Below are 72,089 nucleotides of genomic sequence, written 5' to 3'. Positions count from 1 at the left end.
ATTCTGCTTCCAACGCATTTTACAGATTTGTAATACAATAGTCCCTTTTTGAATAATGACCATTATTTAAGGGGGTTAGTTACTTTTTTTGAGATATTTATATATCAGGTATACGTTCGAAACATCCCGTTATATCTAAATACCTAAGGTTCGCTATCTCTAAGGCTTGCTACTACAAAGAGGTCCTTTATTATCATGATTATAGCCTAAGCTTTGTTTCAATAACGGTGGTTAACAAACGAAATGAATATAATTCATCGACTGCTACTATCATGTGTGCGAAATGCCACGGCTCAGTAAAATATTATTTGATTACGAACTTTTATACTGGATAAGAGCCCATAAAGATAAACCGAAGATTGCCATCCAACAATTATAAAAGGGCAGTTCGTGATCCACAGCCTCATCATGCTCATCCCCCCACTTTTCTCAAAAAAAGTTGAGATTTTTATACCACTGGAAACGTTTAGCAAAAATATCGTCAAATTTGAATTTCGTTCTGGTATAACGAAATTAACACAGTGGCCTATGAAGAAGTGTAATACACATAATCATGCATAACTCACAAACGCAAAATCGGAATCACCCGAAATTTTGGGAATAAGCTTTTTTCGTGTATATCTACTGAAAAATGTCATAAAAAGAGGATGCTAGGTTCACGAAATCCTCCTTTAAGTGACAAATTGCAGTTTGCGGAAAATGATGCTTTTGTTTGTTACACACTGTACTAATTGAATGCAAACTTTGGTATCAACCACAATACACCGGAAGAGTGACTTTACAGCCATAATGTACCGGTACGATCTTATAATATGAAATTTGCCTTATACTAAATTGTCTTTGCTGCGTTACAAGAGGAGGCTGTTTCTAGAGAATGAGTTGATGTAACATTTTCCAAGCAATTGTAAGTTGTACATTTTAGGTGAAGGTGGAATAACCTGAATAAAAATCCCTTTAAAAGGGATGTGCAGTGCCAAAATTTACCATGTATCTGGTAGGGTTTACACGTGGGGGTATGATACAGATAAGTTGTTTATTATGGAGTGTAATAAAGACAAAGTAGGACATTTTACATAAACTGCAATATCTCTACTTTAAGCCATTATTGCAACACTCAGTGCCAGAAGTGGGTAAGTGCAAATTACATGTTAGGCTTACTCATTTCGGCGACAAATGGACGGTTAATTCTATGTGACTATTTATAAACTACCTAATTTACCAGCAGTAGTAGTACTAGTAGATATGACCATTTATAAACTACCTATCAGCAGTAGATGTGAGCATTGATAAACTACCTAATATTAGCAGTAGATGTGAGCATTGATATACTACCTGATATCAGCAGTAGATGTGAGCATTGATAAACTACCTGATATCAGCAGTAGATGTGAGCATTGATAAACTACCTAATATCAGCAGTAGATGTGAGCATTGATAAACTACCTAATATCAGCAGTATATGTGAGCATTGATAAACTACCTGATATCAGTAGTATATATATGTGAGCATTGATAAACTACCTGATATCAGCAGTAGATGTGAGCATTGATACACTACCTGATATCAGCAGTAGATGTGAGCATTGATAAACTACCTGATATCAGCAGTATGTGTGAGCATTGATAAACTACCTGATATCAGTAGTATAATATGTGAGCATTTATAAACTACCTAATATCAGCAGTAGGTGTGAGCATTTATAAACTACCTAATATCAGCAGTAGATGTGGGCATTGATAAACTACCTAATATTAGCAGTAGATGTGAGCATTGATATACTACCTGATATCAGCAGTAGATGTGAGCATTTATAAACTACCTAATATCAGCAGTATGTGTGAGCATTGATAAACTACCCGATATCAGTAGTATATATGTGAACATTGATAAACTACCTGATATCAGCAGTAGATGTGAGCATTGATAAACTACCTGATATCAGCAGTAGATGTGAGTATTGACAAACTACCTGATATCAGCGGTAGATGTGAGCATTGTAGTTATATCAGCAGTAGATATGACTATTTATAAACTACCTAATATCAGCAGTAGATGTGAGCATTGATAAACTACCTGATATCAGTAGTATAATATGTGAGCATTTATAAACTACCTAATATCAGCAGTAGGTGTGAGCATTTATAAACTACCTAATATCAGCAGTAGATGTGGGCATTGATAAACTACCTAATATCAGCAGTAGATGTGAGTATTGATAAACTACCTGATATCAGCAGTAGATGTGAGTATTGACAAACTACCTGATATCAGCGGTAGATGTGAGCATTTTAGTTATATCAGCAGTAGATATGACTATTTATAAACTACCTAATATCAGCAGTAGATGTGAGCATTGATAAACTACCTGATATCAGTAGTATATATGTGAGCATTGATACTACCTGATATCAGCATGAGATGTGAGCATTGATAAACTACCTATTATCAGCAGTAGATGTGAGCATTGATAAACTACCTGATATCAGCATGAGATGTGAGCATTGATAAACTACCTGATATCAGCAGTAGATGTGAGTATTGAAAAACTACCTGATATCAGCAGTAGATGTGAGTATTGACAAACTACCTGATATCAGCGGTAGATGTGAGCATTTTAGTTATATCAGCAGTAGATATGACTATTTATAAACTACCTAATATCAGCAGTAGATGTGAGCATTGATAAACTACCTGATATCAGTAGTATATATGTGAGCATTGATACTACCTGATATCAGCATGAGATGTGAGCATTGATAAACTACCTATTATCAGCAGTAGATGTGAGCATTGATAAACTACCTGATATCAGCATGAGATGTGAGCATTGATAAACTACCTGATATCAGCAGTAGATGTGAGTATTGAAAAACTACCTGATATCAGCAGTAGATGTGAGCATTGATAAACTACCTAATATCAGCAGTAGATATGACTATTTATAAACTACCTAATATCAGCAGTAGATGTGAGCATTGATAAACTACCTGATATCAGTAGTATATAATGTGAGTATTGATAAACTATACCTGATATCAGTAGTATATATGTGAGCATTTATAAACTACCTAATATCAGCAGTAGATGTGGGCATTGATAAACTACCTAATATTAGCAGTAGATGTGAGCATTGATATACTACCTGATATCAGCAGTAGATGTGAGCATTGATAAACTACCTAATATCAGCAGTAGGCGTGAGCATTTATAAACTACCTAATATCAGCAGTAGATGTGAGCATTGATAAACTACCTGATATCAGCAGTAGATGTGAGCATTGATAAACTACCTGATATCAGCAGTTAATGTGAGAATTGATAAACTACCTGATATCAGCAGTAGATGTGAGCATTGATAAACTACCTGATATCAGCAGTAGATGTGAGCATTGATAAACTACCTAATATCAGCAGTATATGTGAGCATTGATAAACTACCTGATATCAGTAGTATATATATGTGAGCATTGATAAACTACCTGATATCAGCCGTAGATGTGAGCATTGATAAACTACCTGATATCAGCAGTAGATGTGAGCATTGATAAACTACCTAATATCAGCAGTATGTGTGAGCATTGATAAACTACCCGATATCAGTAGTATATATGTGAACATTGATAAACTACCTGATATCAGCAGTAGATGTGAGCATTGATAAACTACCTGATATCAGCAGTAGATGTGAGTATTGACAAACTACCTGATATCAGCGGTAGATGTGAGCATTGTAGTTATATCAGCAGTAGATATGACTATTTATAAACTACCTAATATCAGCAGTAGATGTGAGCATTGATAAACTACCTGATATCAGTAGTATAATATGTGAGCATTTATAAACTACCTAATATCAGCAGTAGGTGTGAGCATTTATAAACTACCTAATATCAGCAGTAGATGTGGGCATTGATAAACTACCTAATATCAGCAGTAGATGTGAGTATTGATAAACTACCTGATATCAGCAGTAGATGTGAGTATTGACAAACTACCTGATATCAGCGGTAGATGTGAGCATTTTAGTTATATCAGCAGTAGATATGACTATTAAACTACCTAATATCAGCAGTAGATGTGAGCATTGATAAACTACCTGATATCAGTAGTATATATGTGAGCATTGATACTACCTGATATCAGCATGAGATGTGAGCATTGATAAACTACCTATTATCAGCAGTAGATGTGAGCATTGATAAACTACCTGATATCAGTAGTATATATATGTGAGCATTGATAAACTACCTGATATCAGCCGTAGATGTGAGCATTGATAAACTACCTGATATCAGCAGTAGATGTGAGCATTGATAAACTACCTAATATCAGCAGTATGTGTGAGCATTGATAAACTACCCGATATCAGTAGTATATATGTGAACATTGATAAACTACCTGATATCAGCAGTAGATGTGAGCATTGATAAACTACCTGATATCAGCAGTAGATGTGAGTATTGACAAACTACCTGATATCAGCGGTAGATGTGAGCATTGTAGTTATATCAGCAGTAGATATGACTATTTATAAACTACCTAATATCAGCAGTAGATGTGAGCATTGATAAACTACCTGATATCAGTAGTATATATGTGAACATTGATAAACTACCTGATATCAGCAGTAGATGTGAGCATTGATAAACTACCTGATATCAGCAGTAGATGTGAGTATTGAAAAACTACCTGATATCAGCAGTAGATGTGAGCATTGATAAACTACCTAATATCAGCAGTAGATATGACTATTTATAAACTACCTAATATCAGCAGTAGATGTGAGCATTGATAAACTACCTGATATCAGTAGTATATAATGTGAGTATTGATAAACTATACCTGATATCAGTAGTATATATGTGAGCATTGATAAACTACCTGATATCAGCAGTAGATGTGAGCATTGATAAACTACCTGATATCAGCAGTAGATGTGAACATTGATAAACTACCTAATATCAGCAGTAGATGTGAGCATTGATAAACTACCTAATATCAGCAGTAGATGTGGGTATTGATAAACTACCTAATCAGCAGTAGATGTGAGTATTGATAAACTACCTGATATCAGCAGTAGATCTGATGAGCACTGATAAACTTTCAGCAGTAGATATGACTATTTATAAACTACCAAATATCAGCAGTAGATGTGAGTATTGATAAACTACCTGATATCAGTAGTATATATGTGAGTATTGATAAACTATACCATACCTGATATCAGTAGTATATATGTGAGCATTGATAAACTACGTGATATCAGCAGTAGATGTGAGCATTGATAAACTACCTGATATCAGCAGTAGATGTGAACATTGATAAACTACCTAATATCTATTTATTTATTTATTTATTCTTTCTTTATTGAGGGTAATACTGCTTCAGTGACAAACAATGCTTTTCAAATAGGCCCTCATTGTATACATGTTATAGCAACAAAATATATTACGATACACAATATTTACAAAAATAGCATACAGTATTAACAATGTATTTTACAATATACTAGTATTACAAATAAGTATAATGGTATCATCAACTACAAGATAATTATAAAAACCATGATTCAAAATACAGAAATACAATAATTATATTTATACAAAAATCAAGCAAGCAAATGAACAAAATGTAGATAAAGACAGGCCTAAATTTCTTTAATTTTTTTTTTTTTTGGCCTAAAGTCATATTTTCCATCTGAGCTCTTACAGTCGGTGGCAAAGAATTCCATGCATAGGCTGCCCTGACGTGAAAAGTACGTTGACCAGAATTTGATTTAAATTTTGGTACAATCAATGTATTAGAAGTATGATTTCTAGTTATATGATTATGGTTATCATGAACAAAATCAAATTGAGAAGATAAGTATGATGGATATTCATTCTTTAAACATTTGAAAACAGTCATTAATAGAGTATTATGCCATCTTTGATCAAGTTTAACCCACTGCAATGTATTCATTAAATCATTAGTTGGTGTCCTTATATCTGCTGAGAGAATTATTCTAGCTAAGTTATTATGAAGTACCTGAAGCCTATTATGGTATTCTACACCAAAATTTGACCAGACCATGCTTCCATAATCAAAGTGGGGAATAACAAGAGCATTGGATAACATTACAGTGGTTTTGTATGGAAGGAAATACTTGATACGTTTTATTATTCCAGTTCTTTTGGAAATTGTTTTACTAACATTATCAACATGAGCTGACCAAGACAGCTTGCTATCAAATTTTACACCAAGATATTTAAACTCATCTACTCTTTCAATGTCATTGTTCTTATATAATAAATGTATATTGTTGAACTTTTCAAGCATTTTGTTTGTACCAAAGATCATAAACTTAGTCTTTTCAACATTTAAAGTGAGTTTGTTTACTTTGAACCATTCAGCTACCTTACTTAGACATGACTCCAATTGAATTTTAAGATCAGATTCATTTTTAGCTTTACACATTAAAGAGGTATCATCTGCATACATTACAGTTTTACATTCAGACACAGCATTAGGTAAACAATTAACAAAAATGATAAACAGTAAAGGACCTAAAATTGAGCCCTGAGGAATACCAATATCAATTGGCCTAAAGTCAGAAAAAGTTGAGTTAACATTAACAGTTTGTTCTCTGTTGTTTAAGTATGATTTAAACCATAATAATTCATCCCCATATACCCCATATTGTTTAAGTTTACTAATCAGAATATCATGATTTACAGTATCAAATGCTTTCTTTAAGTCTATAAATAAAACGCCTGTAGCATAGCCTGTATCCATATTCTTTAAAATGTAATCTTGAACATCTAGAAGGGTTGTTGTTGTGGAATGATTCGGACGAAATCCTGATTGAGCATTTGATAACAGTCCTACATTACTCATATATTCATATAATTGATCATGAACAGCTCTTTCAATGATCTTTGATACAATTGGTAATACAGAGATAGGTCTATAGTTACTAACATTAGTTTTATCACCCGATTTAAATATTGGAGTTACTTTAGCCTTCTTCCATGCATCAGGAAAAGTAGACCCATTCAAAGACCGGTTGCAAATATGAGCAAGGCATTTTGAGATGAAAGGCGCAGCCAACTTTAATAACCTTACATTGAATGGATCTAATCCTGATGATTTACAATTTTGCATTTTACTTATTTGTTTAAGAACAAATTCATTAGATATCGCTCTAAAACTAAATTTGTTTACACTATGATTTTGATGAGAACATACAATATTACAAGTGCATACATAATTATCATTGTTATTATTAAATTTACTCCCAAGTTCATTACCTATTGAAGTGAAAACTCATTGAACTCATTTGCCATATCCTTTTGTTACCTGAGTAATTACCATTCTTTTTAACAACTGCTGAAGGTATACTTGATGTTTTGTTTGGTATAATTTTCTTAATTGTTTTCCAAAGATTTTTACTATTATTTATGTTGTTACTTATAGCCTCGTTACAATAACTCTTTTACAGTGAATATTTCATATTGTTTACTTTATTTCTAAGAGATTTTGCTTTACTCCAATCTTCAGCATTATTTGTTTTATGTGCTTTTGAAAAATAGTAGTCCCTATCTTTACTTAGTCCAAAAATTCACTATTTACCCATTCAGGTAAACAACCTTTAACTTTCTTTTCCTTAAATGGTGCATGCTTGTCACAGGCAGCATTGAATGAAGACTGCCATTCATTAAGTGCTTCATTGACATCATTTATATTACATATTCTACCCCAATCAATATTTTTGATTGTATCAATATAATCTACTTCATTTAAGTTTTTGAAACATCTGGATCTTACAATTTTTGGTGGAAGTTTTAACTTATTACATTTTCTTACAGCATATATTAATGAATGATCACTAAGACCTAAACTATGAACACCAGATGAGATAACAAGTTCTGGTTTTGATACAAATATTAAGTCAATTTTTGTTTTACTAGTTTCAGTTATTCTTGTATAATCTGTTATAATTTGTTTCATATTAGAATTGTTTGCCAACCTCGTCACTTTTCTTAAATTACCAATTTTAACCTGATCTAAATTAAAGTCTCCTAAAATATATACATCATCATATAAATTGTTACATTTTTTAAATATATCATCAAGATTATCAAGAAAATCAACAGTACAGTCTGGTGGGCGATAAATACTGCCAACTAAAATAGGCTTTGTGTTGGTTAAATTAAGTTCAATAAAAATACCTTCAATATCATTATCATATAGATCCTCATTTTGTTTTGACAAAATACTATTTTTAACATAACATAAAACTCCACCCCGTATTTTACCATTTTGTCTATCAAGTCTATAAGTATTATAACCATCTATTTCTACTTCTGAGTCGTCAACATCCTTATCTAACCAAGTCTCATTAATACATAACACATCAATAGCATTGTCATTCAAAAGGAAATTAACCTCATCAACTTTGTGGATTAAACCCTGGATATTTAAATGAGCTATTTTAAGGCCCTTCCTAATCTTACACTTTAAATCAATAAAGCCCTCATTAAGAGGAAGTTCATCATTAGCAAATTTGTGAAAACAATTCTTACAATACCAATAATTATTTAGCTTAACATCATTATCATCAACACATCTAAAGTGAAAATCAAGTGTACAATTATTACAAGTTACATAAAGATCATTTTTTAAGATTTTTCTTACACACTCACCACAAAAATCATTTTCAGTTTTCTTACAAATTTTGACATTCTTTACAGTTTTTAAAGTTTCAGTTCTTTTTTTACCAGCACTGTTTTTATCTTTTACCTTACAACACTTGTTTGTACACTCATTGTTGTCACATGCTGTGACACTAGTAATTTCATCATCATCAAGATTTCCCTTGTCTGTACATGTACCATTGGCATAAACATCATGAGAATATCAGAAGTACCGATTGAATCATCATTATTACTACATGTAATAGCACTAGTTATATGTACAGATTTCTTTACAGTAGCATTAACATGGTTAGTGTCATCACTCATATTATTTACAATATTTATATCATTTGTTATATTATTTACATGAACATTGTTATTACTAGGAATATTGTGGGAACAATTGTAATTTACAGAAGTACTTTCATGATAAACATCTGCTTTTTCAAAACATAATCTACTGGTATCATCACTATTACCTTGTTCAACAACATCATCAACAACACTTGAATGAGAATGAATGAATGGATGATTGTAATGAGAGGGAGTGACTTCATGAGCACAATAGGTAACACTTGAGACATGATGAGGCTTAATGAATAGAATTTACATTTTGGCTATTGATGTTATTATTAGAATTATTTACAATAGTCATAGATGAAGAAGATGTGTTATCATTACATGTTGAACCTATACAATATGAATGATCAGTTTGATTGCTTGAAATAGTCCTTTTAATTTCACATTGTTTTTCACCATGTTCACTATATATACGAGAAGAAAGACCTATGTTCCTTGCTGATCCTGATTCCACATAAAAGGGGGTGTGTGGGAGTCAATTACCTTTCTTAAGTTATGTACAAGTCTACTGATTCCATGGTTATTCAGGTGAACCCTGTCCCAATCAGTGTTGCCAAAACTTTTCAGTGTCAAGGCGCGGCGCATTGACTCGTCAGGCCGCGGTAAAAGATTCTCAAGTAGCCCAATTTTTAAGCTTCCAAAAAAGCGCCCAATACCGGATATTTGGGCGGATTTACCCAAATTTAGAACGTAAATCACCCAATTGGGCGGAAAAGCACTTGACTTTTAAACTTCCGGTACTCACTAGGAAGTTACTAACCGATCAATAAATGGTCACAAAACCCATTGTAATTGCAATTTGGAGCTTTAGAGACTCAGAACCTTTATAAATCGGCTAAATTGAAAGGAAAATACATCAAATTACTGCCGCGGCCTGACACTGTCAAAAGTAGCCCAATTTTAGACAAGTAGCGGCATGCTTTTTTGAGTAGCGGCAAGTGATCGCCAAGTAGCCCAATTGTGCGCCTAAGGCGCGGCGTTGGCATCACTGGTCCCAATACAAATCTTCTCTGATAGGTCCTGATCCTGCTTCAACAAATAATGGGGCATGGTCAGCGAAAGATACGCGAGAACTTGCTTGGCAATTGTGTTCAAAGTTGGTATTTAGTTCATGTATTGCCCGGTTTAAGACGTTACTTCTTGTGAGGGGGATAAGCCGTGGAAGTACGGAAGAGACGATGATGTGCGCGTTGGGAAATTTCTGTAGAGTAGCATTTACTAGACGTCGCGCTTTGGCTTCACAAGCCTCAGTTGATTCTCTCTTTATATTATTAGTCCATGCTTGTAGTATGCCATGTTTAGGGTTTTCATATTCACAATCCTCTACAAGTCTCTGAATGTCTACTATGGTTGCTCCACTCTTTGCAAATACTTTTGTGGACCTTCCTTTGTAGAATCTATCTTCATCAATCCGCTTGCATATGGAGTTGCTGAAAATTATGATCTGTGGGCATGCTTTCGGCGTTGGTTTCTCACTGGTTGTACTTGTTCTTTTTGTCGGTTGTCTTGGGGTTGATTTAGAAGTAGTAGGCCTTGGCTTTGGTGAGTGAACTGGAACATGTTTGTCTGGGGTCATCAAGTTGATGCTGGGGGCTGAAGGAACAGCAATATCTGCCATGTGGTCAAATAAAGCGCTGTATGAATTCGACGTGGATACTGTTGGTGCACTTGCAGTTGGTTGGGACACGCGGCTTGTTGTTTTGGGGCGTTGAAAGTTCTGTACTTGCGGGTTATCCTTGAGACTGTGAATTTCAGCTTCTTGTAGACTGTTACGCTCACTGAGTTCACGAAATGCTGATGATAGCTGGGTAAAGTTCTGTCTCAAGTCTTTGAATTCCTTGAGTTGCGACGTGAGGTCCTTTACCTTGTCTTGTAGGCTTTGAATTTTCCTTCTGAGTGTTGGTGCTTCATCTGGAACAGTGTCAGTTTGAGTCTGTGCATCACAGATGGTGACTCTAGTCTGTACAGAAGAGTCTGACATTAGTTCATGGTTCATCAGTTCAAATTTGGGCAGTTCGCTTTTGTCCGAGGAAGTCATTGCATGGTTATGAGATGGCGTTGATGTGGTAGGACCAGGTGAGAAGGGGGAGGCTGCAACATTCTCTTCTGCTAATTTGTTCCCAATTTCAGTTAAGATGGTATCTATCCAAGTTTGATGGAGTGATCCTTGGACTGAGATAGTGTTGGTAGATGGCCCATTTCACGGTTAGGTGCCACTTTTTGATTTTCAACATATCTGGCCTGGTGTGTAAAAAATATTGGGGTTACAGAATTTATTGTTGGTGATTTTTCATTGTCTCTGTATGGCCTACCTCCATTAGCTTAATCGGCCTTTCTAGTTTTATCTTTCAGGGCGCACAGGGGTCAGAAGTGGTCAAAAAACACATTTCACTAGCAACCTGGAAACAGACATTTATTTTCCAATGCTGCCACTTTTAACTATGTTGAGCCTACCAGCTGCTTTTGTTGTTTTTATGTAGTGAACAAGTTGCACTATACAGCCATACATGAACAAAGTATTAGCTGTCAGTTAAACTAGCACGGGAACCATTTAAATTTCTGAATTCGGATGTGACATTTTCCGTTCACATCTATGTACCTTATTCAATGTGGAATAGATCGACTAATACTTTACATGAATGGCAAACTAGTGTGTTTTAGTAAAGTTCAGAGTCTTGTTACTATTTGTTGAACAAATTACACTTGTTGCTCTTAATATGTAGATACAGCGATATTTTGAATTTTTGCCAACAAATTCCGTTCACAATTTTGTCACATCCGATTAATTTTCCAAATAGTATAATTTATTAACAAAATGTGGCAGAATTTTTTCTCCTTGATTTTAAAAATCTCCTGCTATGAGCTATCTAATGACACCATTTAATGAAAACTCCTTCATCAACTTAGCTTGCAGATGTCATTTCAAAGTTTCCGTTCACATGTGTCACATCCATGGTACCTGTCACATCCAAAATAGTTTCTTCAAAGAACTAAGACAGGAATGGGACTAGGATGCCAGTTTGAAGTTATTTCATTACAGGTTTGTGGGGGATCAAAAGGCACAACAAATCTTTAATTCAGTATGCCTTCTTTAATTGTGACAGGAGATTCAAAAAGCTTCAATTTCCGTTCACATGTCACATCCTCAAAATTAGTAGTTTTAGGCCAAAATACTTAAACAACATGATATTTGACTTTCTAAAATAGGTTTATTATTTTGTACATGTCATATATGATTATTTCAAAGCTTTGTCTTTGTCTTTAGAGGACAGTTTTGTATACAATTTACAGAAGCGGATGTGACATTTTCAATTGTGAACGGAACATTTCAGTAAATTATAAACATTTTGCTTGTCAAAAAAATAAAGGGTCAGGAAAAACGTTTTCGCATTGCTCAATTCAATAGAATCTCACAAAATATATGTGTTAGAAGTGCCCAAAGCTTATATTTTTGACAAGCAAACTGTTTATCATAATGAAACATTCCGTTCACAATTGAAAATGTCACATCCACTTCTATAAATTGTAAACAATGTTTTAAAATGAACACTAACACAGGTTGATATGTTTCAATATATCCCATTTAATTCACTGAGTGTGTGAAAACTCTTTGAATCATTATTTTCTGAAACATACTCTGCTTTACAGTGTGTGGTTTCCGTTCACATTGACATCAGTCACATCCAAAATTGCACAAACATCAGAATCTTGAATTTGACCTGTGTTTTCAAACTGGCTGATATTATTTGTGAATATTACCCATATTATGACCTTCAAAGCTGTGCAATATCAGAGTCATTCATTGATTATTAAAATTGTTGAGTAAACCTTTTCATGTCAATTTCCTTTTTACCACAAAATTACATTAAAGTGGCCATAAATTTGTCATTACACAACAAAATTTGCCCAAATTTGGTCAGAAGGGAGCCTATGACATACTCGTTTATTTTAAATATCTATGATATATGTATTGGACAGTCCAAGTATAAATATACACTACTCAATATTGATCAAATTTGTTAAAAAATTACATAACATGGTGAGATAATAAATCATAATTTTCTTCAAGAAGTAGCGAGATTTAAGCTGGGAAATGATATTTTTATGAAAATCTGTTCTTATTTGGAAAAGAAAACCCCTATTAAATTAAATTTAATCCATTTTGAAAATTTCGAGTTTTTTTCACTAAAAGTGGCGCCTAACCGTGAAATGGGCCAGATGCATAACAAGTGATGGTTACATGTTGTAGTGTATCTCCAGGCATATCACATCTGAAGATACAGCCCTTGTCTTCTGGTGTACCATATCTGGCACATAGTTCATAGGAAAGTTGATCAAATATATCTGGGTTGACAGCTATAGTTGTTGACATAGTTTTGGGTTCAATTTTCCACATAGAGTGATCAAATATATCCACATTTGTAAATCCATTGAAGGTACCATGGAAAGATTGCCATAGATGAGTGACAGCTCCCTTTGTTATGCTCGTTAAGTTCATTGTTACACAGACAGGATGTGCATGGAAGAAAATCAATACCAGTGATGTAGAGTTGTAGTCCAAGATGAATTGTGATACCAAATATCAAATCAAATGTCATATATTTTCTCAAAAATAATGATCAAATATATAAAATAAAGTTGATCATCAAATTCCAGACATAAAGATGAAGATGTTGATATAAAATTCAATACGTAATCCAAGGTAAAAACAGAGCAATTATGATGATTTGTTGGAGCTCATGTGGAGTGATGCACACTAGTCAGAAGCAGTCACACTGAAAACGAAAGTTGGTCAATTGACTAAAAAAATAGTCATTTGCTATGTCTTATTTGACTAAGAAATAACTAGTCATTAGTTCTTGAATTGACTAATATTAATTAGTCCTTCAGCTTATGTCTTATTTGACTAATCCAGAAAATGATTAGTCTAGCACAAAATTAATTAGTCCGTAATTAGTCATACACTAAAATCGATTAGTCTTGTATTAGTCTCTTGACTAATTATCAACTAGTCAAAGGCGTTATAATTAGTCTTAATTAAGTGAACGAGTGCCTGCAGCGTATACGCAAATGGTCTCTGACGCGAGCGTACATTTTCAAGGTCGTGGTGTGCGCGTCAACTCAAGACTCTCGAGTACGCGTTCAGGAATTAAAATCCAAAAACAGTAGTATTCATGTCATGATTGACATGAACATACGTGTACATAATCATACAATGCCAATGCTTTCTATTTTCTATAAAAATGGCCACAGATTTAATTTTAAGATTTTAACTACATTCCCTGGCAACACAGACAATGGCAGATGACTTGCATAAAAACTTACATTCACAATGTCAAAGAGACTACCGTCGTGGAACGAGTCGTCTGCTGATAATTTACATAAGCTTAAGCCCCATAATCATGACAATATGCAGCATGAGCCACGACGACTCGAATTACCTCCAACAATGGGACTAAAATCTGAGTTAAAGCCACGACCGCGAGTGTAATATATAATAAAATGTACACCTTTAATTTATGTTCCATGTGTACTTGTTAAAACGATTTTTTACGTGTAATTCTGGAGAGAAAAATCACGAAAGCTTACCTCCAAATTTTGCCTGGCACAGAACTTTCCCGCTGGCCCCGCTGTGTTGAGTTGGAAACCCGTTTTGTCTGGACGAAGTTAGTATTTCGACAATTAATTAGTCTTGCAATTAGTCGAGTGCGTGATATCAGTCAAACCTGTTCGTATTGACGAAGCGCCATTAGTCAATCAACACTGAACGAATTAGTCAAGAATTATCATTTGTCCTGCATTCGTAATGACCAAACTTTAATTAGTCCGTCATTAGTCGACAATATCATGAAATTAGTCCTGTGCCGTTTTTAATAGAAGACTAATTATTTCGACCCACTTGACTAACTATTTTCGGAAAATTACTAATTTTCGTTTTCAGTGCATCAGCAGTAGATGTGAGCATTGATAAACTACCTGATATCAGCAGTAGATGTGAGTATTGAAAAACTACCTGATATCAGCAGTAGATGTGAGCATTGATAAACTACCTAATATCAGCAGTAGATATGACTATAAACTACCTAATATCAGCAGTAGATGTGAGCATTGATAAACTACCTGATATCAGTAGTATAATATGTGAGCATTTATAAACTATATCAGCAGTAGGTGTGAGCATTTATAAACTACCTAATATCAGCAATAGATGAGGGTATTGATCCCAGGGGGGCCACAGCATGCATGTGAATGCGCTTCAGAAAAGCACCCTTAACAAAGACAACCATTGTGTCTTTAAAATGGCCCTTAACAAGGATAATGGTTTGTTAACCATACCCTTAACAAGGACAAAGTTACAAGTGGATTAAATCCAACCCTTAACAAGGATGCATGATCAATTTTGAAGAAAAAAGTAAAAGACATCAACTTTCAAGGTTTCTTATTTCCTTTATTATTATACTCTAATTGGATACTTCCTAACTGGATTTGGTAGGCTTAGGCCTACTCAGTTATCATTATTCAACATAATTATCGCCTGCATTATTAGGGCAGTATATTTTATTATGACGATTGTAGGGGAAGTAATGTGATTAGATTTAAGCACGGATACATGGTGTCAAAAATGACACCCTTATTTGCTATAATCAATGAATCAATGAAATCAGTGTTGCAGCAGAAAAAAACGCCCATATTCCGCGTTTTTGTTCACACGCATAATATCAGCAGTAGGCTAGATGTGAGCATTGATAAACAACCTGATATCAGCAGTAGATGTAAGCATTGATAAACTACCTGATATCAGCAGTAGATGTGAGCATTGATAAACTACCTGATATCAGTAGTATATGTGAGCATTGATAAACTACCTGATATCAGCAGTAGGCCTAGATGTGAGCATTGATAAACTACCTGATATCAGCAGTATATGTGAGCATTGATAAACTACCTGATATCAGTAGTATATGTGAGCATTCATAAACTACCTGATATCAGCAGTTAAAGGGGCATTTCGTGATCCACAGCCTCATCCCCCACTTTTCCACAAAAAAAGTTGAGATTTTTACACCACTGGATACCTCTGGCTACATAATGTTTATGTACCAAATATTTCTTGCAGATTAATTCGTTTAGCAAAGATATCGTTAAATTTTAATTTCGTTCTGGTGCACCAGAACGAAATTACAACACATTGTCTATGGAGCAGTGTAATACACATAATCATGCATAACTCGCAAACGCAAAATCGGAATCAACAAAAATTTTGGAAATAAGCTTTTTTCGTGGATAACTATACTGAAAAATGTCATAAAAAGAGGATGCTAGGATCACGAAATCCTCCTTTAATGTGAGCATTGATAAACTACCTGATATCAGTAGTATATGTGAGCATTGATAAACTACCGTACCTGATCTCAGCATGAGATGTGGGCATTGATAAATACATGGTGTCAGCATGGTGGGCATGAACAAACAATCAGCTGTAAATGTGGGCATTGATTAACTACTTGATATTAGCAGACCTGTACGCAGGATTTCATGGGGGGGGGGGTGCTGATTTTTAAAAAGTGGACTTTCTTTCAGGGGGGGGTTGAGAAAAGTGGACTTTCTTCCCAAAATTTGGACCTTTTTGTCTAAAAAAAGCGTAAAAAACTGATTTTTTTTGCTCGCTACGTTCGCAAATTCTGAAATTTTGGGATGGAAATAATCAAAATTGAATCAGCACGTTTTTCTTAGTTGTAGAGGTAGAGGGTGTGGTAAATAATTGAAATTTAAGGATTACCTCATCTTGTTTCTAGTGATTACAAAAATGGCAAATTTCTTTTCATTTTAATATTAAAACAAATTCAAATCTTTTCTCAATCTGTTGCAAAATGTCTGTAATGATGATCTAAGCATCCCGTTTTAAGATGGTCTTTTATCAACAATAGGCCTATAGGTGATATCCATGTAAATGAACGTTTTGACAATAATGAAATTTTCCAAAATAATGAATAATGAAATCATGACCTCATATTTCACTGAAAAAAAATGTGACGGGAAACTAATCATTTCATTTTCATTAAGGGATCTAAAATGAGCGTTTATTGCGTTTCGACAGTATTTTTGTGGGACATGAGAGCACCTCGGACCTATCGAATTGCATTCTGAATACGAAGCATGTCTTTCTGATATCAAATAATTTTCATTTTTTTTAAATCACAATATTATACAAATTTTATGACAAATTATAAAAATTTGATATTTTTCAAATTTTGATATATAACAGTCCTCGAAGTAAATTATATAAATCTAATGATATATTCTTAAAGTGTATGTAGCAGGGAGGAAAAAGCCGACGGTCAATTGGAAATTTTGACCTTTCATATTGAAGATATGGATTTTTTTCCCAAAAAGACCTAATTTTTTTTGTTGTTTTGGGAAAAAATCCATATCTTCAATACGAAAGGTCAAAATTTTCAATTGATCGTCGGCTTTTCATCCCACCTACATACACTTTAAGTATAAATCATCAGATTTATAAAGTTTACTTCAAGTACTGTTAAATATCAAAAATATCAATTTTAATGATTTGCCATAAAATGTGTATTAAATTGCGAATTTCAAAAAATCAAAATTATTTGATATCAGAATGACATTCTTCGTATTCAGAATGCAATTCGATATGTCTGATGTGATCTGATGTCCCAAAATAAATACTGTCCAAACGTTCATACCCCAGCCCTTTTAACCTTATGACTTTTTAAAAAGTTGAATCTCTACTCTGACGTCATATCATGAATATGCTAATATCATGCTCATTTCCTGACGCCACTGGAGTATTAATTCCAAAATGGCCGCGCCCGTGTGGGAAGAAGTTTCACAAGCTCTGGCAGAAAATCGAAGGGAATTGGTCCTTACAGGCAAGGAAATCGCTAATAAGATCCAAAAACATGGAGTAGATAATCGTCTGTACACCTTGAATTTACTCAATTTTCTTGAAATATCCGCTGTAGAGCTATCCGAAGTCTCGAATGACATTGGAAATCTCGAACATTTGGTCAATTTGGTTTTGCGTTCCAATAAGCTTACTTCACTGCCGGATTCAATCTGTCAATTAAAGGCACTGCGTTTTCTTGATTTATCAAGAAATCAACTAAAGCAGCTTCCAAATGAAATTGGCGATCTCGTTGAGCTTCACACAGTGGACCTAAGTGGGAACGAACTGGAAGCGATTCCAGAAAGCGTAAACAAACTCAACCATTTGACCCTATGTAATATTTCTAGTAACAATCTCTCTACTATAGACAGTTTACTATCCGCTGATTTGGTACACTTGTCTGAGATCATTGCATCTGGAAATCAGATTGATCACCTCAGCTCAGACGTGTCAAATCTTCACATTTTAAAGAAAATCGATCTGGCATCAAATAAGATCCAGGAGCTGCCAGCAAGTCTTGCAGAGTGCCACAAGCTTCGTGATTTGGACTTCAAAAGCAATCCTATCAAAGACCGTCGCCTCGCTAAGCTAATTCAGCAGGGAAAAGGACACAAGGCAATTTTGGACTATGTTCATTCACACGGAGTCAAGCCTGAATCAAGTGAGAAGGGACAGCCACAGAAGAAAGATAAGAAGAAAGGAGGCAGGAAGAAGAAAGCGTCAGAGAGTGCGGGGGACACTGGAGATGACTTAGCTGCGATGATCCGTGTGCTGAGTGTAAGAGCTGATGACTGTGCTGATAATGTGGAAGTGCTAGCCTCCAAAGCAGTTGCTAGTGTACGACCATATATTGTATGTTGTATCGTGAAAGATGTTGATCTGGCACAGGGGAATATGTTCAAGAGATTCATCACTGCACAGGTACGTGCATACATTTATTGAAAGTTTTGGCGTATGGCGGTTTCACAAAGTTCAAATCTGCCTCCAGAAGGTATGACGCAAAGCACAAAAGAAATCCCCAGTTGAAGTGATATTGATTGACGCATTTGCTTTGTACAAGTTTGTTCTATGCACCATGAAGTTCTAGAGGCAGATTTGAACTAATTTCATGAGATCGCCCTATAAATAGGCCCTACATTATCTACAAATGTACCTCTATGCACCACAATAATGAGATCATTCTGTACACCCATCGAATGTGTGTCATCGGCCCTCAGACTGTAGGAACCCATGGTAGACATGATCACAAAATTTTCAAGTAGGTTTTTTCACATGGAAATTATTTTGTTTGAAAAGGTGATTATTTAACTTAAAAAATGAGGGGTCAACCATGTTTGTAGCTCAAATATCAGCAAAGTTATGGGTAAATGTCCGATTTTAAAATTCTGCATTTTTCTGCGGCCATCATTGACAAGGCCTTACAATGACTTACTGTACAAAAAAGCAAGTAATGCATCATTTTTCATCAAGGCGATCCGTTTTACACAAAGGCGATTTTATTTTATGAAGTCTAACATGATGACTTCTGTATCAAGGATAAAGTACCAGCACGTTTTAGACTACGTCTCCAAGGTTCTGGTGTCCAAATTTCAAAATTTTGTATTTTCCTATGAGGATTACACAGTTAAGCCATTTACTGTGGTCGCAACTTTTTGAGTTGAACGTCGCCCTCTATAATAAGCAATGGGGATTATGTGGACATACCTACCCATGGATTCGATTCATGTAATCATTCTGATGTTCTTTGTTGTAATGTTTCAAAAAACAAACCAGGGGTTCTAACTCACAGAATATTTCTTCAATGTTGGTTCACCAGAAAGGCATTTGAAATTATCTCAATGGCCTGATATGGTTGTATAAATGGGTAAATGTACAATGTATCTTGATTCTGTGCTCTTTGTTTTTTCCTAAAACCATCTACTCCTAATAACATACATGTATGTACTATAATACCGTACTAACTTATTTTTTTTAAAGATATAATTTGTAGAATAAAAATATTTCTTTTTGTAATGTAATTTAATTTGTGTAGACAAAGCTACATGATGGACCACTCTGTGCTAAAAGGACCAAAGCAACCATTGCAACTCACGATTTGTGCCTCATTCAATCACCACTGAAATATGATGCCAGACCTCCACAGCAAATTGAGGTAGGTTTAAACAGTACCAGGGTACAGTCATCAGTTGGGGGGGGGGGGGAGTAGTCAGTTTTCAGTAAATACTGAAACTGGTACTATATTTAAAAATAGATATGGTCTTCAATCTTCAATAGCTACACTCCTAACAAAGCGTGATGCTTGTCCAAGGAGACTCATGATGATCCTCAAGAAAGTGCAGTTCATGATGATCCTCAAGAAAGTGCAGTTGTGCGATGTGCAGAAACTCAAACTAATCAGGTGCGAGTAAAAAGTGGATGCCCAAACTGACAAGATGAACTGATGAACTGCAGTGGCCTACATAGCCCGGACTGCAGGGAGAGCTACTGACTGGAAGATGTTTGGTGATGTTGTTGAGTCAGCTTTCAGAGGTAGCCTGTTCCATGTAGGAATTGTCCGAATAAAAATGAGTACCCGGTACTTGTACAGGTTGCATCTTGCGTGCACTGGGTTATAGCGGAGTTTGTGTGATGTTCTACCAACAGTGGGATTCATATTGATGTTAGGTGGTATTTAATACAAGTGGAGTTTGAAAATGAATCAAAAGCTTGAGTTAATGCGCAGTACCGTATTCATTACCGCAATTGATCAGAATTCTTTTTAGCATATATGTGCACACCTTTAGCTTGAAAAATGTTGACCTTAGTTAGGCCTATAGTTCACTCAGCTCATCAAGTAATCTGATTGATCAAAGAATTATATTTGCTGTATATATGTTTTATTACTTTTTTCCTACATCAGATTTTGCCTTTGGGTCGGAAGCAGCATGTCACAGCTGAATACTTGGTTGCTAGGCTGCACAAAGAAGCTGAAGATCTTCGCAAGCAAATGAAAAGAAGCACTGTCTCAGGAATTCATAAGTAAGTGCCGTACATGTACATGTTATGTATGTGATACACGCAATCAAGCAAAATGAGTTGTTTGTTGGGCAGAATATCAGTGTCACATTACGTCAATTTTCAGATGGGCTTTCAGAGCTTAATTTTGATGAAAATTTCATCACAATAAGACTTACAGTTCCAGATACAAATGTATGTATTAGTATTGTTCAGAACAAGATAAAAAGGAGGCTGAAAACCATTATTTTGCCTGTACAAAAAGAGCAATAAATTACTCATTAGCTTGATCACATACAAGTTTGTGTTAACCACAAAGATACTACAAACTATACAGCATGGGGCGCTCTGTGGTGATATTTGAGTTACCGGTAACCATGGTGGGAAAAAGTGGGCAATACCGTCAATATGTATGCATTTTTGAGGGAAATTGAGCCTTTCTAGATAAAGAAATAAGAAATAGAGGGAAAGTCTGCCCTGTAAGAGGGAAATTTGACTTGGCAGTAAATAAAAACATTTTTTTAAGGCCTGCCGTGCCGGTAGCTAATTCTGCCAATGATGTGTTTTATTTTCCTTCAGGTACCTTGACTTATTGTCTGGACATGAAACCTACCCATGCTTACTTGATAAGGAAGGACAAGTGATTTCATTCCCACCAATAACAAATTCTGATATCTCGAAGGTAAGGTGGTTCTGTTTTATGTGGACAATGAATGTTAATCGTTGAAATATTTTTTTGCAGCAAAACTGGTCCACGACAATAAGCCTTTTGGGTAACAAACTTGTTATTACGTACTGTAGCAGCCTAGGCTTTTGTGTGGAGCAGAAATAGCTTCATAAACGACCACATGTTTTGAGCTCACCACCCGAAAAAGGAAGTGGTGTCTCGCTTTTATTACATCGCTTGGTAATTAATAGTTGTGTTTAATTCTTGAACTTGCTGATTATTTGCTGAGTAAAATGTCAATTGTCATGAATTTATGTTGTTATTTGGTTGAAATATTCCTACATGTAATTGTATCTGGAACTAAGGCCGGTGTCGACAGGTCCTCTGTCGGAATCCTGTCGACAAAGCGAATTATGTCAACATATCGACAGAACTTCGTCCATGGCGACATAGTGCTCGGGCAATGGCCCAGTAAAACTTCGTCAGGGAAGCTCATTGGCCATTTCCAATGTATTTTCAACAAAATGCAATGCCAAATCTTATCTTTTACATGTATGTACCTATATGTACTATTTTGCCAACTTTTCATGTTATTTGCCTTCAGGGGTCATACTTTTGGCAGTATTTTGCCTTGCGTTCCGGTGTAAATTGTACACTTTATCACTACATGTATGTGCTCGCTATGAAGACGGCCATCTTGAATTATGCTGAAGGGGCGCAACACTAAATAAGCGTCCCATAGGATAACGTGTGATTTTGGCCTACTTGAGCGCCATTCCTGGCGTCCCTGCAATACTTGGCAGAATAAATTTGGTATCAAATGAAAGCTGTGTTTCTGTAGATTCCAGAACTTTTGTCGGCATATATCGATGACCGCTTGACTTTTTTCGCTATTTCCCGGTGCAAAAAATATGGCCTAAAAATATACTAAATTCACCACTCACATTTCAAAATCGGAAGTTGTCTTCATCCGCCACAGAGAATTGCTTTTGAGATAAAATGTCCGATTTTTTCTGCATGTTATCATTGAAGACACTTGTCGAATTCATATGAGCTGATATTGAGTGATTTAAAGTGAACATGTCGGTAGATATGGTCGCTACAATCTCTTACTCACTATGGACTATAGCCGAATTTCGTTCTTACATAAAATGCGTAGTGATTTAGTGTTGCGCCCCCTGAAATTGCCGATGGTGTTTCTAGATATTTTTAGGTTAAAATTTTTAAAATATTCCTGAAATCATGAAAGAAAAAAGTCCTGGTATTTTTTCGGAACCCAAATGTATGTCGACACACTGTCGACGTCAAGATACGAAATATGTCGACATCAAAAAACGGTGCCGACGCCGGCCCTATCTGGAACATTGAGCAGGGTGGTGAAGCAGAAATGGCGCTCTGTAAATTTGTGTGTAAAATTTTATCTGTATTTTCAATATGCTCTATCATGTGCACATATTTTCTGAATAATGGAACTAAGCCGGTGATCTGGCCCCCAGCGGGATCCAGGGGCAGTGACCTGGTCGGTATAGCCAAAGCCCCCAAAGCTCCAGAAGAATGGAGACCACAGTTTCCACATAAAAATATGCTGATTACTTAACGGGCTAGATCGTTGTGCACCCCAAATGGAATGTGTGACTGGTTTATGTAGTTACAATAACTAGTTGATGATACATATCCACCACAAAGTTGCTAACCCTTGACACTAATTAATCATTGCTATGGGTAGTATTTATCTCAAGGTGACCACAAAATATACTCAAACACATATCATCTGTCATCATGATGGTTCCAAGTGTAGTCTAAACTTGATATTTTCCAGATTTTTACCTGGCGCTTTAAAACAAAATTCAGCCCTTAATAGTGCATTTATATGTTCTGCATTTTTCATATTGGAAAAAATTAACAAAAAACCTGTACGTACATGTAATTTCCTGGTTTTGTTTTAAAAAAACAGAAAAGTGGCATCTTTGGTAATATTGATAAAGCAATGTTATTTGATGCAAAGATAATGAGGAATGATGTTTTGTTTGTGTTTGTCTTTGTTTTGTGTGGGGAGAGGGTTATGACAATACAATATAACAGAACAATATATACTATTGCGGTATATCTTTCACATGTTGTTTTTAAAAACTTTTAAGCCTACTGCCAAAGAAAAAAGATGTGTTGTGAGTAGTGATCATGACATGCCACTATTCTCTCCCCATACAGATCTCCAAATCCACTACCAACATCTTCATTGAGGTCACTAGTTCCACAGATCTGGGCACCTGTAAGAAGGTCATGGATACCTTGATGGAGAAAATGGTAGAATTAAGCATGAGTAAAACACCGACCAATCAGGATGGAGAGGATGAGGAAGCAGCAACCAATCAGGATGAAGCAGGAGTGAGTGTTTCTAGACCTTTGATTGTGCAGCAGGTTCGTGTCCTTGATGAGGACGGAGGGTTGAAAGTGGTCTATCCATCTCGTACAGATCTTGATATTCAGGGAATAAAAGTAGCAAGATAGTATTTGAGTACTTTAATAAAGCTTCCAGAAAACTTCAAGTTTTCATGCATGTGTAAAGGTACTGTAGTGGTACAATGTAAAGTATACAGTTCTCACAGATGACATTGCTCTTTCTTTCAGGTTAATGCCTTTGCATTGTATGAACCATTAAATGTTAGGGAAATTCACAAATATCTGGAGGTAATACTCTATCAGTCTGTATGGAGTACTACCCAGTGAAATATTCAACTGGTTCAAATAATGACTGCTTTATTTTTGGGGCATGGTTAAAATTATAGGCCTGTGCCTGGGCTGGGATCATAGCATTGTTTTGAGATCCTGAAGGGCCTATATTTGTAACCGTGTCCCGAATATAAAGCATTCAATTTTTTTGCTGTACCAGTTACCATGGACCATGGTTGTAGATAGATTCCTGACAAAGATTCTAGCCATCTGGGCATTGTGATGCATGAATTAATGGATATACATGCAGATTGACCATGCCAATCAGATTACAAGAACCTATATAATAGGCATATACATGTAATAATGATATTTAGAGGGGTAATTTGTGATAATAGCACCCTCTTTTTTAAAGGGTATGGTTCAATAGATATCCATTTTAAAAATTTAGTTGATTCGGACATTGAATTAGGGAAAACACATTTTGCATGACTGCATTACCATGCCCCATATAGGCCACTGTTGAAATTACAAAATGGACGACGTCTTGTCAAATGACTGCATCTGCCAGACAGACACAAACATGTAGTGCTATGTTTGTGATTTGTAAAAGCAAAGGAGGGAATAGATATTTCGCATTGGATCAAATATCTTAGACTATTACAATATTGTTTGAATATTTGTGAACCATAGCAACTGGTGATGTTTGTGCATATGAGCAATGTGAGCCCTGAAATATTGTCTTAGCATTTCATCTACCAGTCATACTAAAACTGCTCTAGATCAAAGTTATAAAGTGCCATGATTCAAATTCTATATTTTCTTCTTTTTAAATGTTAAGGAATCCTTAATGAGAGGTGCATACATGTACAATGTACATGCACCAAGTCAATGTGATCTATACTTTTGTATATTTTCAACAAAATAATATGTCAAGCAGACCAGAAGAAAAATTGGGCAATTTTAACTTTGCAGCAATGGCAATCATCCAATTCACTTGTGGGAGCCATTTATTTTGGATACCTGTTGTATTAAGGAGGTCCAAACATGATCGGGATCCAAGGGATTAAAGGGATCTCTTGAGTTCACTGGTAAAATGCATAGCCAAGTAGATGTAGCTGTGCATTAGGTCTTTTTTTTAAATTTTAGTATTTCAAAGTAATAGTATACAACAACCTAACCAAAAACAATTAGATCCCGGTGGGGTCACTCCCTGGCAGGGGGGACACGTAGGACCGTTACCACAAGTACAAATTACCCCCTTTCGCAGTTGATTTCAAGGACAAATCATGAAATTTTACCCCCTTTTTTTTACTCTAAAACAAGGACAAAATGGTACTCTGAAACACCCCTATTTTTTAGATTCCGAGGACACATTTGCTATTTTGACCCTATTTCAACATTTCAAGGACAAGGCTTTTATGAATGTTTTTTTCAGTAATTAACAGGGCATCATGGAATTCATATAAATTGGCTAGTGCAAAATTTCTGCGAATCTATGCTAAGGCTACACATGAAATAGAACCGAGAACAATATTGATCATGGGATGAGTACAAAGTAGGAAACCAAATTTAATCATTAATTATCTGGCCAAAAAAATGAGCTATCCACGGGATTGGGAGAAAATAATAAGAACCCCTTTTTTCAATTTCGTGGACATTTGTGCGATAAAACACCCTTATTTTTCCAATTTCACAGACAATTTTGTCCGCGGACAAGCCCTAAAAATAACCCCTTTTTCCGCGATTTTGGTAACGATCGTGCGGTCAGTATTGCAAGTTGAGCGACTCCACCGGGAATTAGATGAACAATTTTAAGTTATGAAAAGGTTATTAACATTTTTATGTATTCCATAAATTTGGGAAAACACCATTTTTGGAATGGATTTGCTTTACATGTAGGTTAAAATCTGACTACACCCCCCCCCCCATTTTTTTCACACTAATTTTCTTATTAGCACATGCAAAGTATCAAAATATTATGAAATTCTATGAACAAATTGTATCATGCTTGGGACCTCTTAAAATGAAATGTTACATCTGAATCCATAAATCATATTTTGGGCAGTTTCTAAAATTTGAATCAATTGTATTCAATGTAGCAACTAAACTGTACATTATAAAATGATAATGAGCTATTCCAGTTGAAATCCACCCACCCCCTATGGAAGACTTGGCCTTAATCTCTCACACAGGAGTGTGAATTTTAAATGGTGTTTACCTGGATGGGTGACTCCATTTGAGATTCACACCCCTTGTGTTGGAGATTAAGGACATGTCAATAGTGGTATGGATTTCAATTGGTATAACCCAAAGAACAAGAGCAACAGCAAACAACTTCAGATGTATGTACATGTACATGTAGTTTGTTTAAATTGATGTTTAATTGAAGAGAGGGAAACATTGAATGAATATTATAGTCAAATATTTATCAACAACTTCACATGTACTGGGCTTTAAATGTTCACTACATTGTATATTTCAACAAAATGCAATCTGTTTTGAGGGATTGCATACTTGATTTGTGAGTATTTGTGTATTCATATAGAGATATCCTAAACTTTTATTTCAAAGTTTACTTTTTGCTATCATTTATGTAGGTCTGCTCAGGCTCAAGCTGTGTGCCTATATATAAAGACTTCATCATAATTATTATAACTTAGGACTAAAGTGACACAGTAGCAACTGCAGTGCAGAAACAGATGTGTTTGAAAGTGTTAAAGAACTCCAATATGTTTGTGAATTTGTCAAGTCTGTTAAAGGAGTATTTTGTGATCCTACATGTAGCATCCTCTTTTTATGACATTTTTCAGTAGATATCCACGAAAAAAGCTTATTCCCAAAATCCCAGTTGATTCCGGTTTTGCGTTTGCGAGTTGTTCATGATTATGTGTATTACACTGCTCCATAGACAATGTGTTGTAATTTTGTTCTGGTATACCAGAACGAAATTCAAATTTCATGATATCTTTGCTAAACGAATGAATCTGCAAGAAATTTTTTGTACATAAACATTATGTAGCCACAGGTTTCCAGTGATATAAAAATCTCAACTTTTTTTTAGAAAAGTGGGGGAATGAGGCTGTGGATCACGAAATGCCCTTTTAAATGGGAGATGAAATCATGAAAATAATTACTCTATTTTGGCTCACCTCAAGTTTAGTAGTGACATTTTAAAATTCTTTTTTGGGTTGTGCCACAAGCATGCAGACAAACCGCCGTTGTATGTGTCCATGTACGCTCTACACGATTAAATTTAAGTGATAGTGGACTGGTGAAATATTCACCATACGTCAAACCAGACTTGAACCAAAGTTTATGTATACATGTACAATTTGCCAACAGTGATGGTGAAAGTGACTTTTGTGTTTATAATGAACTCTATCTTGAGCTAAATGACTTCTTAAAATATAAATCTGAATGAGTGTAATGGTATGTATTAAATGCATTTGTAACACAACTTGTATAATTAGTTACTTAGGTTAGTCTTTTTATCGAGGGTAACAACTTCAGTGACCAGCACTGCTTTCCAAGCAGGCCCTCAGTCACTATAAAAGAAAATATTCATAGTATAATACAGTATAGTACACAAAAGTAATACAATATAAAATATTTAAAATAAAATGCAATGAAAATCAGGATGAATTCATAAACATCTAAAAATACTTTAACATGAAATGAGAACATTTGCTTTGAATTGTCTCAAAGACATATTTTGCATATCAGTTTGAATCATTGGTGATAAACTGTTCCAAATAGGAGCAGTTCTGACAGTCACTTGGTACTTCCAGTGCAATGTACCCAGCAAACACAAAGCGTTTTGTAGAAAACATTTAAATGCTAGATTTATATAAAGGGTATAAACGTTATAATAACATTTACAAAACATTTTGCAAACAGCGGACAGACCTTTCAAGTAGGGTCTGTGGTGTCAGGTGGTGTTGCGTTTTTAGCAAATGACTCTAAAAATCACCAAAATCTGCAAATAGATTTCCCAAAAATAAAAATCCGAGTTGGTAGGGCCTGTAGACATGGTAGAACAAGGTATTTTTGTTGGCAACATATTTGGCAAAAAAAAAGTGTTTGTCAAAAATATTTTACAACATGATGACATTTTAAAAATGTTTGTTTTATTTTTTTCATATAAAACAACATTTTGAACCAGTTTTCATGACCTCTAAATTCAAAAACAAGTTTCATTATGTTTTAAATTGTCCCTCCTCCTCTACTGAACTCCTCTTTCTCTGTAATGTCTTTCTGACTCATTTGCTTCTAATCTGGCTCGGACTCTCTGTCTGTACTGTTGACCACTTATTTCTATCTTCTACTCTGATATGCCTTGCAAATTTAGTTGCCCATATTATATCCTCTGCATGTTGTTCTTTGCTCTTCTTCAGGACGGAATCCTTGACATTAACATCAAACGTTTCTTTGTGTTCTATTTTACTTGTCATCATAGATGGAGCATATTACAGGCATGAGAATTTTCCTTATTTAAAAGGAATTCCTTTTTTTTGGCCCAAATTTCTGTGTTTTTATTTCTTTTTAGCCTGTTTTGAGTATTTTTGCCATATTTTACGCACTTTTTCCTTTTTATCCAGAATTTTTCTTTTTTTTTTCATTGAAATGTATTCTGCTGCCTGGTATTGTGTTTGGCTTTCATCTTCACAAATTTTCTTTCTCCCGAGATATTGCTGCTTAGCTCAAGCATGACTTGGAATCTTGGATTTGGGTTCCAAAAGAGGTCTCCGTGAAGTTGATTATGGAGCTGTCTTTTCATCACATCAAGAATACCCTCAAGTAGCATCTTCATAGTGGCCTCATTGTTGTTCTCTTCGAATTGTGCTCCATTTAGAAAAGAGTGATGAGACAACACCACCAAAACAATCACATTTCTCTTGTCCTGTGAGGCTATCCCATGGATCTGTAATCCATGGTGCCACGTCAACAATAATAATGATATAAATCATAATAATAATGATTAATAATAATAATTAATAATATTAATAATAATAATAATATTATTAATGCAAAACATTTATAGAGCTCAGTATATTTTATAGAGCTCAGTATATCAAAGATTCCAAAGTATTTTGCTAAGAATAATAATCTCATACAATGTAAGTGCCATAAGGACACTGCAAAATGGAATTGTGTTGTTATATTTCTCATGGGCTGCTTTGTAAAGGGTGTTCATCTCATCCTGGCAAACCACATTCAATCCAAGGACCTGATATGTAGTTATTAATGAGTCCTAAACAATGTGGTTGTTGCTGGCAATCGCCACCTTTCAGGACTTTGTGCACAGCTAGCACTGCTAGATTTGATGATTTGTGGATTTTGTTGAAGAAATGTACAATACATGGCGAGTAGATGTAGGCATATGAAGTAGTTTTGTATTGCACATTGAATTTGTTGCCTACCCATTGCATATACATAGTCACTTTGAGATGGGAAATCCTTGTAAACTAAAGTAGCTTGATAAGTCCCGTCCTACAACGATACTCAGGTCTCATTTGTCAATGAGCTGCAGCAAGACTTGAGTTATACTTTCACCACGATGAGTGTATGGCATGTGAGCTTACTTTTTGAGTCTTTATCTTCATTTTCAACCAGCACCTTGTTACTTGTCTTTTGGAATGAATCCAATGGATGCATTGTCCTTTCAGTTGCTCTAGATAATTGATGGTCCATGACTTTATTAGCAATATGCCTGTCTGACATACATGACATAGACCTTCTTAAACATCTTGCTCTCTCCATCTGCTGTCAATGTATCAATACTTTCTAAACTCTGTATAATTGTTTCCACATACTGTAGTCTGTTGCTATCCCTAAAGGTTGATTTTTAAACCTAATAAGAAGGTTCCACTGTTAGTTGCCACCTCCACTTCTGTAACATTGCAACCCCTACAGTCTTTAATGGTGCCATCATATTTTACAGCAAGATTATCTTCACCTTTTAGTGCATTCAACAACTTTCTTAAGGGCAGTGTGGTTCCTTCATTTTACTTGCAGTTGATCTGAAGGGCATTGCACCTGTTAATTCCAAGCCTGTCACTGTTTCCACTACCAATTTCCCAACTTCTGAGCATCTGTGTTCAGAAACATTTGCATTCTGCATTTTGCAACAGCATTGATGCTGCTTTGATTCTGGGATTGACACATTTCCTGTCCACTTTTGTTGGCATACCTTCCTTTTGCTCTTAAATCAAAGAGTTTTACTGTAGGGCATCTTTTGCAATGCCAGAGAATCACCTGGTATCGTTGCATATTTTTACAGATTTTTTTTTACAATGGATTTGCTTGATTTTGTTTTAAAATTTGCACTAATATTTGTAATGCATTGAGGGACAGTTTTGGGACACTTTGCCCTCTTGACCTATTGGAAAATTGTTTTGTGTGTGTACAAAATATTAAAAATGTTTAATTAGAATTAAAAAAATGAAAAAACATGGTTATATCATAAATTATCTGAAATAATTTTAATGATAATAACATTATTACAATAATAAATGAATGAATAATAATTAAAGCAATTTCGTTGATAGGTCATAGTTCAACCCGGACCAAAACTGCCAACCCGGTCCCACATTGCTGTAGCAATTTGTCACTTATTCACGGCTGTTTGATGTATATAGAATTGGCTTCATTATTAACTAAATGCAAACTATAGATGGCGCTATTTATCATAAATCATATTTCTTTATTTGCAAGGGTTAGGTAATTAATACTGCCATTGAAACAGCTGGAATAGGTGAAACAAGCAACAAGGATATTTTGTAAACATATTTTATCAAACAATAAAAGGAATTATTTGTATTAAAAGCTTGAAAGGGTCATTTCCAGTAACTAAATAGCGCCACCAATTTTGGCATTAATACATACATTTTATATCCAAAAAAGCTTTAAAAAATACTATAAAAGTGAATAATTTTGTAAAAGAGGGGAAATTAAAGTTGAGAACGACTCAAAAGCATCTATATACATTAGCACGATATCACTTTTAGCTGTTTAAGCTTAAAATTTGGTTATACATGATGTTTTGTTTGAAAAACTAATAAATGATCCCATCAAACAACCGTGAAATAGTTGCCACATAGTCTGTAGCTATCCCTGAAGGTTGATTTTTAAACCTCTTTAGAATGTTACTCTATTAATTGCCACCTCCACTTCTGTAACATGGCAATCCCTATGGTCTGTGGTGCCAACCTATTTTACAGTGACATTATCTTCCCCTTTAGTGCATGCAACCACTTTCTTAAGGGCTAGTACCTTCATTTCACTTGCAATCCTCCCTTGGGTAGATCTGGAGGGCATTTCACCAGTTAATTCTGAGCCTGTCACTCTCCACTACCAGTTTCACAACTTCTGAACATCTGTGTTCAGAATCATTTGCATCCTGCAACAGCATTGATGCTGGGATTGACACAGTTCTTGTTATATCCACTTTTGTTGGAATATTTTGGGATTCATCCATACCTTCCTGTTACTCAATCAGTTCATTCTCCAGGGTTGAAATCTGCACAATTCCAGCTTTCAAAGAGTTGACAGTTTGCCGTAGGGCATCTTTTGCAATGCCAGAGATTCCAGAGAATCACCTGGTATCTTTGCCTTTTTTACATCGTAGTTAAAAGATTTTTTTACAAGGATTTGCATGATTTTGTTTCTTACAGGAAGAGGAGATCTCGCCTCGGTCATTTTATCCTTGCATACAATGCAGAGGATGATTTAAGCACTTCCCAGAAGTCTTGCGGTTAGCACAGCTGGTTAAGTGAACATGACACCACTGCCCGCCCTGCATACACACGTGCATGGTTAAATTTGAATTTGGACAGATATATTTACAATAAAAACACCTTCAAAAAGTTGGTCGATTTCACATTTTATGTTATCGACAGTAGGTGTGAATTATCCTTCATGCATACATCACTTTAGATCTGAAATCGACCAAGTAATGACGACACACGGCCAATTCTAAAACAACATCTTTTGCACAGAGTTCAATGGGATTTGAAAAGTAAAGTAGCAGTTGAAACTCTAGTGATAACACTTTTACAGTGCATGATGGGGCTTCCTTAAATCATCCTCTGCATACAATGTAGCACAATGGATGTTGTTGCCTTGAAATCGTCTCTGGATCTGTATGGTTTTCCTTGACATGCTATAATTTGCCCTAAAGAAGCTCACTCGTTTTTTTAATCTCTGATTCTCTTTTTCCAAAAAGTAATTCTCCTCTTGAAGGCCATCTGTTGGCCTAAGAGTACTTTTGCCATAGGAACATAAACCAGATATCTCAATTCGATTAAAATGTTCTGACCAAAACATGTTTAGATTTTGTGTTTGCTGGGTATACATAATAATTGAATGTACATTGTAATGATTTTATAAAGTAAATTTACTGCAGTTGTAAGCCAGGACATAATATTTGTGAGGAAATTTGTGGTAATCTATGATCCATACCAATTTTGGATCATCCAATTTTTGATTTATCTCTCACTCACTCCAACTTGGTAAAACCATATATGTTGGCTTCCTGAATTATGTGGTTGAGAATTTAATTTAATTTAATTTAATTTAAAATCTCATTCATGTACAAAATACTTATTGTTTTAGTTGTACCAAAAATCAGCCACATGTACAACATCAAACAAAAACTAAATAAATGTGTTTTTAAGATTATATGCTCTACACAGAGAAGATATCTTACACTTCCCACAATGCATTTCTTCCGTTTCGATTTTCTGCACTGGTTTGCTATCTAGTGCAACATAGCGGGTCGACAGTGCAAAAAAGTACTTCAATGAACAGAGTACATCCAGATCTTGCAAAATATGATATTTCTTGACTATCAACCCATGTTTCATGTTTAGCCAGTCTATTCTCAACATGCAAACAAAGGAAACCTGGACAAAGTAATAGGAGTGTCATTTTGCTGTAATGAGCAAAGGATTATGGGAAGGGTAAGATATCTTCTCTGTACTCTACCTGTAAAAGGAGAATGACAGGCCAAAGTTATATCAAACTATCTATAAGATTATATTATGAAACTTGCATTCACTATGTTATAAAGCAAAATAATAGTTACAATTGAAGATGCCAGTTCTAAAAGGGGGTTAGTTCACAACATCGTGAAAATGGAAAGTCCGTTTGTACTACAAGGGGATTATATCTACACTCTCTGTGCAAATTTCATAGTGAAATAATATGGTACAGCATTGAAACTGCATGGACAAAACCAGTTCCTTGCATTGAAACGGCCCTAAAAACTTTCTTTGTCATTTATCTTCAAATGCACTCAATGTGACTTAACCCCCTTTTAGAGCTAGCGCCTTCAAGTAGTAGTGAACATGGAAGTTGCCAGACATTCAAAGTGTGAATTTTAAGTTGAACAATTTCTTTTCACAAAAGACCACTGTTTCAACTGATAAGTACCTTAGTTTCATTTAATTAACCTGTCAAAAAGAGGTAATACCAAGCTAGATGAATAATGCATATTATTATGTGACCCCCTCCCAAAAAGAATTGTTAAGTCTCAAGGTGGTAGTTTTGAGACCTCCTGACTACCAAGTTGATGTTTATTTAACACGCATATATCTGCACAAGCCAGTAGTATGACCTTTGTGAATGCCCCATCTTGCCTGTTCATAAAGGACATATACTGCTGGCTTGCAGAATGTATGCTGCATGAACAAAGGCACACTACTGGCTTGAACAGGTGTGCATTAGATAAAGAACAACTCAGCAGCCAGGAGGTCTCAAAACTACCAACTTGCAACTTTACCCTTATTTTGAGTGACATCTATGTGTGGACATTATTGTTCTGAATCTCTATATTCAGTCAAGTTTTCAAAAAAATTATGAAGTGCCTGTATCTTAGTTTCTGAAACCCTTGTCAGATACATTGTAGTTTAGTTTGGGTTAACTAGGCATTTGGACTGACATTTATGGTCATGTGTCTTATGGTGGGACCACAAAATACCTGGTGGCGTTACATTTTTCTCTCCCCTTTCTGATTTAACTTGTTGTCACAAAGCTATTCTTGGTCCAATTGCATCAAGTTTGGGCTTATTATACAGCTTGATTATTCTAATTTTCAAATATGTTTCTCAATTTGGAATTCAAATTTGTTTAATTAGTGCAAAATATTAAAATGTTAACGAAGGTAAACCTGGTGGATATGTGGTAGAGGATACATGTATGTGGTAGAGGAATATGTACAATCTCTATGGCAAAATCTTTGAAGACATGATATCTTTTTGAATTTTAATTATATCATTGTCAAATTGTGTGCTATACATGAAAATCATACCTCAAATGAAAGCTTGTTTATTCATTATTCATATTCAGCTATTAATTTTATCTAATCGTGTTTACAAGTATTCACTGAGAACTGCAAGTCGCAAGAACCACAATTTTTTCCTATTCACTTACACACAAATGCCAAAATTTTCAGTCACAACATGCGTTTTGGCTTTCAATTGTTGTATCTTGAGAATTATACACCCTAAAATAGGAAAAGTATACATTTTTGGAAAGCTTTTTACCCCAGGAATCTAAATATGCAGTTAAAATAAATGTAGGATACACTCTAAAGAAAATATTTTCAAAAATGTAATCAACATTTTGTGCATGAAGTTATGTATATTTCCGCACCCTGTATCACCACTTTGGTCAATCATAACATAGCAAAAGTATACATTTTATTAAAGCTCATAGTGTGGCCTGTCACAAAATTAGATTTCATTTGAGGTATTCCATATCAGTAGCAAATGCAATAAATAATCAATATACTAGTAAAATTAAATTTTTTCATGATATCACCCTATATATTTTCTTACGCACCCTGTATACCAACTTCAATTTTGCATAGTTGGATTCCTTGGAACATAAGCTTTCCAAAAATGTATAGTTTTGCTGGTGTGAGATGTATAGTTTTAGATATGTATCAATTTTAGTGAAAAGGAAGACAAATGATCAAAATCAGTGCTTGTAACGCAAATGTGCCCCACCATATGACACATGACCTTATGTGAACCCAACAGATTTACAGGCATTTCAAATTGCAATTGTATCATATGCCTTGAGTGAAGAATGCCATGAGGTTTAGCATCATTATTCAATTTTGCATACATGCTCTGTAGTGTTTACTCAGAGGCTGTATTTTGCAGTGAAAAGTAGATTTGAAATACACAAATTGCAGTATATACTGTATACGCTGAAATTTTCGCGGTGGTTTAATTTTCGCGGATTTCGCTGATCAAGAGGCATCCGTGAAAATAAAACCCGCAAAACATGATAATTAAGCATTTTACTATGTTATTCTATTGAGGAGATATCCACAACCGCTGAATTTAACAACCCGTGAAATTGTCAATGATACATGAAACCGTGAAAAGATATTCCCGCGAAAATATTGGCGTATACAGTAGTCAATTTGAGGAATTTTGTAGCCAAATTCGGACCAATTTAAGGGGGGGGTGCTTCACATGATGCACCCAATTTCTAGAGAGTATACACTGGTGCATGGGTCATTCATGATGACATTGAGTTGGCAATTTTTGAAGAAAAAAAAAGGTTACAAATTACAAAGCAGCCTTTGACTGCTCCTCCATAAACTTAATTTTGTAATTTGATTATGGAAATAAATCTGTAATTTGATATGTAAATAAAGTCTATTGATTGGTTGATTAAAACCTGTAACAACATCATTGTTTGTGTGAAAATAAAGAACAAGGAAAATATTAGCCACTCCACACAATCAAGTGAACAATTTTACTGCCAGCCTTTGGGTCAAGAGAAAGGAAATCTCAACTACCACTGCAGCTGGAAGCAGTGTGATTTATTGGTATGATTGGTACTATGTACATGGAATGATCAAATTTGAAAAACTACAATCACTGAAAAAATAGTTGGCACACTTGCTCAAAACAATTGAAATCCACACCACACCATACTATGAAGGCAAGTGAAACAAGTTTGTCATGTATATTTGAAGCACAGCACAGACTCCACCCTGTATCCAGCATCTTTCAATGTTGGAGTGTCTCGCAGACCTGTTAACAACATGGCTGTGTCCAACGTTGAATGGGAGAGCAGGGAAGGGGAGAGATTTACCAAAAGACAGTCAAAGTATGCCAATATTTTTTTCCATGATTGTAGTAAGATTTTGCAAAGTCCCTAGACGTAGTAAAGGAGTACAAGTTGCATACAATAACCATAACATATGCAGTTGTCTGCATAAATATGGTATTTTGATTCCGTACATCTGAAAAATGGAGATACTGTATGCAAAAAGAATGTGGGGCTTCGGACTGATTTACCCATTATGTGATTGTGCTCAACTGCCTGTTGACATGGTACATTGCATTCACCGTCAATGATATGCTAATCCATTGGGCTATTCCGGTTGAAATCCATACACTCCCTATGGAAAACATGACCTTAATCTCCCACACACTCCCCGGGGTTAAGGTCATGTCTTCCATAGGGGTGAATGGATTTCAACTGAATAGTCCATTGAAAAAGGGCCAAACAGGCATAGTGTGTATACATATAGACCACTTGGCATCCGACATCATTGCCCGGCAGTATGCACGCTCATTATGGCAATTTCCATTGTTCTTTGCCCTGCAGTGTGCGTACGCATCGTAGTCTGCTAAGGGCACATGCATTTTAAATCGCCCGCCACATTTCATATAGTACAGGAAAGCCATCGAACAGTGTAGCGCCTCGTTCGAGCATATCGATGGACGAGTCCCTTCGCCTTTGTTTATAAACAGTGATGTCAAGTGGTCTATAGCCACAGTCATTCAGAAACATCACAATTTTAAAACAGAGTAAATAAAAGATTCATGACAACATATTCATCTCTTAGGTTTTTTTTAAATTACAAAGGATACAAAGTCATGTTATGCCACTTGTTCCCTGATCAGTATATTTGTTGAAAAAAGTGAGATTACTCAATTCATATTGAAATGGATTTTCACAGTTGAAGTATCCACTATTTTTTAATTTATTTTTCATGATTATGATTTCTCAGAACTTGCCAGGTTGGCTATAATTTTAATTGTTTTTAATAATAGTTCATTCATGCATACAGATTTCTATGAAACCTTCGTAACAATTCTTTATTATAGTAGTAAAAGAGTAGTAAAAATTATAGTACTTTACAATATACTGTAGTTGTTAAAGCTCAAATTAGCTTTCTTAAATACTTCCAAGCAATAGCACCATTAAATGCCACCTCTGCCAGCAATTTTGTTTTGATAAAAAAATATGATTTATCAAAAATTGGCACACTATTAAATAGTGATATTGAATTACTTCATGTGTGGAAACAATAATTTGAATATAGATCCATGCATCATACATAGGCGGGGTCGCATTCTTGTGCATCCTGAGACCCTTTACTTTTTGTTTTGGATGGTTTGGACCCCTTAAATTACAACTTGAAATAGACTATCAGGTCCGATCAAAACTGCAAGAAGCTAACATTATTTTAATCCTTTGCCGATTTGCTCATAATAAAATTTTGTCATTGTCGATACAAAAATGAAACCAATTATGACACAGAAAACCAAGAAATCTTCAGAATAGAGCATTCTGAAATTGTGAAAATTCTATATAGTAACCGGTCAACACAATAACATCCATCGTGACCACAGACTGTAGGAGATGGAAGATAGTAAAGAAGAATACAATAAAAAAGTTTTGAACCGACATATTGTGTTGGCAACTTATTTTGTGGAATCAGTAGGCCTATTTGACCATTTTCAAAGGTCTGAAATTAGGACCGCATTGAACCCTTTAAATTCGGGTTTTGCAGAACTTAAGGGCAAGAAAAAAAATTTTGAGCTTGCACTATCGCTGTATATAGGGGTATCAGCCACTAATAAATTATAACCAATGTGACATGATCTAATGCAATCAAACAAAAGTCAGCAATAATTAAATTGAGATAAAGGCAATTAAATAGCAAAAGTACACTAAAAACATAAGAAAATAAACTTCACTTTGAAACATCAGTAACAAAGTACAAGTACTGAGCAAGTTGGAAATGGTAATAACACATGTTATTAACCCATATTTCTTTCTACATTGCTAATTTTATCGAAATTACACAATTTTGTTTGATTCTCTGTAATTTTCGATACTAAAAATTGGGCTACTTAAAAAAAAGACCCATTAAATAGTTACTTGGTGATGATTTTATGGCATCGTGGTACTGAGAAGTTTTTGCAAAACTCTTGGTAATTTGCCATGAAAGTGTTACATGTGGTGTGTGATCAAGCAAAATCAGTCGGATATATTGATTTTCAGATATAGCCAAACAAAGACAATAATTTCTTTTGTTGAATACATGTATTGTTTTGGAAACACTTGGAATTGAATATGCCCAACTTCAGACTGATTTTGCTTGATTACACCGCTATATGACTATATGCCAACTGGACCACAGTTTTAAGTCCTGAACCACAATCAAAATGATTACCACACAAAGTCCACATCTTTAACAATCATTCTAAAACAGGTCCAACTACAGAATAGCAGCAGCTACATATGAGTAAAATGTCATCGTGGACAAGATGCCTGTCTACCGCCATCTACAGGTAGATGTGTGCCAGTTATAAATGATGCTGCATCAGATGCTAGATATGCAATAGCATTAGCCACTTCTGCTGGTTGTCCTGCTCGTCCCAGGGGGTGTGATGCTCCACAATTATCAATGCGCTATATTTGTAAGAGACAAATTACAGATAATTACTTTAATATAATTTATTAGCCATAATTCGGTGGCATAGTGCACGTTAGAATATGTTTGTTGCTAGGTCAACTGGCTTATGCTTTCTTTGTTACGAACCAATGATCACAGCACGAAGCCTATGGTATACAAAATGCATCATAATTCGGAACAGGTGTATGAGCCCAGGCTTGAACCAGTAACCAATGGTTACTAACGTGCACTACGACAGCGAATATGCTATTTTGATCATTCAGAAGAATGTTTTATTGTGGGTAATACCAGGACATCAAATTAATGAGTTAATATGTATGAATGAATTGCAACTCGTCTGGAATTCATGTGATGAGACTCATCAAAATCTCAGTTACAACATTGGCACTACTATAAAATATTAACCAGGTTCAACCAATACTTGCCATTATGCATGTGCTGTGAAGTCATCAACATTATCAAGCCCAAACAGTATGCAAAACACAAGTACAACCCCTTTTTTAAAAAGTGCAAAGTTCTCCCCATTGAAATAATGTGTGAGTTCTACGATGTTTAGCCCCTATGATATACCCACAATCATAGGCATAGATCCCACGGGATGGGGGGGATAAATCCCCACAATATTTTGCCAGGGGGGATGGTCCATACAATCACCCCCCCATGTTGATGCTTGTATGTGGGTTTCTAACCAAATTAACCTCATATTTGGCCATTTTAGCCCCAAAAGTGCAAATTTTCACATGCTTCACACGAATTTATTCCACTTTTGCACCATATTTCATTTGTTTTAGCTTCAATATGGCAGAATTTTTCTTTTTGTGCGCATTTTGACTTTAATTATTATGTCACCAAAAGGTGCTGGATTCACTATACTTCCAAGAAATTTTTTCCAACCCCATCCCCCCCCCATGTCAAAAAGAAATCTACGCCACTGCCCACAATGTATAATACAAAGTGCTGTAAGAGGACTTCTATCTCACCTTTTGGTAATTTGCTTCATCCATACCAGCTCTCATATGAATGCCTGTATCTGTTGTACCGGGACTGAAAGTAAGAGGACTTATATCTCACCTTTTGGTAATTTGCGTCATCCATACCAGCTCTCATATGAATGCCTGTATCTGTTGTACCAGGACTGAAAGTAAATGAATTAAAAACACACAAAAAGGATTCATTTGTATTACTACCAGCAATCGATTGTCGGAAAATTCATAGATATCCGACATGTTGGTACGCTCAATGGTAGTATCGATACACAAACGATATGGAACATATGCTTAGATTATCCCAAATTACCATCTCCCAATTCCAAGCTGAGCCATCATGTCATCTCAACCCCCCCCACCCACCCCAGACGATCCCCCAAAAGACTTTGCACAGTCGTTTTGTTATGTAGGGGCCTATTCTGTTGTACAATAAACATTGAAGAAATGTAAATTGCATCTTGAAAATGTGTTGATATATCAATACTGTATTGACGTCGCATAATTTGCTTCCGATATATCGACTTAAAAAAACTATCGATAACAGGCCTAATAATAATGCTGTGGATCTAGAAATGCCCCTTTAAGTAGAGAAATTACAGATGTGTAGAATTTCTTCTATTGTCTTCATAATATATGGCGTCCAGTTAGCAGGTAATGTTAGCACATCTACATGTATGACAGTAACAATAGACAAATGTGTCAAAACTTGATTTTTTTTTACGATACTCCCGATGAGCAAATCACTGAATGGTCCTTTAAACCAAAATTGTCACATACATGCAGCCATACTTTTGTTCACAGATCCAGCCATACATACATCCACAGATGGAAAAGTGATTACTTATTAATTGCCTACCTTCCATTAAACAATAATATCACGTACATCAACAAACAAAATAAACATATACAGAAAACTTACTTGACTGAATTCACCCTTACACCATGTGGAGCCAATTCTAAAACATACAGAAAGTAGAAAACAAAAATCTCACATCTTCTAATACAATTTATGTGTGCATGTTTATTAATATAAAGCAGAGGTCCTCAATTAGATTTTCTGAAGTGCCACATGATTAAATTTTGCAGAGCTGAAGTGCCACTGACAAAATAGAGCGAAGTATTAAAGCATAGCGTCTTACAGCGTGGGGTCCATGGGCCTGCTTAAGGGCCCAGTGGGGTCCGGGGGGCAGCACGGCCCTGGAAGCTCCTGATTTTTAGGCTTTTACACAGATGTCCCACCTGAACAACTATACAATTTTGTATCAAAAAGGGGTATATTTGTAATGTGTGTTCACTTCAGAATCTATTCAACTTCTGAACTTTATTTAGTTCAACTTCATTGAAGTTCACATACTCACCCAAGGCAGCAGTTCTTGTAAAAGAGTCTAGAGCAGCTTTGGACATACAATAAATAGCCACATTGCCAAACTGTATGGAGAAAAAAGATGTAATAGATACATATTGTATGGGTATAGTTTTAGTTACAATTTCAAATCTTGTGGCCTATTGGCAAATTTAAGACTGAGCACCTACATCAAGGAAAATAATGTTGGCATACTCTGGCATACTAAATACAAATCACCACCCCTCTCCCTAACTCAATGTTAATGAAAGCACTTGACATTGTGCTCTCCAGGCATCCCAACATTGATTGAGGGGAGAGTGAAAGGTTTGAACAGGTTAGATTATATTAATCTCACTGAACTGGCAGAGTGGCAATGAAGAGTTCCAAAATATTGTCAAAGTGTACCAATTATTTGACATTAGGGTTAGGAGTTAGGGGGCAAAGGGTATATTTACAGCTATTCCTCTTCTCTATTTTTATTAAATTAGACACAAAATGAATATTATTTGATAATTAAATTTCCAACAAATACAACAGCATTTTTAAAATGGTGTTTGAAAAACTACAATGGATGGATGGACGGAAATCTGGTGATTTTCCCTAATTTTAACGAATAAATATTGTTTTTTGAATTTCTGCCAGCTGAAGCAAAAGCACCTGGCAGATTTTCTGTACTTAAATGCAGCCCTTGCACTTAAAGTTATGCAAAATTCATTCATTATACTTGCATTATGAGGCAAACACACTTTTAAAATATTTTTCTGACACCAGTTAACATAAAGAATAAAATAAAAAGCAAAATTCCTTTTTAAAAATATGTGTGCTACTACAGGGTCAGAATTTTGTATTGCAGTGTGAGAATCAATATTGATTCTTGCAGAATAAATTTGCAGGAATCATTTGATTCTTGCCAATCAACTTCTGTATAAACTACAAAAGTTTGCAAGAATCAACAAGGATTCACAAAAATCTGTTTATGAGAATCTTTGGGAGAATCGATTCTCGGATTCTCGCCGAATTCTGACCCAGTACTAACCATCCAGTGCGTATTATTTTGAGCATTTATGAGCAAGGTCAGATGGCACATACTTGACGTCACACACATACTATGCGAGGGCTACACCTAAAAGGAATTGTGCATTTTACTCTAGTACTTACCGCTCTTAATCCGGCAACACTGGATACGTTGACAATGCACCCTTTTGTTTTAATGAGATGAGGTATGACAAGGGAAGTGATATGAAAAATAGCTCTGTAGAGAATGAAAACATTCAATGATTAATTTGACATTTATGCTTCATTGAAAAGATCATGATGTTCATCACATTCCTAGCGGAACCTAATACCTATTATAGATTTATATCTTCCGCTCTTCTCCATTGTGTCTCTGTGGCTCAATTGGCTAGAGCGTCATGCTAGTATTACAAAGGTCGCCGGTTTGAATCTGGACAGATGCACAGGGTTTTTTTTACAACGTTCATGTGCACTGGCTGCTCTGAGGAAAGATTGAACATTTTCCTCCTATCAACCCAGAGAACTAAGTACATGGTGATTTACAATCCTGCTGTCTGATGGGTAAAGGGCAAAAGCCTGGATAATGAGACATTTTGTTCTCATTGTCAGGGAGTGGATTTAACAAAAGGCGATATATAACATTAATTCTCATTCTTTCCCACCCAATTTCAAATCAAATTGTTTTTGAAATGCTCCCTAGCTACTTTTATTACTTACATACACTCCTCCTAGTAAAAATTGTGAAATACCACTACATAGGCCACTATCAATACACCCCATTCACATTCTTCTAATCTCCTTTCTGATTGGCTATTCATGCTGAATTTGTTTCCACATACCTGACATTTACGTTCATCATTTTGTCATACTCCTCCATGCTTGTCTTGTGGATAGGTGTGCTCAACATATAGATGCCGGCACTAGTGATCTGTGGAAACAGTGATAATAAGGTTTTAATTTAAAAGCTATGAGTTAGTTTGCTTATTATCCTCTTGTATATTTACATTACATTTACATTTACATCTACAGTATATAGCATCACATTATACATTGTGCTATCTACAGTAGATAGCATCACATCATACATTGTGCTATCTGCAGTAGATAGCATCACATTACGCATTGTGCTATCTACAGAAGATAGCATCACATCATACATTGTGCTATCTGCAGTAGATAGCATCACATTATGCATTGTGCTATCTACAGAAGATAGCATCACATCATACATTGTGCTATCTGCAGTAGATAGCATCACATTATGCATTATGCTATCTATAGTAGATAGCATCACTTTATGCATTGTGCTATCTACAGTAGATAGCATCACATCATACATTGTGCTATCTGCAGTAGATAGCATCACATTACGCATTGTGCTATCTACAGAAGATAGCATCACATTACGCATTGTGCTATCTACAGTAGATAGCATCACTTTTTTATGCATTGTGCTATCTACAGTAGATAGCATCACTTTATGCATTGTGCTATCTACAGTAGATAGCATCACATTATGCATTGCGCTATCTACAGTATATAGCATCACATTATGCATTGCGCTATCTACAGTAGATAGCATCACATACATTGTGCTATCTACAGTAGATAGCATCACATTATACATTGTGCTATCTGCAGTAGATAGCATCACATCATACATTGTGCTACCTACAGTAGATAGCATCACATTATACATTATGCTATCTACAGTAGATAGCATCACATACATTGTGCTATCTACAGTAGATAGCATCAAATTATACATTGGGCTATCTGCAGTAGATAGCATCACATTATGCATTGTGCTATCTACAGAAGATAGCATCACATTACGCATTGTGCTATCTACAGTAGATAGCATCACTTTATGCATTGTGCTATCTACAGTAGATAGCATCACTTTATGCATTGTGCTATCTACAGTAGATAGCATCACATTACGCATTGTGCTATCTACAGTAGATAGCATCACATTACGCATTGTGCTATCTACAGTAGATAGCATCACATTATGCATTGCGCTATCTACAGTATATAGCATCACATTATGCATTGCGCTATCTACAGTAGATAGCATCACATTATGCATTGTGCTATCTACAGTAGATAGCATCACATTACGCATTGTGCTATCTACAGTAGATAGCATCACTTTATGCATTGTGCTATCTACAGTAGATAGCATCACATTATGCATTGCGCTATCTACAGTATATAGCATCACATTATGCATTGTGCTATCTACAGTAGATAGCATCACATTATGCATTGTGCTATCTACAGTATATAGCATCACATTATGCATTGTGCTATCTACAGTAGATAGCATCACATACATTTTGCTATCTACAGTAGATAGCATCACATTATACATTGTGCTATCTGCAGTAAATAGCATCACATTATGCATTGTGCTATCTACAGAAGATAGCATCACATTACGCATTGTGCTATCTACAGTAGATAGCGCACATTATACATTGTGCTATCTACAGTATATAGCATCACATTATGCATTGTGCTATCTACAGTAGATAGCATCACATTATGCATTGTGCTATCTACAGTAGATAGCGTCACATTACGCATTGTGCTATCTGTAGATAGCGTCACATTATACATTGTGCTATCTGCAGTTGATAGCATCACATCATACCTTGTGCTATCTACAGTAGATAGCATCACATTACGCATTGTGCTATCTACAGTAGATAGCATCACATTATGCATTGTGCTATCTACAGTAGATAGCATAACATTATACATTGTGCTATCTGCAGTAGATAGCATCACATTACACATTATTGCTATCTACAGTGGATAGCACCACTTTATGCATTGTGCTATCTACAGTAGATAGCATCACATTACACATTGTGCTATCTACAGTAGATAGCATTACATTATGCATTGCACTATCTACAGTAGATAGCATCACATTATGCATTATGCTACCTATAGTAGATAGCATCACTTTATGCATTGTGCTATCTACAGCAGATAGCATCACATTATGCATTATGCTATCTGCAGTAGATAGCATCACATTATACATTGTGCTATCTACAGTAGATAGCATCACATTACGCATTGTGCTATCTACAGTAGATAGCATCACATTATACATTGTGCTATCTGCAGTAGATAGCATCACATTATGCATTGTGCTAGCTACAGTAGATAGCGTCACATTATACATTGTGCTATCTGCAGTAGATAGCGTCACATTATACATTATGCTATCTACAGTAGATAGCATCACATTATACATTGTGCTATCTACAGTAGATAGCATCACATTACACATTGTGCTATCTACAGTAGATAGCATCACATTATGCATTGCGCTATCTACAGTATATAGCATCACATTATGCATTGCGCTATCTACAGTAGATAGCATCACATTATGCATTGTGCTATCTACAGTAGATAGCATCACATACATTGTGCTATCTACAGTAGATAGCATCACATTATACATTGTGCTATCTGCAGTAGATAGCATCACATTATACATTGTGCTATCTGCAGTAGATAGCATCACATTATGCATTGTGCTAGCTACAGTAGATAGCGTCACATTATACATTGTGCTATCTGCAGTAGATAGCGTTACATTATACATTGTGCTATCTACAGTAGATAGCATCACATTATACATTGTGCTATCTACAGTAGATAGCATCACATTACACATTGTGCTATCCACAGTAGATAGCATTACATTATGCATTGCACTATCTACAGTAGATAGCATCACATTATGCATTATGCTATCTATAGTAGATAGCATCACTTTATGCATTGTGCTATCTACAGTAGATAGCATCACATTATGCATTATGCTATCTGCAGTAGATAGCATCACATTATACATTGTGCTATCTACAGTAGATAGCATCACATTACGCATTGTGCTATCTACAGTAGATAGCATCACATTATACATTGTGCTATCTGCAGTAGATAGCATCACATTATGCAGTGTGCTAGCTACAGTAGATAGCGTCATATTATACATTGTGCTATCTGCAGTAGATAGCGTCACATTATACATTGTGCTATCTACAGTAGATAGCATCACATTATACATTGTGCTATCTACAGTAGATAGCATCACATTAAGCATTGTGCTATCTACAGTAGATAGCATCACATTATGCATTGAGCTATCTACAGTAGATAGCATCACATTAAGCATTGTGCTATCTACAGTAGAAAGCATCATATTATGCATTGTGCTATCTACAGTAGATAGCATCACATTACACATTGTGCTATCCACAGTAGATAGCATTACATTATGCATTGCACTATCTACAGTAGATAGCATCACATTACGCATTGTGCTATCTACAGTAGATAGCATCACATTATGCATTGTGCTATCTACAGTAGATAGCATCACATTATGCATTGTGTTATCTACAGTAGATAGCATCACATTACGCATTGTGCTATCTACAGTAGATAGTATTAAATTAAGCATTGTGCTATCTACAGTAGATAGCATCACATACATTGTGCTATCTACAGCAGATAGTATGACATTAAGCAATGTGCTATCTACAGTAGATAGCATCACATTATGCATTGTGCTATCTACAGTAGATAGCATCACATTACACATTGTGCTATCTACAGTAGATAGCATCACATTATACATTGTGCTATCTACAGTAGATAGCATCACATTACGCATTGTGCTATCTACAGTAGATAGCATCACATTACGCATTGTGCTATCTACAGTAGATAGCATCACATTATGCATTGTGTTATCTACAGTAGATAGCATCACATTACGCATTGTGCTATCTACAGTAGATAGTATTAAATTAAGCATTGTGCTATCTACAGTAGATAGCATCACATACATTGTGCTATCTACAGCAGATAGTATGACATTAAGCAATGTGCTATCTACAGTAGATAGCATCACATTATGCATTGGGCTATCTATCTGCAGTAGATAGCATCACATTATGCATTGTGCTATCTACAGAAGATAGCATCACATTACGCATTGTGCTATCTACAGTAGATACCATCACTTTATGCATTGTGCTATCTACAGTAGATAGCATCACTTAATGCATTGTGCTATCTACAGTAGATAGCATCACATTACGCATTGTGCTATCTACAGTAGATAGCATCACATTATGCATTGCGCTATCTACAGTATATAGCATCACATTATGCATTGCGCTATCTACAGTAGATAGCATCACATTATGCATTGTGCTATCTACAGTAGATAGCATCACATTATGCATTGTGTTATCTACAGTAGATAGCATCACATTACGCATTGTGCTATCTACAGTAGATAGTATTAAATTAAGCATTGTGCTATCTACAGTAGATAGCATCACATACATTGTGCTATCTACAGCAGATAGTATGACATTAAGCAATGTGCTATCTACAGTAGATAGCATCACATTATGCATTGGGCTATCTATCTGCAGTAGATAGCATCACATTATGCATTGTGCTATCTACAGAAGATAGCATCACATTACGCATTGTGCTATCTACAGTAGATACCATCACTTTATGCATTGTGCTATCTACAGTAGATAGCATCACTTTATGCATTGTGCTATCTACAGTAGATAGCATCACATTACGCATTGTGCTATCTACAGTAGATAGCATCACATTATGCATTGCGCTATCTACAGTATATAGCATCACATTATGCATTGCGCTATCTACAGTAGATAGCATCACATTATGCATTGTGCTATCTACAGTAGATAGCATCACATACATTGTGCTATCTACAGTAGATAGCATCACATTATACATTGTGCTATCTGCAGTAGATAGCATCACATTATGCATTGCGCTATCTACAGAAGATAGCATCACATTACGCATTGTGCTATCTACAGTAGATAGCATCACTTTATGCATTGTGCTATCTACAGTAGATAGCATCACATTATGCATTGCGCTATCTACAGTATATAGCATCACATTATGCATTGTGCTATCTACAGTAGATAGCATCACATTATGCATTGTGCTATCTACAGTATATAGCATCACATTATGCATTGTGCTATCTACAGTAGATAGCATCACATACATTTTGCTATCTACAGTAGATAGCATCACATTATACATTGTGCTATCTGCAGTAAATAGCATCACATTATGCATTGTGCTATCTACAGAAGATAGCATCACATTACGCATTGTGCTATCTACAGTAGATAGCGTCACATTATACATTGTGCTATCTACAGTATATAGCATCACATTATGCATTGTGCTATCTACAGTAGATAGCATCACATTATGCATTGTGCTATCTACAGTAGATAGCGTCTCATTACGCATTGTGCTATCTGTAGATAGCGTCACATTATACATTGTGCTATCTGCAGTTGATAGCATCACATCATACATTGTGCTATCTACAGTAGATAGCATAACATTATACATTGTGCTATCTGCAGTAGATAGCATCACATTACGCATTATTGCTATCTACAGTGGATAGCACCACTTTATGCATTGTGCTATCTACAGTAGATAGCATCACATTACGCATTATTGCTATCTACAGTGGATAGCATCACTTTATGCATTGTGCTATCTACAGTAGATAGCATCACATTATGCATTGTGCTATCTATAGTAGATAGCATCACATTATGCATTGTGCTATCTGCAGTAGATAGCATCACATTATACATTGTGCTATCTACAGTAGATAGCATCACATTACACATTGTGCTATCTACAGTAGATAGCATCACATTATGCATTGTGCTATCTATAGTAGATAGCATCACATTATGCATTGTGCTATCTGCAGTAGATAGCATCACATTATACATTGTGCTATCTACAGTAGATAGCATCACATTACACATTGTGCTATCTACAGTAGATAGCATTACATTATGCATTGCACTATCTACAGTAGATAGCATCACATTATGCATTAAGCAATCTATAGTAGATAGCATCACTTTATGCATTGTGCTATCTAGAGTAGATAGCATCACATTATGCATTATGCTATCTGCAGTAGATAGCATCACATTATACATTGTGCTATCTACAGTAGATAGCATCACATTACGCATTGTGCTATCTACAGTAGATAGCATCTCATTATACATTGTGCTATCTGCAGTAGATAGCATCACATTATGCATTGTGCTAGCTACAGTAGATAGCCACATTATACATTGTGCTATCTGCAGTAGATAGCGTCACATTATACATTGTGCTATCTACAGTAGATAGCATCACATTATACATTGTGCTATCTACAGTAGATAGCATCGCATTACACATTGTGCTATCTACAGTAGATAGCATCACATTATGCATTGCACTATCTACAGTAGATAGCATCACATTATGCATTATGCTATCTATAGTAGATAGCATCACTTTATGCATTGTGCTATCTACAGTAGATAGCATCACATTATGCATTATGCTATCTGCAGTAGATAGCATCACATTATACATTGTGCTATCTACAGTAGATAGCATCACATTACGCATTGTGCTATCTACAGTAGATAGCATCACATTATACATTGTGCTATCTGCAGTAGATAGCATCACATTATACATTGTGCTAGCTACAGTAGATAGCGTCACATTATACATTGTGCTATCTGCAGTAGATAGCGTCACATTATACATTGTGCTATCTACAGTAGATAGCATCACATTATACATTGTGCTATCTACAGTAGATAGCATCACATTATGCATTGAGCTATCTACATTAGATAGCATCACATTAAGCATTGTGCTATCTACAGTAGAAAGCATCACATTATGCATTGTGTTATCTACAGTAGATAGCATCACATTACGCATTGTGCTATCTACAGTAGATAGTATTAAATTAAGCATTGTGCTATCTACAGTAGATAGCATCACATACATTGTGCTATCTACAGCAGATAGTATGACATTAAGCAATGTGCTATCTACAGTAGATAGCATCACATTATGCATTGTGCTATCTACAGTAGATAGCATCACATTACACATTGTGCTATCTACAGTAGATAGCATCACATTATACATTGTGCTATCTACAGTAGATAGCATCACATTACGCATTGTGCTATCTACAGTAGATAGCATCACATTACGCATTGTGCTATCTACAGTAGATAGCATCACATTATGCATTGTGTTATCTACAGTAGATAGCATCACATTACGCATTGTGCTATCTACAGTAGATAGTATTAAATTAAGCATTGTGCTATCTACAGTAGATAGCATCACATACATTGTGCTATCTACAGCAGATAGTATGACATTAAGCAATGTGCTATCTACAGTAGATAGCATCACATTATGCATTGGGCTATCTATCTGCAGTAGATAGCATCACATTATGCATTGTGCTATCTACAGAAGATAGCATCACATTACGCATTGTGCTATCTACAGTAGATACCATCACTTTATGCATTGTGCTATCTACAGTAGATAGCATCACTTAATGCATTATGCATTGTGCTATCTGCAGTAGATAGCATCACATTATACATTGTGCTATCTACAGTAGATAGCATCACATTACACATTGTGCTATCTACAGTAGATAGCATCACATTATGCATTGTGCTATCTATAGTAGATAGCATCACATTATGCATTGTGCTATCTGCAGTAGATAGCATCACATTATACATTGTGCTATCTACAGTAGATAGCATCACATTACACATTGTGCTATCTACAGTAGATAGCATTACATTATGCATTGCACTATCTACAGTAGATAGCATCACATTATGCATTAAGCAATCTATAGTAGATAGCATCACTTTATGCATTGTGCTATCTAGAGTAGATAGCATCACATTATGCATTATGCTATCTGCAGTAGATAGCATCACATTATACATTGTGCTATCTACAGTAGATAGCATCACATTACGCATTGTGCTATCTACAGTAGATAGCATCTCATTATACATTGTGCTATCTGCAGTAGATAGCATCACATTATGCATTGTGCTAGCTACAGTAGATAGCGTCACATTATACATTGTGCTATCTGCAGTAGATAGCGTCACATTATACATTGTGCTATCTACAGTAGATAGCATCACATTATACATTGTGCTATCTACAGTAGATAGCATCGCATTACATACATTGTGCTATCTACAGTAGATAGCATTACATTATGCATTGCACTATCTACAGTAGATAGCATCACATTATGCATTATGCTATCTATAGTAGATAGCATCACTTTATGCATTGTGCTATCTACAGTAGATAGCATCACATTATGCATTATGCTATCTGCAGTAGATAGCATCACATTATACATTGTGCTATCTACAGTAGATAGCATCACATTACGCATTGTGCTATCTACAGTAGATAGCATCACATTATACATTGTGCTATCTGCAGTAGATAGCATCACATTATACATTGTGCTAGCTACAGTAGATAGCGTCACATTATACATTGTGCTATCTGCAGTAGATAGCGTCACATTATACATTGTGCTATCTACAGTAGATAGCATCACATTATACATTGTGCTATCTACAGTAGATAGCATCACATTATGCATTGAGCTATCTACATTAGATAGCATCACATTAAGCATTGTGCTATCTACAGTAGAAAGCATCATATTATGCATTGTGCTATCTACAGTAGATAGCATCACATTACGCATTGTGCTATCTACAGTAGATAGCATCACATTATGCATTGTGCTATCTACAGTAGATAGCATCACATTATGCATTGTGTTATCTACAGTAGATAGCATCACATTACGCATTGTGCTATCTGCAGTAGATAGCGTCACATTATACATTGTGCTATCTACAGTAGATAGCATCACATTATACATTGTGCTATCTACAGTAGATAGCATCGCATTACACATTGTGCTATCTACAGTAGATAGCATTACATTATGCATTGCACTATCTACAGTAGATAGCATCACATTATGCATTATGCTATCTATAGTAGATAGCATCACTTTATGCATTGTGCTATCTACAGTAGATAGCATCACATTATGCATTATGCTATCTGCAGTAGATAGCATCACATTATACATTGTGCTATCTACAGTAGATAGCATCACATTACGCATTGTGCTATCTACAGTAGATAGCATCACATTATACATTGTGCTATCTGCAGTAGATAGCATCACATTATGCATTGTGCTAGCTACAGTAGATAGCGTCACATTATACATTGTGCTATCTGCAGTAGATAGCGTCACATTATACATTGTGCTATCTACAGTAGATAGCATCACATTATACATTGTGCTATCTACAGTAGATAGCATCACATTATGCATTGAGCTATCTACATTAGATAGCATCACATTAAGCATTGTGCTATCTACAGTAGAAAGCATCATATTATGCATTGTGCTATCTACAGTAGATAGCATCACATTACGCATTGTGCTATCTACAGTAGATAGCATCACATTATGCATTGTGCTATCTACAGTAGATAGCATCACATTATGCATTGTGTTATCTACAGTAGATAGCATCACATTACGCATTGTGCTATCTACAGTAGATAGTATTAAATTAAGCATTGTGCTATCTACAGTAGATAGCATCACATACATTGTGCTATCTACAGCAGATAGTATGACATTAAGCAATGTGCTATCTACAGTAGATAGCATCACATTATGCATTGTGCTATCTACAGTAGATAGCATCACATTACGCATTGTGCTATCTACAGTAGATAGCATCACATTATACATTGTGCTATCTACAGTAGATAGCATCACATTACGCATTGTGCTATCTACAGTAGATAGCATCACATTACGCATTGTGCTATCTACAGTAGATAGCATCACATTATGCATTGTGTTATCTACAGTAGATAGCATCACATTACGCATTGTGCTGTCTACAGTAGATAGTATTAAATTAAGCATTGTGCTATCTACAGTAGATAGCATCACATACATTGTGCTATCTACAGCAGATAGTATGACATTAAGCAATGTGCTATCTACAGTAGATAGCATCACATTATGCATTGTGCTATATACAGTAGATAGCATCACATTATGCATTGTGCTATCTACAGTAGATAGCATCACATTATGCATTGTGCTATCTACAGTAGATAGCATCACATTATACATTGTGCTATCTACAGTATATAGCATCACATTACGCATTGTGCTTTCTACAGTAGATAGCATCACATTATACATTGTGCTATCTACAGTATATAGCATCACATTGTGCATTGTGCTATCTACAGTAGATAGCATCACATTATACATTGTGCTATCTACAGTAGATAGCATTATATTATGTATTGTGCTATCTACAGTAGATAGCATCACATTATGCATCCTGGCATTTAACAGTCAATACTTTTTTTGAAATGATGTTAAAACAACTGCATTTCTTTTCCTTCAACAATCTTTATCTTTCAAACAAAATGTTGAAAGTAAATCACTTGCATACATTTATAAGCTACAGAAGATGTTTAAGGGAAGGAAATGATACAACGTCCTCCATCAATTTTTCACAAAATTGTAATTCTCTCTTTCATACTGTACATACCAATATATCAATCCTGCCGTAATGTTTGATAGTCTTGTCCACAATGGTCTCGTTGTCCTCTTCCTTTGTTACATCTCCAGTTATTAGTAGGACCTACATACAGTTAAGAGGAAGTATCATAAAATAAAATTGTCAAAATATATATGTCACGGTGTGAAAAGAAAGATCAAGGCATACCAACTTGATGTGGAGAAACAAGTAGATACACTATGCAGGGAACAAAAAATGTTAGCAAATGTTGGCACAGAAGATTATTTTTAAAGTCTGATGGCCATGATTGTTAATATTAATAATAAAGCCCAAAGACTATTATGTGGGTAACAAAATTTGTGTGTCTTTCAAAGCTGATTGAAAAGAAGATATGGATTTGGGGATGTAAATGAGAGACAAATAAGAGGGGTCCTGGGTCTGGTGATTGAGTCATCTATTAGTAGAGTACCATTTGTAATACAAATGTAATATTAATAGTGAGTAAAATCTGTTTTGGAGTACCGGTACATACATGTAGCCTACCTTAGCACCATGTTTCTCACATTCATTTCCAACCTTGTTCAGGTTACTTTCATTACGTCCTGTTAAGGCAAGATGAGCTCCCAGTTTGGCAAACAAGACTGCTGTGGCAGCACCTATACCAAGACTAGCTCCTAAAAAATAATTAAATGCGTATAATTTGTATCCACATATACAATGTGTGATTTAGTTGGGATGAATTTTAGGACCCTAAAAAAATCCTGATAAAAATAACTCCATGGTTTTAGTAACTTCCATGAACAACATTTGATCAGTTTTAAGGTCTGATATTTCTTTATACAATTTATTATGACCGTAAGTGTAGTGTCAAGTTAATCATGGAATCATGTGTTAATCTGTCCACATTACTTATTAAAAAGGCCTCCTCCTGTATAATCCTCAAAGGAAAATACACAAATTTGAAGTTTGGACACAAAAACTTGAGGATGAAGGCAGAAAGTCTTGGTACTTTATCCTTGATACAGAAGTTATCATATTGGTAGTTAGATTTCATCAAATAAGATCGTTAATCGTTTTGTGTAAAACGGATCGCCATGGTGAAAAATGATGCATTTAATATAAATTTGATTTTTTGCATAGTATTAGTAAGTCATTGTATGTCAAGTCAATGATGGCTGCAGACAAGGTTCCCGCTAGCATTCAAAAACTCTGTGTCCGATCGGATGCACAACTGTAAAACCTGGTCGGGAAATGTGCGTCCCACAAAATTTTTGTGCGTCGTACATGTTAATGTGTTGGGCAACAGGGAATACAATTTTACGAAGCCCCTGATTGCCGGTATTGCATCGCATTACATCGCAGTTTGATGCAAATATTTGACTATTTCCTTTCAGATTCCTGATGAGATTTTAAAGATTAATGTAAATATTATTGTCAATAACAAATTATGTGAATGAAAACTTGCTGACAATGTATGATACACTCTCAGAAAAAAAAGGTGCTACTTAGAACCTTTTTTTGTCCTCTATGTAGAACCCTAAGCAGTAATAAGGATCTAAAAAGAACCTTAAAAGGTTCTATAAAGAACCTTAAAGATTTAAATAGGCCTGGGGACATTCTAATTCATTCATTCAGGGACTCATCACAAAGTTAAGAAAAGTAAAACGCAGTGTTAACCCTTTTTGATACTAAAAATCATTTTCTTGGATAAAAAACCTTTTTTTCTGTCCTACTAAGAACCCTTTGAGGGTTCTTTCTTTAAGATTCTTTAAAGGTTCTTCAAGCTTAAGGTTCTACAAAGAACCTTTTTTCTTGGCTACACAACCTTTTTTGGTTCTACAAAGAACCCAACTGAAACCCAATGGGGTTCTTTGTAGAACCAAAAAAGGTTGAACCTTTTAAGGTTCTTTTTAGAGCCTTATTACTGCTTAGGGTTCTACATAGAGGACAAAAAAAGGTTCTAAGTAGCACCTTTTTTTCTGAGAGTGTAGTAATCTGTTGATAGTTTAGAAAGTTGTGTTTTTGCTCTCATGTTTGAGCAAAAGCTTATCACGTCTCGCTGCCGTAAGAATTTTCATTCATTGACTGGTTGACCGGTGACCCGGAAGTGTTGAAAAATGGGAGTGGTTAAGGAGGCACACAGGATCACTAATTATCCATTATTATTCACCTCATAACTCGAAAACTATTTATGTAAAGTATATAAAAGTATACATTTTTTTAAAGGAAATGATCTCATAAATCCATTTAAAATGTCAGTTTTGGGTAAAAAAGTAAAATTTTCGAGAAATTCCCAAGAAAACGGCTTTTTTGACCAAAAATTTTTGGTCCGCCATAACAAAATTATTTGAAAATCAAAAACTGTAAAACATGAATTTGATTAATTTAGACAAATAAGTCTAGAAAGTGTTTTTTATTTTTTCAAATTTTGCTTAGTTTTTAAAATATAGGCAAAAAATCAGTAAAAACGCGTGACCCGTGTTCAAATTTTTGAATCATGGGTGATAAAAAAGTTCTAGGCCCTAATTTAAAAAAATGAAAAAACACTATCTAGATTTTGGCCATATCTAAACGTTTGACTTAAAAACTTACCTCAGTGATGCTTCATTTAGACGCTATGGCGGACCAAAAATGGTTAAAAGTGGTCAAAAGTGAACTTGCCGAAAATCGCGATTTAGAAAAATACAGCTTAATTTTAGGTCCATTTTGAAGATTATTCCATAAATATATAATCCGGTGACTTGTGACGTTTGGTCAAGTTAGAAAATGAGAAGGGGCGTCCAACTGCAGCAGATTGTCATTTTTTTGGTGATTTAGAAGGCAAAATATACAATATGACAAAATTATCCGTGCACATTCGGCAGATGTTTATCCGCATGGAGTAGCCATTGTATTTACTTCAGTCTTGTTTCCATGGTGCAGCAGAGCGTCCGGCAAGGCCGCGGCGTCGCGTCGGCGTTGAGGAGCGACTGGGCGCGGACAGACAGACAGGTTACTGCGAATAAGTTGCACAGTGCATGGTCGTGTTGCCGCGAACGAAACCATGATTATTTAAGCACAATTTTGTCCTGTTCCGTATAAAAAAAGATCATGCTCGGACATCAGAACATTAAAAGTAGCATAGAATAACTGACAAGCAATTATTTTAGCAGATAATCAGGAAGTTTTATGAAATGAAGAATAAATTGAGACATAATCATGATAATTGTGATTTCTGTTTTGTCCTAATTTTCATAATTTTGCTTTAAAAATGCAATGTTTTTAATTTATCGTTTTTGGTGATTTTCTTCTTTTTTTTTTTTTTGGTGTTGACAAATATTGCATTTTTATGTTCATTGTCCTTTTCTGAACCACAAACATGATGTTGTTACTAGGCCTACTCGTTGCTTTTTTCTTGAGAGGCACCACCGCTGGCCCGTCTGCATAAAGATAGGGGCCTAGGCATTTTAACGCCCGTTATAGCTAGGCCTACCTACATCACAGGAATCCCAAGTAAAATTTTAAAAGATTCTGATGTGTCGCATTACTCAATATTCCGTGTTTGTTATTGTAATTGTTTGTTGTTATCATATTTTATTTTTAACTTTTTACGGAATATCAAACACGTACAAAAGTCATAGGTCTATTACAGGCCTAAAGCCACAATAAAGTTGTAAAATATTTTGTGCCGCATAAAAAGTGAATAAAATACAACAACAAAAATAAAAAAGTGTGTCTGTTGTTGTCTTCAATCAAATAAACGTGTAAAAAGTGGGGTAAAAGTTGTAATATGTCTTGAATAAACTTCTTGTAGAACGGACAAAAAAAGTAGGCCTATATATATGTTAAACGAGCAAAACACGGAGAGGTCACAAGAAAACTGAAAAACACGGAAATTGACATAGCCTAACAAAACCGAATTTCAAAAGTAGAAAACGGAACACTTATGGCTTTAAATTAGATTGTGGTTTATGCAGTAGTCCTACAGTATATAGGCATCATGCTATAAAGAGCGTTTTAAAACACTGCATGAACACATTCACGAAACATGCTTTAAAGCAGTTTACCTTTTAAAGGATACAGAAAACATTATAAACGTGAAAGTTGAAAGCCAGACAAACATTGCAAATAAAAGGCATTCGGCCAAAACATTACGCAAAGGTGTTGTAAAACCAAAAGCCTTTATCGCAATCATGGCATATGGTAGACCTAATAGGCCTACTAATGGAAATGTAGTTAAAATGGGTTATGAAAAAAGCAATTTGCGTTTTTGATTATATTTCTCGTTTGAAATTATTATTTAGCATTAAAACATTCATGAAAATACCTACTTTCATAAGCGCGTTTCGCTATGCGATTTCAAATATCGACATTTTTGACATAGAGTTGTAGGCCTATGCCTAGATGGTCGATATGATGTATTGAAATGTCAACGTTTTTGACATTGCGTTAATGGTCAATCAGGAGTAGAGAACGTTTGAAAACGAATCTTAAATCCGTGTTTTAATAACACTTTGAAACATTATTCAGGGCCTTAGGTATCTAATATAGGCCTACCGGTAGTAACGCTTGCCTATTTTTTATGGTCTTTAAAATTAAGACGAGACTGAACGACCGCAGAGGCCCTCGAACCAAGGCTGGGACTGCATAAAATATAAGCTAATATAATGGGCCTATATTCTTGTCCAACTACACCAACTTGGTAAATCAAATAATAACAATGAAATGAATGAATGAATGAATGAATGAATGAATGAATGAAATAAAACAAATTTTTAAACATAAAATAATAAGCCTAATGATGTAGGCCTAGGGCCTACGTTTTCTATCGTATCTACCAGATTGCGTCATCATTACAGGGCTTCTTACGGGCAACTACTTCTTACAGATAAATTTCATCTTTTCAAGTTCAGAATGAAACTTGAAAAACAAAACAAAAACAAACAAAAAAGTCACTATTATATTCATATTAAAAAAAACCTATAATTTATACCACTATATCAGCACTTTTTGGCGAAATTTATCGAGTAGGCCTAGGCCTACTGATTCTGGGACGAGGGGCGGTGGTGGTCTGTCGGCCCGCAGTTTCGCAATGCAATGATGCAAGCTTTCATTTACCTACCTTGGAAGAGATCAATACGATAAAATACGGTAGTGATCGCGATGGCGACTCAAGCGCCTCAATCAGCAATCACCTCGCCCATCCAGTTTACCATGTGTGCGTGTCTTTGCTAGCTGTGCGCCATGATGCAGCGATCTGAGAACGCGATCTATTGCGGAAAACAATGATTTATTTGCTTTTGCATTTTGACGAATTTTTAATGAAAAAGGGTCTTTAAAATAGCTTTTCTTATGGTTAAAATTTTAAGATTTCTTTAAAATCTATTAATGACAAGATAAAATACGGTTTGAAGATGACATTAGTGATGAAAACTCAATTTTGGCCATGTAACACTTCAGTGATCCTGTGTGCATCCTTAAATGTGAAAGGTCAATAAGGCGCGTGAAAGTCGATTCCGAGTTTATCGTCCCCCGCCCGCGTCACTTTTTGGACACCACAAACACCCGCGTCAAATTTTCAAAAATGGCAAAATAATTCATTATTTTCAAAGTATCAGTGTTTTCACCAGTTTTAGCAATTGGAAACATATATTTTTGTTTGTAAAACATATAAATTTATAACTTGGAACCAAAACCAGGCTCTTTTCTAACTTTTCTAGTCCCTACCCCCGGGTGGGTACTCAGTACAAATGACCATACGGGGACGTACCGCAAACATGGGTAGCATTTTCAGCCTTCTGGTATATCAATGACCCCTTTTTCAAAGCCTATTTTGGTATATGAATGGGTCCTTTTTTCAAAATTTTCTCAATTTTTTCGGAAAAAAGCCAAATTTTTCCTTAATCTAGCCCAAATTTTCAACATTTTCCCAAAATTTTGGGAAAATTTGTAAAAACTAAGACAATTTTGGGTAAATTCGGCCGAAAATTTTGACTTTTGGTATAGCAATGGGTCCAAATTTCTTGAAAAATTGGTATATTTATGGGTCTACTTCCAAAATCTCAGCGGCACGTCCCTACCAAAACCAAACTTGAGTACCCCCCCCCGGGTCCCTACCCATATAAAAACATGTTTATAAATAACATGTATGAGTCGTGTGGCTTTAAATCAACACACACTTTAGGTCAATAATGAAATCTGATGAAATAATGAAAAATGAAAAATGAAAAAGTCACCTCACCAACCTGGGAAAAAAAAGGGACAACTCGGAATTGACTTTCATGGGCCTAACTTGTGTGCTGATTGGCTGATTGGTCCATTATGCTGCTAAAATATTAATTTATAGGGGAGATTGGGGTTAGTTGAAACATTTTTCACAAAATCGTCTTTTTAACGCAAACCGATTACTTTCAAGAAACACTAACCATATCAGTATAAACATATACATGTACATGCTACAAATACAGCCTTAAACTTTATTGGACCTGCTTATGATTATTCATATAATCCAATTTGAAAATTTGAAAAAAAGTGTTTCAACTAACCCCACCCCTGGGGTAAGTTGAAACATAGGGTGAGGTTAGTTGAAACACGGCTTGTAAAAATTTCAAAATAATTATTATTGTGTTGTTAGGGTTATACTTCCCTTGAAGGCACCCTTTAACATACAATCAGTGTGAAAAAATGAATAAATAAATATGTGGGAGTGCGGGTCAATACTTTGGACACAAGGTGACGAGTGTCACCATGGGCCAAAATATGAGAAGCCTAAAATATTATAAAATGTACTTTCTGTGTGCACTTTTTGCTTGTATTATTGCTTTTTAACCATATTAAAGCATTGAAGAAATGGTACCGGTAAACATGTTACAAATTTTTTTAAAGTCAAATTTTTAACCATATTTTTCTATGCGATTTTCACATGTCAACTAACCCCACCTCAAAAGTTTCAACTAACCCCGATGCCTATTTTTACATTTCAAAGTTCATTACACAAAATAAGAAATACAATAAAACTTTTATTTAACATTATTCTGGGACTTACTACTATACTCAAAAAATAATCCCCTGAATCTTCAAACAACATGGAGATAACGCATCTTTTCTGAGGGGTATAAAAATCAGTCAGTAAGTCAAAAAACAGATATTCCTTTCCCAAGCCAACACTGGTGGGGCATCAGTGCTGTTGCTAATTTGGTGTATGACCCTTACTAATTACTAGGTGCCAGTATTTTACCAAATTAATTTTTTTTTTCATAAAAAATACAATGTTTCAACTTACCCCGCGTTCCAACTAACCCCAATCTCCCCTACACAATGGAGCATGGGAGGTTTACAACTTTTCATGTTTTTATGATGATGAAGTTACGAAATAGAATCATTGCAAACACCAATTTGGTAAGCTTATAATCATTCATTTTTGGGCTGAATCAACTTGCGTCCGATTCGCAACAGGTTGATGAAATTTGTTGAACATTGCGTCTAGCAATACAAAAATGCATCTGGAAGTAAGAATTCGCCTTGGCTGCAGATCTAGAAAAATGCAAAATTTGAAGAGACATTTGCCAATTGTTACGGTAACTTTCTTACCGGTACTTATTAAAAGTTATCACCTTTTTAAACAAAATAATTTCCATGTTTCTACCTAAAATGTTTTGTATAAAAAAATCGCAATTGTCATGGTGTTTTGGCTTTCTTCACTCAAGGGCTTTAATTTGATATATAAAATGATGCAGTTTGATGGCAAATTTGAATTCACCTTTCATGCCTTTCATACCTATTTTAATTTAAGCTTACTCATAATGCAAGTCTTTTTTAAGTGTCACACCACAAGTTTCTTGCAGGAACAGTGTGAATTTGCTTATAATTTGAAACTAATTATGCCTACTTTGTGTGTTTCACTAAAACAACAACTTACCAGTGATTAGTGCCACTTTGTCTTTCAGGTTAAAATTGCTCATGGAGGCTGCCATCTTTTTCGTTTTCAATTGAAATTCCTCCTTTTGTATAGGAGCACCTCTTCCTTCGCCCGGGCCGATCCTTGCACCCCGAGCTGAGCTGAGCTGGCATGTTTAAGAATTTCATGCAAGATGTATTATTTAAGTTTAAAATTTGGAATTGAAATTAGTCAAGGAATCTAAATAAAAACACCGATTTGGGGTGAAAACGCACATTTTGGAGAAATCACAAAAACCGTTAAAAAACAATTTTGTAAACACATAAAAAACTTCAAATTTGGCTTTCATTTTTCATTTTGGAATAGGCCTACATGAAAAGAGATGTAGGCCTATTCCACAAGTTAACATGGTTAATGAAGAATGCGGCTGGAAATTTGATTAATTATGGGTATATTACTCAGAAAATAAAAATTGCAAATGAGTAACATTTAGGGCCTAATAATGACTTGGGCAGTTTTGTTATGAGGGTGTCGACACTGACGATAATTTGTATTACGGTATAGGCCCCCTATATATCGCAAATTTAAAAAAATCAAAATTGTTTGATGCAGAAAGTCATTCCTCGTATTAAAAATGCAATTCTACGTGTCTGATGTGCTCTCAGGCATGCAGGTCCCACAACAAATACGTGAAAACGTCGCTATCCGAGTCCTTAAAGATTTCAAAATATTATGAAAACTTGAATCAATTAATACAAATGGCAAAAAACATGAGTTTTTGCGCAAATGTTGTCTTTTTTAACAGTAAAAGTATATTTGTGACGTGTCATGTCAAAAGGAGACACTTTTGGGCAGGATCGTAAATGGAGAAATAGCCACAAATCTGCCCGGGGTGATTTTTTCACAATTTGGGTTTGTTGCGAATTTGTGATGTTATTAATGTTTAAAATATTGTCTGATATAGTTTCAGACCGGGATATAACTGGCATCTTGTAGGGGCCTATAGGCCTATTTTCTGAGACATTTTTCAAGGTAATTCATAGGCCTACTTGTCAACTTGTCAACAATATTTCTAAAGGCCGATATCTCAATTTCCAATTTTATAATACCATAATTTCAATATCTTCGCTTAGGAATGGTCCAATTTCATTGGGGAAAACAATGTTGTAGAGCAAAATATCTTTGTATTTAAAATATGTAAAAACCTCATAATTGATAACCTGCCCAAAAGTGTCTCCTTTTGACATGACACGTCACATTTCATAATGAAAAAAGCTTACAAATTGGTTGACCTGAACAGTAGGCCTAACATGGCTTTTCTTTTACACCAAAAGACAACTGCATTATGGATAAGTAAATCCATTAGTTGACGAATGCCTATGCATTAATTTACGAAAATGTCTTTCTATGGAATAGGGGAATTAAACATTTGGGTGGTTGAAGAGGAATTGTTAAACATTGGGTAGTACGAAACGTTTTTAAGTGCCAACCAGAAGCTACCAGATGGTGAGATAATTATGTTTGGCACGAATCATGGGCGTCAATCCCGGGGGGGTCCCGCCTTGCGGCAAAATGACCCATTTTTTTGTTCTTTTCAGTCATTTTCTGGGCAATTTTGGCCGGTTGCCCCCCCACACACACACACACACATGTTATGCCGCGTTGGTTTTTGCCTTCAATCGGGGATACATTCCATTTTTTTAACCTGTAATTGGGGATATACCGCCAACCGGGGATATCCCCGATTTTTAAACGGACTCTATACAGTGTAAGGCCAAAAAAAAAAAAAAAAGATGTTTGCTTGCCCTCAACCGACCGACCTTAATTTTGGAAATCAGAAAAAGGTTTTTTTTCTATTTACTGTACAAAAAGAATACCGACCCTAATTTTGGAAATTCCTGAAAAAGTTTTTTTTTCTTTTCAAATTTTGCATTCTGAAGATGTAAAAAAAATGTATTTTAGAGTTATTGTTCAACATTTTAGTTGTTTTGTAATGTTAGTTGATTCATTTTGACACCAAAATTGTCTGATTTTTCATATTTTGAGCCTTAATTAATTACAAACAGTAGAGTTTGTTAGTAACTAAAAAAAAAAAAAAAAAAAATCCCGACCGACCGACCCAATTGTTAAAATTCAATTGAGGGCAAGCAAACAATTTTTTTTTCTTTGCCTAACAGGGGATATAAAGCGTGTTAAGACACTCTACAGGGCAATAGGGGGTGATGTCTCCATTTGCCCTGTAGAGAGTCAGGAATGTTAGACATTTTCCTAGTCAACTGGGGAAGATCGGGCTCTATTATGTGCCAACTGGGTGTCCCCATTTTCATGGTTACGCAACCTGTGTAAAATGTGTGTATCCCCGATTGAAGGGAAAAACCAGTGGGGTGGATTGGCGCTAAGTAATGGTACGAGTTGGTCTTACATGTGCTCATTTGAATTTGGATTTGGAAGATACCTTCTCTTGAATAACAGTATTGCGAACCACCAGCATACATAACTCGATGTAGAGAGTCTTTCCTATTCAGAGGAAATATTGCAATTACACACCTTATTGCCTTTTAACAATAACCAATGAAACTAGCACATATCAGAGAAGATGTAAGAAAAGGAGGGAGGACAGAATTATATCCTTGAGATAATCCCGTAGGTAATCCTGTTGAACCTATGCATAGTCCTTTATTCTCAAGTGGTGGGTTAACCAACAATTAACAATGAGAGGGCATTCCTGAACCTCGTTCAGTTGGGGATGATTTGAAGTGACCGCCAATTATGACCATTTGATATTTAATACCAGCAATGTGGAAAAAAAGAAATAATGTAGTGCCAACATAATGTACCCTTTTACGGAAGGAGCAAAGTTTAATAAGTTATAACTCCGCTTCTGCAGTACGAATGTCAGCGGCGAATGTCAGATTATTTTTTCCCAGTCTTTAAAAAAATTGCAGGCAGAGGTGGGAATCGATCTCGGTACCTCCCGGTTAAAAAGCACTGTGCAAAACCACTAAGCCAACTAAATATCTGTTGTGAGATGCTTGACATTAATCTTTGATATTGCTTAATGGAACAAATCGCGGAATTAAATTAGTAATAAAAGAAGTATATAGATTCTTATTTAGCGGTCAAATTGGATAAAAGGGGAAATATTTGTCCCTGCTCTAAAGAAAATATAGGTTAGAAAATTATCAAATAAATTTAAATTAAAAATTGAGATTTTATATTTATTTATTTCACGAGGCGGCATTATCACAGACAAACACTGTATAAGCTAAAAACTCGACCCTGTTCACTGGATTCTGGCATAGCTCAATGGTAGAGCATCAGACTGCTAATGTCAATATCGTTGGTTCGAGTCCTCCTGCCAGCAATGGTTATATTTATGATTTTAATGCTACGATACAATTTGTTCAATTTTTTTATTTATTTATTTATTTATTTATTTATTTATTTATTTATTTTTATTTATGTAAATAATTTGATATATTTGAAAGAGGTATTTGAGCAATTGAAATTTTGATTTTATAATCCTATGGGGTCATTTTTAACCCCCACCCCTCCCAACTTGCCAAACGCACAACACCTATGAGTTTGCATCATACATGTCACACACCATCATCATCCCTATATCAGGGGGATGACACTCTATTCACGTGGTTTCTTTTCCAACGCTAAAAGATTACGAATTTTGGTGGTTTGTAAATGAAAAGTGTCCGCACTATCGATTGATTACGTAACTGTTATGAATAATTTATTAGTTTTTCAATGCAATCGCCTCGACCCATTAATACATATTATCTGTATTTATCAAAGTACTTGGAATAGCAATCTGGTGAGTTCACTGAACTACGCCCAAATACTGATGGAGTTTTAATGGCGCTAATCCTCTCCATACACAGATGAACAAATACAATAGGAGAAGGTCAACACATATGACCTCCTATATGACATGTTATATGAGATGTACAACAACCTGAATATCATAAAGATCAGTGTTCGTTTGTGCATATGAACTGCATATTTACAATACTAAATATTACTCGTTATATATTATGTCAAATATTGGTATTATGACAACACGGTATATACATTGTATATAAAACGACTAATAGATCCTACTATCATGGCGTCAGGTCATTGGTTCATCATATCCCGTATGTTTCTTAAAATTCATTCATATTTGAGACAAATTTCTGTGCCCATTTTATAGGCGTACAGGTGGATCCGGTTTTTTTGTCATTTTCATTTCTTTTTGATGAAAGAATTAAGGTTTTCCACTGCACGGAGGCCACTATGTGATACTAATTTAATGCTATTTGTAAATGAATGCGGATTCCCGGTTGTTGTTTTTCCACAGTGTGACAACTGTCCACCCATCCAGACAACATCATCACATAATAAAACGTCTGTATTTTTACGATGAGTAAATATTAAACTGAACTTTGCCTTGGAACATTGTGTAAGACGGTGTAAGATTTTGTGGGCGCCCTCAACATTATTATCCTCTTTGTATCCGTAAATGACATGGCATAGACTGTGTGAATTCTATGAAGACTAGGGGCCTACTTATACATGGGGTCATATCCATGGACTCAAGTAACGATAATTGACAACACGATACGCGACTGTATTTAGGGAGGCTAACCACTAATAATTAATAATGCCGGGTAGGGCCTACTCCTGGGCGACTCGTGTGGGCAAGGACGCTTAGGACGGTGACCAAATGAGTCTCAAATTTCACCGGGAGAGGGGCACTCAAGTATGATAATGTAGGCCTATACGCATGTGTGGCCAACTTTTTTAAACACCCCCTACAACGAGTTTTACCCTACCAGCAAATTTAGGATCAATAGGCCTAAGCTAACTTAATACACTAACGGAAGTTTTGGATGAGAAAACGGACATTTTGATGAGAAACGGCCAAAATGGTGAGAATTTAAATTTTCTCATTCTTTTGGATGAGAAACTTCCTGGTGTGTGTGTCAATCATTATTGTCTTATTAAAATCCGGGACTTTGGTTGACCTGTGCTAGACTCCAGCACATGTTAATGACGCAAAGACAGTTGTGGTACCACCATGGTCGCAGACCTGCAAAAAAGCTCAAAAACAGATAGTAATGAAACCAGTTTTTATTTTCCTTGCTCTAGCGAGTTCACAGAGAAGGTGTTTCTAGTACAATGCAGCGTCGGACTCTAGCTGAGAGCGTAGCCTGAGTCCAAACGGACTCCAAGAAGGGCTCTCCATACACAAATGAACAAACACAAAGGAAAGTAGTCTCCTCCGTGACCAGCTTGATTTCGATGGAGCGAAACCAAATTGGCTGCAGAGGAGACGGGTAATTTTGCCATGCAAATGAGGTGAGTGCCCTCTCAAGAATAACTACTCTCTGCCTATATCTTCGTCTTAAAAATTGCCGTGGTAGTACGATAAATCCTCACGTTTTTCAACAACTACGCATGGTGATTTTGAGCTATTTTGTTCGAGATAGGCCGTGCGACTCAGGCTATGCATACAATTTGAGATTTTGAGAGCCGGCCACACTGTTTCTATTCTATGTTTTACGATTTTCGCATGATCAGTATATGGCTGGCCGTAACCGCCACAACGTGGAGCTGCTACGCGTAGCTTACTTTTCGCTTCGCGGAGCTAAATTGACCAATCATGTTAGATCTTTTCATTACGCGGAGCCAGTTGATGCATCATCGTTCCAGAGAGAAAAACTCTTGCCAAAATTAATGTTTACTATGTGGATTTTAAATGAATCGAATGTAAATAAACCACAAACAGTTGTACAGGATCAATACCATTGTTTGATTAGTGTATAGTCAATGTTATCTTGCATGCATGTGCCATGTGTGTGGCGTGTTTGTTTGTTTGTCTACTGTGTCAGGCCAGGATCACTGACACCCACGGTACTGATACTGTCATACTATCACGGTGATCATATTGTTGACTGTTGTTGACTTTAAAATAATCATGATGCAGTCATGTCTACAGTAGAATTCACCACGACCTTTGACGGACTTAAACCACATTAAAAGCTATTAAACCAAGATAACACTCAATGAAAACAGCTCAACTATGTTACATCAGATCTTCTCTGGTTAAATACACACTGCACTTGTGTCTGTTTTACCTGTGCAATGAACAATGAGCTGGTATTATAGTTTCAGTTGGGTGAATGATTATAAAGCGAACGCAAGGTAACAATACTGTCTGGGCTTTTGTTTACGAAATGAGACAATAGTCTGCTTATTGTTAACCAGCGTTCTTGAAAATGAGAAGCATAATGGTTTGCAGACTTAACACAGTTTAGAAATAATTTGTTCATATTTTTTGGTGTTATCTGTCGTTTACATATCCTTCCTAAAACACAAAAGTACCAATATTTCCAAACACCTAAATTAGCTAAAATTTAGGAAATGTTACAAAACTATATTTTCTAGAATTTCAGAGAATACTTTAAATATTGACTGGTTATTTTTTACACAGTGACGTCATATAGGCAATGGCATAAAACCTTCTAACATACACTAGGTCACGCGTCAATGGTGAGCGCACTGAGTATTGTGTATAGGAAAACGGGCAGTACCGTAACTACAGTACTTGATTGGTCAGTTTTACCTCCGAGTAATGAAAAACTCTAACATGATTGGTCAATTTGGCTCCACGGAACAAAAAGTCAGCTACGCGTAGCAGCTCCACGTTGTGGCGGTTGCGGCCTACCATATCAGTATCCCATATGATATTTCTATTGTAAGAAAATTTTATTTGTTGTCACGTAAATCACAGGTTTCGTTTAAATGTACTAACTGGATATTAAATGTACTAATTGGTGAGGACCGGTATTTTGCTGTGGATATGTTTAACTGCAATTTTGATGTAAAACATTTGAAATCCGCTGTAAAAATTTTGATAATATTCAACTCTTTGAGAAAATTATTTTATAAAGGAATGCTGGTAAAACCAGGTGCAATACAATGTACATTATTGACACACTATCACGCTCTTTATCTTCGTCAATAATAGAATAATCGATTTCAATCGAATTGAATGCATGAGTTTGTAGTTGACTACTGAGCGACCTAAGCGATCGATTGCTAGCCAATCAGATAGAACTCCTTTTCTTGCGTTCAGTGAAATACCACTCGCCTGTCGCTCACTACCACTCGCCCGTCGCTCACCAACGGAGTATTAAATTTATATTTATCGTATAGGACGTCGACCGTGTGTGTCATCATCATAAAAAAAAAATTCTATCTATACCTGACGCCGGCAGCGTAATTTCTTTCTGCAACCATAATGGGCCGCAATATATCACTAACCGCATAGTCCGAGGCAAGGTTCATTATTGTCAGGGTTAGGGTCTTAGGGTTAGGGTCTTATGGTTAGGGTTAGGGGTTAGGGGTTAGGGTTAGGGGTTAGGGTTAGGGTTAGGGTTAGGGTTAGGGTTAGGGTTAGGGTTAGGGTTAGGGTTAGGGTTAGGGTTAGGGTTAGGGTTAGGGTTTAGGGTTTAGGGTTAGGGTTAGGGTTAGGGTTAGGGTTAGGGTTAGGGTTAGGGTTAGGGTTTGTGTTTGGGTTTGGGTTAGGGTTAGGGTTAGGGTTTAGGGTTAGGGTTAGGGTTAGGGATTAGGGTTAGGGTTAGGATTATATTCGTATTTATTATACTAGTAATAGTATATTGTGGGTATGCAGTTTATTCCGTAATCAATAAGTATCATAAACAAACACCTTTCTGGCACAACGAATCATAGCACAGTCGTGTAGGCATTAGACTATGGATGCAAAGGTTGTGGGTTCGAACCCCAGGTAAACCGTTATAGAATTTTAATTATATCGATTTCTTTTTATTTTATATTAAGTAAGAGGAAATAATAATGGTAATAAACTCGTGTTATATCTAGCCTCATAGGCCTATTAATTACATGTATGTACTATGTGTTATCGCATTGCGGCCCATTATGGTTGCAGAAAGAAATAACGCACGCCGGCAACTAGACTACTATACAAAAAAATAGTATCAAATCTTTCCTGCTCAATCAATATAATAATTGCAAATAGATCATCATGATCATAGTTTACTAATCTAATCCTGTAATATAGACCTGTTATATCACCTGTATTTGCATGTAGAGTCTATACATGGTTTGTTATGGTAGGGTTTAGTGTCCGATCTCTGTAATGTAATGTAAATGAAGCATATAGATATGCAGGAAGAATCGATCAGGGCGCTATCTATTAGGGAAAGATAAACACTATTCAAAATATCAATAGACAAGAAGAAAGGGATGTAGAGATTTGTAATTGAGTCATGCATGATTTAACAGATTTAACAGAAGGTTCTTTCCAAAACCCAAACGTAATGTATATTACAGGGTGTATCAAAATGATGGGATTGGTACACATCGGCTTTTATTTGTTGTCTAATGAAACTCCTGTTTCTTCCAAATTACATTAGATCCTCTTGAAATGACTATACACTTTATTGTTTAATGACCTTTTATGACATAAATATACAAAAAGGTGGATGCTACTGTATGTTGATGTGGCATTCTTGTCCATACTCAGTGGATATTGATGGGTAGGCCCTACTAATCTTTTTGATACACCCTGTATTAGGACTATTCTTGAAACGTATTTACAATCATGACCAAAACTGTTCCCCGGCTAATTATCTATTTTTCACTTATAAACAGTACATCTGGAGAAATAATATTTTAAAAACTGGGTAATGTTTTTCTATGCATAATTCTACCGAAATCTTTTCCAACAGTGCATTGATTTCCTATAGGAGTAATAAGTGAATGATTTAACACAGTCGATCTAAAAGGGAAACTATATCGTATAGGAAATGAGTTCGCATTGGATGTCAGTTTCCTATAAATTAGGGTAAATTTACACGCTAACAGGCGAATATTAAAGGGGCATTTCGTGATCCATAGCCTCATCCCCCACTTTTCTCAAAAAAAGTTGAGATTTTTATATCACTGGAAACCTCTGGCTACATAATGTGTATGTACAAAATATTTCTTGCAGATTAATTCGTTTTGCAAAGATATTGTGAAATTTGAATTTCGTTCGGTGCACCAGAACGAAATTACAACGCATTGTCTATGGAGCATTGTAATACACATCATGCATGCATAACTCGCAAACGCAAAATCGGAATCAACTGAAATTTTGGGAATAGGCTTTTTTCGTGGATATGTACTGACAAATGTCATAAAAAGAGGATGCTAGGATCACGAAATCCTCCTTTAAAGTGTAATAATGCATAATTGAAAATCCCATCCGAAATACAATATGAATAATGCACGAAACAGACAATATATGAAAATAAAATGTGAGGGAACGATTATGAAGCGGATGTTGGAAATTCAAAAATTGAGAGAGTTCAGATGAAGATTATCACTGGAAAAAAAAAATGATGATAACCATTTTTAAACACACGCGTCCTCCTGGATTACGAGACTCTTTGTAGACCCATTTACATCAACAGCACCATACATAATGCAATGAATACCCAACATCCATTTTAAGATATAAGGCGAGTCGGAGCATTAAGTCCATATTTTTGGTTTGCTTCTTAATATAGATTACTTCCGCCGTGTAATACAGTGGCGTGTCCGGGGGGCTTTGGCTTTGGGGCTGAAGCCCCATGCACTTGTTAAAATTTTAGCCATTAAGCCCCCCGCATAACTTTGAAAGCCCCTCTGAGCTCCCCACTGGAACAAATCCTGGACACGCCGGTGTAATACATTGATCACCTTATGAGTCAAGAAAGCCCAATTGAAACCATTTCTTGCCCTTTCATGATAAGGCCGTATAAAATTAATGTTTTGGTTCTCGTCCAGAGGATTTTCATGAATTGATGAGGGAGGGAGGTGTTTTTTTTTTTTTTTTTTTTTTTTTCAATGTAAAATTAGCATTGTCAGTAGTTTTCGGTCTTCTCCAACAGTGCTCGAGGAAACGATGAGGCCCTTTTTTTTTTTTTTTTTTTTTTTTCAAATGTGAGATTCTGAGGATAAACCCCTAGAGTACCACAAAAAGACTTGGAAGTGATGCTTGTTCTCTAATAAACTTATTCATATGTATGAAGATTTCATAAATCATTCCAAAGTCTAAACAAATTGAAAAATCTATAAAAAAAAAAAAAAAAATCTGACAAATCCCAGAAATTGAGGAGGGAGGGACGAGAACCAAAATATTAATTTTACACGGCCTAACAGTGTGACGAAACATTGGGAGCATTTGATATTGTGCCCCATGT

At 35.6% G+C, this 72,089-nt stretch overlaps 2 protein-coding genes across 3 annotated transcripts; one reads left to right on the top strand and one right to left on the bottom strand.

Annotated features, from left to right (window-relative positions):
• The first annotated feature begins 17,866 nt into the window (after positions 1 to 17,866).
• Positions 17,867 to 24,496, top strand: LOC140156595 (leucine-rich repeat-containing protein 47-like). The gene is made up of 5 exons (XM_072179532.1): positions 17,867 to 18,874; positions 19,986 to 20,105; positions 20,853 to 20,971; positions 21,527 to 21,629; positions 23,823 to 24,496. The coding sequence occupies exons 1-5, from the start codon at positions 17,867 to 17,869 to the stop codon at positions 24,120 to 24,122; spliced, it is 1,650 nt and encodes a 549-aa protein (XP_072035633.1). The 3' UTR covers positions 24,123 to 24,496.
• A 13,592-nt stretch (positions 24,497 to 38,088) lies between these two features.
• LOC140156594 (3-oxoacyl-[acyl-carrier-protein] reductase FabG-like) lies at positions 38,089 to 61,916 on the bottom strand. Of its 2 annotated transcripts, none has more exons than XM_072179530.1 (9): positions 61,846 to 61,916; positions 54,492 to 54,622; positions 53,979 to 54,071; positions 43,206 to 43,294; positions 42,511 to 42,604; positions 41,366 to 41,435; positions 40,927 to 40,963; positions 40,093 to 40,156; positions 38,089 to 39,017 (listed from the first exon to the last, which is right to left on the bottom strand). In XM_072179530.1, the coding sequence occupies exons 1-9, from the start codon at positions 61,898 to 61,900 to the stop codon at positions 38,859 to 38,861; spliced, it is 792 nt and encodes a 263-aa protein (XP_072035631.1). In that variant the 5' UTR covers positions 61,901 to 61,916; the 3' UTR covers positions 38,089 to 38,858. The 2 variants fall into 2 exon arrangements, with proteins under 2 accessions (XP_072035631.1, XP_072035632.1); XM_072179531.1 differs by lacking the exon at positions 40,093 to 40,156 and adding an exon at positions 40,002 to 40,065.
• Positions 61,917 to 72,089: the final 10,173 nt, after the last annotated feature.

The sequence above is a fragment of the Amphiura filiformis genome, chromosome 7 (genome assembly GCF_039555335.1).
Source record: "Amphiura filiformis chromosome 7, Afil_fr2py, whole genome shotgun sequence".
NCBI classification, from domain to species: Eukaryota; Metazoa; Echinodermata; class Ophiuroidea; order Amphilepidida; family Amphiuridae; genus Amphiura; species Amphiura filiformis.
The sequence above is the reverse complement of the archived record's forward strand: the minus strand, read 5'-3'. Positions and strand labels throughout refer to the sequence as shown.

Bases quoted from the DNA above. Each gene is read 5' to 3' on its own strand.
- LOC140156595 (XM_072179532.1), top strand. From the start codon at position 17,867: ATGGCCGCGCCCGTGTGGGAAGAAGTTTCACAAGCTCTGGCAGAAAAT. The intron at 18,875-19,985 runs GTACGTGCATAC...TAATTTGTGTAG, and splicing joins AGAGATTCATCACTGCACAG to ACAAAGCTACATGATGGACC. The intron at 20,972-21,526 runs GTAAGTGCCGTA...ATTTTCCTTCAG, and splicing joins ACTGTCTCAGGAATTCATAA to GTACCTTGACTTATTGTCTG.
- LOC140156594 (XM_072179530.1), bottom strand. From the start codon at position 61,900: ATGGCAGCCTCCATGAGCAATTTTAACCTGAAAGACAAAGTGGCACTA. The intron at 54,072-54,491 runs GTAGGCTACATG...AACTGTATGTAG, and splicing joins GTGAGAAACATGGTGCTAAG to GTCCTACTAATAACTGGAGA. The intron at 42,605-43,205 runs GTATGTGGAAAC...CATTCTCTACAG, and splicing joins ATGATGAACGTAAATGTCAG to AGCTATTTTTCATATCACTT.